At 46.0% G+C, this 71,813-nt stretch overlaps 1 protein-coding gene across 5 annotated transcripts; it reads right to left on the bottom strand.

The window, feature by feature from the left end:
- Positions 1-16,924: 16,924 nt before the first annotated feature.
- Positions 16,925-64,987, bottom strand: LOC310826397 (TGF-beta-activated kinase 1 and MAP3K7-binding protein 1). Of its 5 annotated transcripts, none has more exons than XM_083701140.1 (13): positions 64,423-64,987; positions 45,304-45,541; positions 39,735-39,880; positions 25,229-25,365; positions 24,780-24,933; positions 24,496-24,582; positions 23,381-23,519; positions 22,935-23,048; positions 20,857-20,968; positions 20,601-20,745; positions 19,091-19,313; positions 18,521-18,677; positions 16,925-17,564 (listed from the first exon to the last, which is right to left on the bottom strand). In XM_083701140.1, the coding sequence occupies exons 1-13, from the start codon at positions 64,519-64,521 to the stop codon at positions 17,357-17,359; spliced, it is 1,959 nt and encodes a 652-aa protein (XP_083557266.1). In that variant the 5' UTR covers positions 64,522-64,987; the 3' UTR covers positions 16,925-17,356. The 5 variants fall into 5 exon arrangements, with proteins under 5 accessions (XP_083557266.1, XP_083557265.1, XP_083557267.1 ...); XM_083701139.1 differs by lacking the exon at positions 64,423-64,987 and adding an exon at positions 64,059-64,214; XM_083701141.1 differs by lacking the exons at positions 39,735-39,880; positions 45,304-45,541; positions 64,423-64,987 and adding an exon at positions 27,888-28,021.
- Positions 64,988-71,813: the final 6,826 nt, after the last annotated feature.

Raw genomic sequence — 71,813 nt, 5'->3', positions numbered from 1 at the left:
TTTGAATGAGCTGCATTTTTCAGGGGCAGTGGTGCTTTCTTCCCTTTTTAAAGACAGATAAATAGATAGATTAGATGTAGCCTTCTATTTAAGTTAAGCACACTCGGGCTGTAGCTTAGTTGCAGAACAACTGCTTTGCACGCAAACGTTCCTGGGTTCAAATGCCCCCCTGTGTCCCCAGGACCTCCATGTAGGACGGAGAGACTTCTGCCCCAAACCCTGGAGAGCCACTGCCAATTCATGTTGCCACTACTGAGCTAGATGGAATGATGCTCTGGCTCAGCATAAGGCAGCTTCCTATGTTCCTAACCTGGCAGCCTGCTTTTGGAGACAGAAGGCTAGAGCAAAGGGACCTAAGTCTGAGCCAGCACTGCAATACATGTGTTTGGCTTGGGCTGCTTGCTGATGGGGGCCTTACATTGCAAACAGGTCACAAAACCCCAGTTTTTCTTTGTGTATTTGGCACATTAGCAAGGGGGTCTGTATCTACACCTGCCCAAAGACACTGTGGCTGGAAAGACACAAAGACTGCCATCACTATTCCCAACTTCATTCACTTGGGGCATGTTCTGGGAGGAAAGGGCAGGGAGTGTTATGTACTGAAGTTCTCACCCTGGGCCAGCAGGGGGATACTGTAGATAGTTATGCAAATGAAGGATCGAAAGTGACGTTCAGTGATTGGATAGTTTTAGAAAGTTGCTACAGTTACGTTGTTCTGGAGCTCTATATAAGCAGGCTGACTGAGCTCTTCAGTTCAGTTCAGTTCTGGCCTCTGAATAAAGAAGAGCTGTTTGAAGAATCGCTGTGTTGTCTGATATGTTCACCCACAACTTAACAGGGAGAGCCTAATTGAAGGGAGGGTTTTCAAATGTGTTCAGGTAACCTACCCTTGTGGGTTGCAAGACCTGGGATCAATCTAGATTGAAAGCAGCAGGGTGAGGATGAAGGACATTGAACTTAGAAAAGCTACATTATTTTACTCCAAATGGGTTAGTGTGCTATAGTCCAGGAGCACTGAAAGCACCAGGTTGAAATAGACAGCCCTGGAGAAGCACACATCACCTTTGAATGACCCAAGACAGCAAGGATGAGCAGCTGAAATCCCCAAGAAATCCTTGTTTGCGCGAATGAGTGTTGTTATTTCAGCCTAATTCAGTCCTGAACCTTGGTTGTATAAGCAAGTCTTTACTGTGACTGGGATTCATGGGATGGATCTCTACTTCTGTTGTTTTCCTGCTATATTTCTGAACTTACATCATCGTTCTTGGTTTCTGTTTTTTGCATCAAGGGAGGCAGGTGTTATTTCCATAGAACCCCATGGCAAAATTCCTGTGGTTTGCAGCGGGAGTAAAACCAAGCCTTCCTTTGGCTGAAAAATAAACACACACACACACACACCACAGTGCTCAGATTAGCAGCTAAACAGTTCTTAGGAACAAGTGAGAGTGCTTGAGGCTTTCAAAAATACCTCTCTCCTCCAACGCGGAAGGCACATAATTGTAAGCAGTTGATTCCCTTGAGGAAGCATGGAAGGCGAGAAAACATAGGGCGTATCTGTCTATCCTAACTTGAATTGGTTTAGTAGTCAAGTCATTCCCTAGCCTGAGGGAACTGTAGTTCTGCCAGGAGTGGGTGGAGGAGTGAGGGCTAGCATTCTGCAGCAGAATTTTGGGCATCTCCCCTGCCCCCCACAGACTGCAGGCTGCATACAACCCCATGAATTTAAAGCACATTTAAAGTGCATTTCTTGCCCTCAGCCCCTAGAATCCTGGGAACTGTAGTCTGCTAAGAGTGCTTGGAATTGTAGCTCTGTGAGGGGGAAACTATAGTTCCCGGGATTCTTAGTGGTGGTGGGGATGTTATTTAAATGCATGGCGTCTATGCAGCCATAGTCTCGGGATTCTTTCTGGAAAATCGTGACAATTAATTAAACAGGTGTAAACTGTAGCTTGGCTTCCAAGTCTGGTTACAGTGGCCTTTCTGTGGTTTAACATTATATTGCCTGGTAAGTAGTAGTTGTTGTTATTATTACAGTTTATAATAATAATAATAATAATAATAATAATAATAATAATAATAATAATTTATTATTTATACCCCAGAGTATTTATACTCTGGCTGAGTTTCCCCAGCCACTCTGGGCGGCTCCCAATCAGTGTTAAAAACAGTACAGCATTACATATTAAAAACTTCCCTGAACAGGGCTGCCTTAAGATGTCTTCTGAATGTCAGGTAATTCTTTATCTCTTTGACATCTGATGGGAGGGCGTTCCACAGGGTGGGCGCCACTACCGAGAAGGCCCTCTGTCTGGTTCCCTGTAGCCTCACTTCTCGCAATGAGGGAACCGCCAGAAGGCTCTCGGCGCTGGATCTCAGTGTCCGGGCTGAACGATGGGGGTGGAGACGCTCCTTCAGGTATACAGGACCGAGGCCGTTTAGGGCTTTAAAGGTCAGCACCAACACTTTGAATCGTGCTCGGAAACGTACTGGGAGCCAATGCAGATCTCTCAGAACCGGTGTTATGTGGTCCCGGCGGCCACTGCCAGTCACCAGTCTAGCTGCCGCATTCTGGATTAATTGCAGTTTCCGGGTCACCTTCAAGCCCCCACGTAGAGCGCGTTGCAGTAGTCCAAGCGTGAGATAACTAGAGCATGCACCACTCTGGCGAGACAGTCCGCGGGGAGGTAGGGTCTTAGCCTGCGTACCAGGTGGAGCTGGTAGACAGCTGCTTTGGACACAGAGTTAATCTGCGCCTCCATGGACAGCTGTGATTTTTTTTTTTAAATTTTTTTATTAAGTTTATGAAATACAGAAAAAAAGAATAGAAGACAGATATAAGAAATAATATAAAGTTACAAATTTCCATGTTCTTTTTTTCCAACAAGTCTAGTGGACTTCCCCGCATCCTCCAAACCCTGCATTCTCTGTGATACAGAACATCAGCAATTTGTTAACTTGTTTCAATACTTATTGTAACCTTCATTTTATCATGTTACCTAATTTCAAAGATGTTATAACCCAAATCTTATACATTTTCGTTTAAACACAATAAAGTTATTTCATTATTCTACCTCTGACTTCTTGTACCTTAATTTCCATTTCATTAATTTACCATTGCTGAAGCTAGAGTTTCCTAGAGGGTGCATTTTTTAACATTCGTACAGCTTATAATGTTTTTTCAAATAGTCCTTAAATTTTTTCCAGTCCTCCTCAATTGTTTCTTCTCCCAAGTCTCGGATTCTGCCAGTCATTTCGGCCAGTTCCATGTAGTCCATCAACTGCGTGTGCCATTCCTCCAGCGTGGGTAGATCTTGTGTCTTCCAATGCTTTGCAATCAGAATCCTTGCTGCTGTAGTGGCATACATAAAAAAAGTTCTATCTTTCTTAAACACTCTCTGGTCCACCATGCCCAGAAGAAAGGCCTCCGGTTTCTTAGGTAAGGTAAATCTAAGTACCTTTTTAAGTTCATTATGAATCATCTCCCAAAAGGCCTTCACTTTCGGGCAAGTCCACCAGAGGTGAAAGAATGTCCCTTCCGCCTCTTTACATTTCCAACATTTATTGTCAGACAGGTGATATATCTTAGCAAGCTTGACTAGGGTCATGTACCACCGGTATATCATTTTCATAATGTTTTCCTTCAAGGCACTACATGCCGTAAATTTCATTCCAGTGTTCCATAACCTTTCCCAGTCTTCAAACATAATGTTATGCCCCAAATCCTGCGCCCATTTTATCATGGCGGATTTGACTGTCTCATCCTGAGTATTCCATTTAAGCAGCAAGTTATACATTCTCGAAAGTAGTTTATTTTTTGACTCTAACAGTTCTGTCTCTAGTTTCGATTTTTCCACCTGGAATCCAACCTTCTTGTTTACTTTAAAAACCTCCTCGTTTTTTAGTTTTTCCAAGCTCTGCAACCTCCAATTGTCTCCAATTTTTTCAATTATTTCCCAATATTTAGGCCAATAGGCCTCCATGTTAAGTCTTTTATGTGCCTTGGCCTCCACCGGTGAGAGCCACCTCGGAGTCTTACTCTCCAATAAGTCTTTATATTTTGTCCAGACCATCAAAATTGCTCTTCTGACAATGTGGTTTTTAAACAATTTGTGCACTTTAGCCTTGTCATACCACAAATATGCATGCCACCCAAAAGCATTGTCAAACCCTTCCAGATCTAGGACATCAGTGTTTTCCAGTAAGATCCAATCTTTCAACCAGCAGAAGGCTGCAGATTCATAATATAACCTCAAGTCTGGCAGGGCAAATCCCCCTCTTTCTTTCGCATCAGTTAATATTTTAAACTTTATCCGGGGCTTTTTGCCCTGCCAAACAAACTTGGAAATATCCTTCTGCCACTTTCCAAAACATTCCACCTTGTCCACGATCTGTAGGGCCTGAAACAAAAATAACATTTTCGGCAATACATTCATTTTTATAGCTGCTATTCGGCCCAACAAGGAAAGTTTCAATCTTGACCATGTTTCCAAATCTCTTTTGATTTCTGACCAACATTTCTCGTAATTATCTTTAAACCTGCGCCTCCATGGACAGCTGTGAGTCCAAAATGACTCCCAGGCTGCGCACCTGGTCCTTCAGGGGCACAGTTACCCCATTCAGGACCAGGGAATCCTCCACACCTGCCCGCCTCCTGTCCCCCAAAAACAGTACTTCTGTCTTGTCAGGATTCAACCCCAATCTGTTAGCCGCCATCCAACCTCCAACCGCCTCCAGGCACTCACACAGGACCTTCACCGCCTTCACTGGTTCTGATTTAAAGGAGAGGTAGAGCTGGGTGTCATCTGCATACTGATGAACACCCAGTCCAAACCCCCTGATGATCTCTCCCAGCGGCTTCATATAGATATTAAAAAGCATGGGGGAGAGGACAGAACCCTGAGGCACCCCACAAGTAAGAGCCCAGGGGTCTGAACACTCACCCCCCACCACCACTTTCTGGACACGGCCCAGGAGGAAGGAGCGGAACCACTGTATGACAGTGCCCCCAGCTCCCAGCCCCTCTAGACGGTCCAGAAGGATGTTATGGTCGATGGTGTCAAAGGCCGCTGAGAGATCCAGCAGAACTAGGAAACAGCTCTCACCTTTGTCCCTAGCCCGCCGGAGATCATCAACCAGCGCGATCAAGGCAGTTTCAGTCCCATGGTGAGGCCTGAATCCCGATTGGAAGGGATCCAAATGGTCCGTTTCCTCCAGGCGTGCTTGGAGTTGTTCAGCAACCACCCGCTCAATCACCTTGCCCAAGAATGGCAGATTTGAGACTGGGCGATAGTTGGCCAAATTGGCCGGGTCTAAAGATGTTTTTTTAAGAAGCGGTTTAATGACCGCCTCTTTCAGCGCGTCTGGGAAGGCTCCCTCACAGAGGGAAGCATTCACCACCCCGCAGAGCCCATCGCCCAGCCCTTCCCGGCTCGCTTTTATCAGCCAGGATGGGCAGGGATCAAGGAGACAGGTGGTCGGTTTCACTCGTCCAAGCAGCCTGTCCACATCCTCGGAGGTAACAGATTGGAATTGATCCCATGTAACAGGACCAGACAGAACTCTAGCACTCTCCCGCCCTGGCCCTGCTCCCACAGTGGAGTCTACCTCCTTCTGAATCTGAGCGATTTTATCTGCAAAAAACTTTGCAAAAGCATTGCAGGAGATCTTGGGGTCCCTACCAGGCCCCGGTGGTACAGGTGGTTCTGATAGATTGCGAACCACCTGAAAAAGTCTCCTGCTGCTGTTTTCTGCAGATGCAATGGAGGCGGCGAAGAAGGCCCTCTTCGCCGTCGCCATTGCCACTTGGTAGGCTCGACGTTGAGCTCTAACCCGTGTCCGGTCTGATTCAGAATGAGTTTTCCGCCACCGGCACTCTAGCCGGCTCAACGATTGTTTCGTCACCCTCAGCTCCGGGGAAAACCACGGGGCTGTCCGGGCTCCATGCAATCGGAGAGGGCGCTTCGGAGCCAGACAGTCAATAGCCCTGGTTAACTCCGCATTCCAGCGTGCCACCAGGGAATCAGCTGAAAGGCCATCAACTTGGGATAAAGCATCCCCTACCACTCTCTGGAAGCCAATTGGATCCATTAAGTGGCGGGGGCGGACCATCCGAATCGGTCCTACCTCCCTGCGGAGGGGAAGGGTTGCGGAGAAGTCCAGTTGCACCAGGAAGTGATCTGACCATGGCACTTCTTTTGTTTTGCTTTTAGTTAATGTCAGATCACCAACATCCGTAGAGGTAAACACCAAGTCTAAGGCATGTCCGTGGCTATGAGTTGGGCCAGACTTATTCAGGGACAGCCCCATGGAGGCCATGCTCTCCACGAAGTCCCGAGCGGCCCCTTGTAAGGTCGTGTCGGCATGGATGTTAAAATCCCCCAGGACAACCAAGCTAGGTGTCTCCAGAAGCATATCCGCCACGACCTGAAGCAGCTCGGGCAGGGAATCCTTGGTGCAGCGGGGAGGTCAGTACACCAAAAGGAATCCTGTACTGCCCCTATTGCCCAACTTCCAGAACATGCACTCAGAAAACTGGGTCTTCCCAATAGGATGCCTGGTGCAGACTAATGACTTCCTAAAAATCACTGCAACCCCCCCTCCCCGCCCACATGACCTGGGTTGCTGTGCGTAAGAGAAACCTGGTGGGCAAGCAGCGGCAAGGACAGGCCCATCTGCTTCATCCAACCAGGTCTCTGTCACACATGCCAGATCATGAAGGGTTACTCACCCTTCACACTTTTGCTCCAGGGCGGGTTGCAACAATCAAAACACAACATTAATACTAAAACACAATATTGAAAACAAGTGAAAACAACTTAAAATTACAAAAATAAGGTGGGTCTTAAAAATATGCATCTCAGGTTTCAAAAGTTGGGTGAACAGGTGTGTCTCCAGCATTTGTGAAAATCTGTATTAGGAAGGTTCAAGACGCACCTCTGTGGGAAACCAGTTCCACAACTTAGGGGCTGCTTGATTATTTTTGGTTCTGTTTTCCTTCAGGTTTGTATTTCTTATTCTGTTACATGCATTTTATTGATTTGTGTACAGATACCTTTGGTTAAAGGTGGGGAACAAATTATGGTGATAGTCATTTTGATAAAACTACTTTTCAATGTGTTTCTTGTTAAATAAGGTCCTCTCCCAAGTCTTTGATCCAAAGTTGACTCTGTATTAATCTGTAAAGTTATGAGGTGCCGCTATGTGTTTGACCTGCCCTGACAACGCACTCCATCCCCATCATGAACACATTTTTGTGGCTTGGGATCTTGCCAAAATATTTGCTATTGTTGGCAGCAAAGAAAGAATTGGAATGAGTAACCCAGGCAAAGCAAAGTGTGAAAAGGGTAGCAAACAAAATGAAAACTGTAAAATACTTTCTTGGAAAAGGGTGGGATCCAGAAGGTTTAGTCATAATTAGAGCAAATGGCTTGAAATTAGCGGTCATCATGACTAACTGAAGTTCCATTAATTTCAACCAGTATCCTCTAAGCATGACTAGGTATGGATCCAACCCAAAGATGGCGACATAAATAATTATATAATAAACCTTTTAGTGGACCAGGGGCAGTATGTTCTGTTTTGTCGCCTGAGGCAAAATGGGAAGCTGCTGTCCTGCTACCATCAAATGCCTCCCTTGCCTGGGTTGTGTGGTGATGCACATGAAGTGATAGCAATGAGTTCTGGCGAGATGTCACAAGATCTTGCAGACATCTCACAAGCTGTCACAGAGCACAAAGCTCTTGTGAGATTTGGGCAAGATCTTGCCAGAACTCACTGTTGTCACCTCTTCTCTGTCATCAGTGGGGTGTGCAGTGTGTCCACCACCTCAGCCCACCTCCTGGGCTCTGTAGCAGACCCACTTTTGTGTTGAGTGTGTACTGAGCCTAAAATCCAGCATCCGTTTAAATAGCTTCATGTTAAATGATATTCTAGCAACTTTTGAGTTATCAGTGATGGCATTTCCAGGATATATGCAGTGCCACCAGCACCAGCACCAGCTAACTTCTCTCAAAGGGGCTTGCATCCCCTTCCACATACAACTGATTATGAGTTTATAATTGCTTTTCACATTTGCCCAATTACGTTGCTGTTGCAAGATTACTGAGGACGTACATATGTGTGTTTAAGCTTTTCTTTTTTAGTTCTGTGCCTGGCAGCGCATCTGATGTATCACAGACTGTTTTTGATGCTATCCTAATTTTTGAAGCTGCAGCGCTGGGGAGCAGGGAGAAGAGCCCCAGAGCCTTGCCATGTGCACATATCACTTGGGAAGACAGTCAAACTAATGCCAGTGGACTGGAAGAAGCAAAGATCACCAGTGTCAAAGCGATGATTCTTCAACATCAATGTTTGGATACCTGATTATCGTCTTTCAAAGAAACTACACTATTCCGAACTTAAAAATGGAAACCGTAATGCTGGTGGTCAACAAAAGAGGTTTAAAGACTCTCTCAAGGAAAATCTAAAAAAATGTAGTATAAACACTGACAACTGGGAAACACTGGCCTGCAAATATTCCAATTGGAGAACAGCCTTTACCAAAAGTGTCATGGACTTTGAAGATGCTCAAATTCAAGATGAAAAGGAGAAATGAGCTAAGAGGAAGGCACGTTTGGCAAACCCTCACCATGATCAACTTCCGCCCAGAAACCTATGTCCCCACTGTGGAAGGATGTGTGGATCCAGAATTGGCCTCCACGGTCACTTACGGACTCACTATTAAGACTGTGTTCATCGAAGACAATCTCACTTGGCTACGAGTGATCGCCAAAGAAGAAGAATGTGCACAGAGTGTGGTTGTGTTCTTGTGACCTTCCCCTGCGTAAGTAATAATAAGCAAGCAATCTAATTTGGGTCTGGAGAAGTTACTTCTTCCAGCACAGCAAAAAAAGGCAATAAATAAATAAAATTAAAAAGAAAAGTACCCTCCACCACATCACAGTGGGCTTAAACAATGAAATAGATAGGGGCCAGATTAAATACCTGGCTTCCAGAACAAGTGAACTATTGAACTTCAGTCTCTTTGGAAAGAGATGTGCCATTTCTGAAAGGCGAGTGGACACATTTTGTTTTGTTTATATATTGATTTTGGACCTGAGACTGCTGGGTGGGAGCACTCAGATGAAACCACTTGCATCGTCTTGCTCTGTTTGTGTTGGATCCCACCTTCGTTGGGATTAGGCCCCTGCTGTTTTCGTCAGCCTTTGGCTCACCCACATGTGGTTGCGTTCCTCTTCTGGGGGATGGCGATAAGTCTCCTACAGGCTACTCTGCTGGGCCTCCTGCAACCCAGAGAGCATATTTGAGGTTAAAGAAACACTTCTTGTATGTCATACATCTGGGCAGGGAAGCACAAAACCATTCCTTGTGATAAAAATGGGGGGCAGGGTCGGAAAGTTGTCAGATTGTTACAACTGGCAAGGAAGTGTGTGCCAATATTCAATACACAGCAGCAAGCAGTACCCATGTTGAGGAAAGAGATGCTATACATGAGAGTAGGGGATGCTCCAAACAACCTTTATGTTGAACACTCCTCCTGGTTTGCTTGCACAAAGCTTATACAGAGATGAGAGTACAGGTAGCGACCATCTGCGTGCGTCCAATTGACACAAGTCCTTTTGGTCCAGGAAGAGGGCAGAATTGGGGCAGGGTGGGCTTCTCCATGCTTCGCTGACACACATGGGGGCCAGGAACAGAACCCCCATGCAAAATGGTTGCCACCCATATGGCCCACCTGCACTAGACATTTAAAGCAGTACTGTGCCCATTTAAACAGTCAAGGCCTCTCCCCCCCCCCAATCCTGGAAAGTGTCTTTTTTTTAAAGGGTGCTGAGAGTTGTTCAGAGACCCCTGCTCCTCTCACGGAGCTCCAATTCTCGGAGTGGTTTAACTATTGCTCCTTCTTCCTCGGTCCAGTATACCTGAAGGAGTGTCTCCACCCCCATTGTTCTGTCCAGACACTGAGGTCCAGCACCGAGGGCCTTCTGGCGGTTCCCTCACTGCGAGAAGCCAAGTTACAGGGAACTAGGCAGAGGGCCTTCTCGGTAGTGGTGCCCGCCCTGTGGAACGCCCTCCCACCAGATGTCAAAGAGAACAACAACTACCAGACTTTTAGAAGACATCTGAAGGCAGCCCTGTTTAGGGAAGCTTTTAATGTTTGATGTACTACAGTATTTTAATAATTTTTGGGAAGCCGCCCAGAGTGGCTGGGGAAGGCCAGCCAGATGGGCGGGGTATAAATAATAAATTATTATTATTATTAATAATAATAATAATATCATCATCATCATCATTATTATCATTATTATTATTCCCCGGGGGACTCTGGGAACTGTAGCTCTCCTGAGGTGAATAGGGGCCCTTAAAAAAAAACTACACTTCAAATGACTTGATGTAGACAAAACTGCACTAGATGGACCAGTGTTAAGGCAGGTTCCTAACAAAACAGAGATGCAGCGTGATTAAGGGAGTACACTGAAAAGCCAGGATCAAATCGTTTGTCAGGCGTGAAGCTCTCATGGTGGACCTTCGGTGCAGGATTGTACTGAGGCGAAGATGCTGCTCACCTCTGAAGGAAGGGCAAGTTTTTTAAAAAAGATAACAAGAGAAAAGAGAAGCAACACGACTCCCACCCCACAATGAATTCACTCTCTTGTTACCTGAGCTCAGCAAATCCATACCTTGAAGTGATGGGGCTGACATTTGCTCAAAGGTCAACGGGGAAAGGAAGCCGCTTGTTGGCAAGTCCCTGCTTGATTTGGGACCCAGCTTGATCTGCAGCTGGGGACTCCAGAGATGAGCTCACCAGGCAGAGAGGGAGACTGGGGCGAACAGGCCCTTCCCCCTTCCAGGATCTAAAAGTGGGTCCTAGCCACTTTCATAATCCATCTTCAGATATCTACATTCCCACAACATGGTTTTTGCTTTGGGCACATTATTCTTTTAGCCTCGCGCTCCACACCCACCCACCCAGGGGTGTATGTGTGTGTCTGGGAGCAATCACTTTTCTTGATTTATGCCTGCCCCCCGCCCCCTCAAGGTGTTCTGAGATTGCATATATCTTTGTGCTGAGGTCCCCCTCCAGAAGCATCTGCTTTAAATTACAGGCATTTAGTGCCTCCATCTCCCAGCCTTATATCAATTTGCACACACAACCCCCCGCCCCGCCTTTTCCACTCCAGGCCTTATTCCGAAGAGCAGAAGAACTGCATTCGACCTCACTCCCGCTCTTGCTCCCCACACCATCCTGAGGTTACTGACTGGGCTGTTTTGACATTGTTCGATGAAGCTAATTGGTTATGGAGAGTCCTGCCTGTTTCCTCATCTTCCTGCACCTCCATTGCCCTGTGTGCTCCCCATTTCGCTGGCGCATTCTCGACAGTCTTTGCAAAGCTGTCCCCAACCTCCCAGCTGGGCCTTTTCTCCCCCGCCCCTCCAGAGCAGGACATTCGTCTTTTGTCAGGGTTGGGTTTCATCACATTGCATTTTGAGGCCTTGTTCTGGACTCCCCGGGATGGCATTGTTGTTTCGGGTCCGCCCGCCTACATCCGTGATACATATCCGATACGTCTGGAATGGCGTTGGGAAATCTGATCGCTCCTTTTGTCTGTCTCTCCTTGTACCTCTCTAATGGAAGATATTAAAACATGGACCTCTAGACTTACGGTATCCTGTTTTCCACACCTCACCCACACCCTCCCTGTGGGCCCATTATTTCGATTTGTAAACCCCTCTGTAGCATTTAAAGAAAGAGATCTTTCTCCTTCTCATGGAACTGCATGAATACATCAGCGCAGGCCCCCATGCTGGTATTACAGCTACGTTAATGCCTATATTTACTAAAGCAGGCAATTACGCCAAAGCAGTGAGTGCAGCCTGACCTCCTTCCCTTCTGTGTTTTAACAGTTCTTGCACCTTGTCAGGAACTGCCAATCACCGGCTGCCTTATTTCAATGGGAACTGGCCTAAAGTAAAAATAAAGACACATTAATTAGACATGCGCAAACAACTAATGAGCGTCTGGTACAGGAGGTACTTTTCCGTATGAAAGGTATCCAAATTCTATGAAAAGGAAATCGCCAATCTGCACTCAAGAGAAATTATGTCATTAAATACATCTTAATTTGCACACATTGCTCTGAATCAGGGCGGCCATTTGTCCTACTTTGCAGGTGACTGTCTTCTGTAGGAGGGATCCTCTGTTTGAACAGCTGGCTGGGCCAAATTAGATTGAAATATAAAAAACCCTCTAAAGTTTGCCATCAATGGTTAGCATCTAGAGAGCAAACTGTGCAGGCACACAGCTCACCTGCTCAGTTTTCTATGATGGGAGGCATTATATTTTTACTTAAATAATAACGAAGTTTCTAAATTTGCATCTATAAATATACATTCTTGTTGTTGTTTAGTCGTTTAGTTGTGTCTGACTCTTCATGACCCCATGGACCAGAGCACGCCAGGCACTCCTGTCTTCCACTGCCTCCCGCAGTTTGGTCAAACTCATGCTGGTAGCTTCAAGAACATTGTCCAACCATCTCGTCCTCTGTCGTCCCCTTCTCCTTGTGCCCTCCATCTTTCCCAACATCAGGGTCTTTTCCAGGGATTCTTCTCCTCTCATGAGGTGGCCAAAGTATTGGAGCCTCAGCATCACGATCTGTCCTTCCGGTGAGCACTCAGGGTTGATTTCCTTAAGAATGGAGAGGTTTGATCTTCTTGCCGTCCATGGGACTCTCATGAGTCTCCTCCAGCACCATAATTCAAAAGCATCAATTCTTCAATGATCCGCCTTCTTTATGGTCCAGCCCTCACTTCCATGCATTACTACTGGGAAAACCATAGCTTTAACTATATGGACCTTTGTTGGCAAGGTGATGTCTCTGATTTAAATTATAAATTATAAATTAGCTGATGTAAATTGTATTCAGATCTGCAGCTCTTTTGTTCCCTTTTTGGGTGGTGCATAAGTAGACACCGTACCGTGATAGCAATGTTTGAGGTTTCAAAGATTCCACAGTATTTTTGGCAAGGACAAAGGTAGACAGGACATGGGCCAGGGAAAGGTAACAGGGTTGTTGGTGAGTTCTGGTATAAAGAAAGGAATTAAAATGGTTTATCTAAATCATACTGGCATCTGTATGGCTTCCATCAGATTCTGGCTGATCTCCTCTGCACTGCTATCTGACAATAAGCAGAGTTCATGCATTTGTTGTTCCTCCACAGTTGTGATGTATTATGGGTTTTCTACTAGACCAAAGTTGCTTTTTCTGCAATTAGGCTGGTTTCATGTTTGCCAATTTTATATGTTCAGTAACAAACTGCATCAGTTGCAGTCTACAAAGCCTGCACTGTAGTGTGATTGATCATTGTTGGTGAAGCATGCATGTGTGAAAACATCTGGAGCCTGTATAATACCAATTTTAGGAAGTTTGGCAGCAAAAGAAAACAAGCCAGAATTCAATGAAAGCCATATGCATACTCGTATCTCTCCTTATTGGAAAGCTATTCTCCACTGGTGCAGCTGATAGAATTCAACTTCAAATTTATTCTTTTACAGAAATCTGTAGCCCATCATCAGTGTAAGCAGAAATTGTGGTAAAAAACTATGGAGATGGAGACTAGGCAAAATGCTAATTTGGTAAAACATATTCTTCTGTACCAAGAGGCAGGTGGGAGGGACTTGTCTAGCTGGGCAAAGAGGTGATTGGTCACAGCACACAAGACAGAAATGTCTCCAGGATTCTCTGTGAGTCACTTGGGTCATTCCTGCAGAACTGTGCTTTTATTTTATTCTTTTATGTCTGTACATCATCCTAGGAACAATTTTTATGGGGCATCTGCTAAACAGAGCAAGTAAGCAAAGAAGTAAATAAATATGGAAGTTCTGAAAAGCGACCTAGAAGTTTGAGGAAGTAGAATATTTAAGTTGCTAAACACAGATAACCTGTCGTGCTCATTAACCATTTCTGTCCCAGTTTTTTTTTAATGCTTTGCAGTCGTTGTATAGTTTACCTTCAAGGCAACTGAGTGACTCATCTGTGCGATCGCTATGCCTTCTTATTGATGTAGAACCATAAATAAGATGGCTCAGGGAAAGCCACCCAGCAAATGCATATCCAAACTGGAATTAAGCCTTAAACTTGACATTTGTCATAGTCTACCCTTGCAGTTGCTTTATTTTGAAAACAAATTGCCTGCGCGTGAAGGGATCAAATCTCGACAACGGCAGGAAGGGAGGGGAGCTGTAATAATTGTACCTATGGGAGTCTTGATTGAAATCTCCCCTTCCATGCCTGCTGTTTGCAATGGGAGGAACACCCCCAGTGGTGTCTGTGGGAGCTTTCCACCACTGCCTCCTGATCTAAAGGGCCACACAGTGGCAGTTGGTGGATCCCAGCAGCAAATTCTCTACCTGGGAATTCCTGTAATGTACCATATCCTGCTAGGGACGCTGGTGGCGCGGTCGGCGGTTCGAATCCCCGCAACAGGGTGAGCTCCCGTTGCTCGGTCCCTGCTCCTGCCAACCTAGCAGTTTGAAAGCACGTCCAAGTGCAAGTAGATAAATAGGTACCGCTCTGGCGGGAAGGTAAACGGCGTTTTTGTGTGCTGCTCTGGTTCGCCAGAAGCGGCTTAGTCATGCTGGCCACATGACCCAGATGCTGTACGCCGGCTCCCTCAGCCAATAAAGCGAGATGAGCGCGCAACCCCAGAGTCGGCCACAACTAGACCTAAAGGTCAGGGGTCCCTTTACCTTTACCATATCCTGCTAAGGAACACAGCAGGCTGAATGCAACATGCCCTACTTGTGGGTTCCATCTAGGCCTCTGGTTGCCCATTGTGAGAACAGGACACTGAAGTAGATAGGCCTTTGGCCTGATTCAACAGGGACTCTTTTTAGGGATTCTTCTGTTTCTTCTGTTTCAGCTTCTATCCGTCTGTCCAATCCACCAACAAAGGTGGTTCATAATATGGAACTTTTGGGCTTAGCATAGCATTGTAGGGCCTTCAGTGACATTAGATAGCTAGAAAACTTTCCTGGGGTGGGGTGGCTTGATTGTCACAAGATTCATGTGCTGAAACTGACTCTACAGCCTGTGCATCCATGAACAAGCACTTGCTCTGCTGTCCTTCAAGAGCTGCACCCCTAAATTTTCAGCTAATGCAATGACCAATTCTGGTCTCTGAGAGTGGAGAGAATGCACAGGCAGCACCTTAGAAATGCAACAGGTTAAGCAGTTTAGCCTTGGTTACGGCTTAGCTTTTTAATTATAGCAAACCGCAAGTTGCACAACCCTCCTCCTTAACAATTCACCTTTTCATTTGACCCTGAGGGTCACACACCAAGATGGCTCAATCTAACGGTGGGTCAATCCATGCGCTGAGCCCTCGCTGCCTTGCTGTTTGGAACCCTGCTTGTTTCAGCACATTGCTCAAGCCCACTTCCCCCCTTGGCTTCCAAAGAATTCGCAAAGGGATGCTTGGCTCCACCCAGCTGTCCCTGTACCATTCAGGAGAGGCAGTGGAGCGGATTTCTCACCAGGACTGAGTCAGCGAAAGCAGTCAGAGGCCGTGAGCCAAAGCGTTGGGGCTAGTCCAAGTTTAGTAAGGTGCGGCCAACTGCATCCGTATTTGCCACTCGCAGGAACTGCCACCCACGCAGGCACTGAGGGCATGTTGCTCTTGCACATTGCCACAATGTGGGAGTCCAGCCCACTCGTGTGATCCTGACCCTGCAGCACGTGCTGCTTATCAGAATATTCCTGATCCCAGTCCAAAAACGCCCACTCTCCCCAGTGTTCCAGGCAGGTGTTGCTAAAGCAACCTCCAGCCTTCCTGTAAACTGCATCGAATCCAGCTTCAGCATATTTTGCTAGTGCCACCTCCTGGCTCTTTCTCCTTCTGGCCTCACCTTTCTGCGGGATTCACAAAGTTGGTTTGGTTTTTGTTGCAGTTAAATTTAGCTTTTTTTTTTGCGACACTTCCACATCATCCAGTAACAAAAGTTCTCTGGGCAGTTACAGTAAAGGAGGTGCAGGAAACCTGCATCTCTCCAGATGTTGCTGGACTACAATTCCCATCATCCCTACCCCTTGGTCATGCTGGCTGTGGCTCTTGGGGTCAATTGATGGCATCTGAAGGGGTGCAGGCTAGGCACCTCTGCAGTAAAGGTAAGAACCGTAAAACACAAAGAATAATGAAAATCTAAGATTCTTTTTAAAAAACCAAACACATTGTAAAACAAACCAGAATAGAACCAGCAAAGAAAATTAACAGCAGTTTAGAAACTCTAAGAAAAAATTAAAACTGTTTTATTTATAATGAAATTTATATCCTGCTCTTTCGTCCAGAGGAGCCCGGGGCACTTGGTGCCATGAAGTCTACAACAGTAGCCCTCTGTTGCCGTTTTTCCTGTTAGCATGCATGCATGGTGGGTCTGCTAAGCTGCTTTCCCAGAAGGAATTCTTACGTGATGACTGTCTGAGAGCAACAAAGCATTTCCAAGACCTGTTTATGATGATGGGGAAAAACATGCCACTTCTTCAAAGGAAGTCAGGAGAATCTTCTGGACACCCAGATAGGAGGCAGAGAGGTTAGATCTGGCTCCAAATCTTTCTAATGTTGCCTGTTTCACCCGACTGTGATCTTGGATACAAAAGGAAGCATTTAACAGTGGCTGTGGCATCTTGGATACCAAAACAGAAGACAACACCCCCACCTACCATGTTTGTTTCTAACAACTGCAAATGACATTTGGATCACCTGTAGATGATGCATTAGAGGAGCTGTCTGTGTTTTTGTGTGTGTGCATGTGTGTTTCTGTCTGCCCACCCTGTTCCATCTAGGTCTTGGGCCCCAAAGGCAACTAAAAACTTAGGTAGCTGAGGTTAATACCATTTCTTAAACTAACATCACATAACTGGCCAGAGTGTTTGCTATAAGTTACCATTTATTCTGCAGAACAGAGGTATCTTTCATCGACTTAACACATCAGTATCATGAGGCACACCTAAATCTCCAGCAGCAGCTTATATGCACACAAAGTACCTCTCCTGCCAGACATCTGAGTTGTCATCTTCTCTGCAACAGAGCAACTGTCTGTAATACTGGAAGTGCAGGAGAGATTGGTCACAACCCTCTCTAATGCCCACAAGGTTTCACAGTGGAAGGGACCTTTAGAAAAGGGACGTGTTAACATGCCCTGACAAGTTGATGAGAAACAAATGCTATGAGCGACCAGTCCCAGCATTGACCTCATCCCTTAATGGCAGAAGGTGGGCTGTCGGGCGGTGAACTGTTCCTGCCTTGCCAGGCTCCATTTCCCCCCACCTGACAGGGGTTCGGAGGGATTGGTCTTGGCGCATTATTGCACAGTGAGTGCTCCCTGCTCACTGTGGTCCATGTTCCAGAGGCGGTAGAATTCTGCAAAGTCCACGTAGGGCTCCACACGCCCATCTTCATCCGGCTGGAGGGAGTGGGAAGGGCGAGAACGGAAGAGGCCCCCATCTGAGCTGGAGCTACTACTCTGGGTGTGAGTGTTGGTAGACTGGAGGGTCACTGTTGGGCTTTGACTGCAGGGAGGGAAAGAGAAAGAGAAGCAACCTTCAGTCAGCATAAATGACACAGCAAATGCAACCTAAGGCCTCTCCCCTCAACTCTGTGGAATCTGCAGCCCTCCAGATGATGTTGGACTACAACTGCCATCATCCTTGATCTTTAGCCATGCTGGCTGGAGCTGATGGGAGTTGCAGTCTGACATCATGGGGAGGGCCCAGGTTGACGAAGGCTGTCACAGAGCATCACAGACAATCCCTGTTGCCTGATGTGAGCACCTGTATCAGTACACAAACCTGCAAAATGCAGGCTTGAGGCACCCACTGGGAACGTCTTTAAGTGTGAAGAGGGCATTAAAAATGTAAATGCATATACAGTCTATTAATAAAAGACTCTCATCTTGCACCTCTGTGTAACACAGAGAAGTTTCTCCTTTCTTATCCAAGCCACTTCTGCTTTTTTATAATGATGAAGAGGAACTTTCAGCAAATACTGCTAATAGATTTGATTTTTCATTCTACAACTATACAGGGTGGGTCCCACCTTTTTTTTTTTTTTGCATGCTCATATTTTTGTCCCTATCCCTGAACAGCCAAAGGAGGCAACGCTTAAGATCAGCCAAGAGCGGTACCATCGCTATATTTTTCTGGGCAACAACCAGGCAACCCACTCTTTCTCTGGGGAGCAGCTAAAAGACAGCAGCTTGTTCTTAACTGAGCTTTGTCCGATATGAATGACCTGGTTATGTTTTCAAGGGGGAGGGACAGAACACTCTTGCTCATCATCTAAAGAGGGTTTCTGAGATTGGGCCATTGGACCACAGATTGCCTGCCCCTATCATACGGGTTTAAAAGTGAAAGGGCTAGTAGGCCTCCACTGCTAGGCCTAAGAAGCAGCTAACAGGGGAAGTGGAATGCTGCCTCCAGCAAAAAGGAGGGCAAAAGGACAGCTGGTCTGAGCAAGGGGCACTTACTTTGTGAGGGTGGGCGTGGCTTCATCCAACGTGGAGCTACTGTGGGCGCCATTGACCATCTGACCCTGGGATGGCATGACAAGGGATAGCGTAACGCTGGTCTTGCTTGTGTTCTGGGCACTGGAGTACGGCACCGACACAGGATAAACTCGACCTCCTGAACATGCAGAATAAAACATTGTAAGCACTAGGAAGGCCAAGATTCTAAGAAAACCCCATACCTCTGTCCCTCTACAAGTGGGAAGAATTTCCTGGGACACCATGGACAAAGATCACTCTCCAAGACAAGGATGATGAATCTTTTCTGACTCATTAATGCTCAGTCATCCCCAAGGGCCACATGCAAATAAAGAGCACGGCCAATGTACCCAAGCATCCATACACACACACACACACACATACACACACACACACGCACAGTGAGAGAGACTACAAATACAGCACCCACAAGCTCACCATAAATGCAGGCACACCTGTCTGCCTATCTATCTGTCACACACACAGTTGGGCAGAACAGTTTTGATCTGCCTTGCGCCCTCTCCCATACAAGCACACTGAGCTCCCCCATACCTTGCGTCGGAGTCAGTGTGGGCTGGCTCATCTCACCCAGCGGGTACCCAAAATTCCTCACCAGCAGCGACATGTCCTCATGCCGAGCACAGAACTTGGACCGTTCCCCACCACTGGCGTATGTGTCACAGTGAATGCGCTTCACTCGATCCACAACTGCTTGAGCCACGGAATCCAGTGAGCTTTGTTTGGCAAACTCTGTGGCAATCATGGCTGCAATCTCCTAGAAAGAGAGTGAGTTCTCAGGGGTGGGGAAACTGGAGCTGCTGCTTCAGATATTCTCCCAGCCATGTACAGAAGCAGGCCCTGCGCAGCTGGGCTAATGTTTAAAGGACCCAACCGCCTGGTTGACTGGGGCAGATGTCAGCCATGGAAGTGGCATCCTACCAGGTGGAGCAAGTCTGTGCTGACTGATTCCATGGGAAAGAACCATGCAACGTGGCCCTGCCCATGCGCATGGGCCTTCAAACATTCTCACAGAAGCTGCTTGGAAGCTTCTGATGGATAAGCATCTCCTAAACAGCTGGGAGAACATCTGAAGGGCACCCAAGTAATCAGCCTTAGGGGAACGGCTGCAACATGTCACCCTCTAGGGTGCCTTTGTTCGACTACTTGAAAGATGCATTGTGTTTAAATGGTGAAGGCATTCATCGCATTCCTACAGGAGACTTTCACATCCACCCTTGTGGGTTGCAACTTTTACATTTGCTTATTTGGGGGGAGGTTAAAGCAGCATTAAATAAATACTACCTTCTCTTGTCTCCTCCGTTCCCTGTCCTGCAACTGGAAGTGGAGGAAAGGAGAAGCCTGCAGTTTTTTATGGTGGACTTAAATGTAAGGATAAAACGGAAGATCAGGTGTTGGATCAGGCCAAAAGCCCAAGATTCTCAAGAGGGCCAATCAGATGCCTACGGGAAGTCCAAAACGTTCTCCCCACCTGTGATTTCCAGCAACTGGCATCCAGAGGCATCCAGCCTCCAACTGTGGGGGCAGAACATAGCCTCTGTGGCTAGTAGTTATTGACAGCCTTATCTTCCTCCATAAATTTGCCTAAACCTCTTTGAAGCCTTCCAAGTTGGTGTCTGTCACTGACTCCTATAGGAGGGAATCCTATAGTTCAGCTATTGAATCAATGTTCAATAGATGCAGCAGGCAGACCAGAACCTAGTGGCAGAGCCATTGACTGGGGCAGCGGGGATGGAAAGTAGAGGGAACATTTTCTGCAGGAACATGATTTCACTTCCCTGAAAAAAAGTTGTCCCTAGGAATCCTCTTCACCTCTCCGGCCTTCTCCTGCACAACGGATTTTATGTACTTATAACTATTAGCCTTGCTCATCTCTGTAGCCTAGGGCTACCCAGAGGGGACTATGAGCCCAGATAGCTCAAACACTCTGGGGCAAATTTCAAATCTAATAATGGGTGCATCTCAGTACGCTGTTTAGACAGAGTCAACCTGAAGACCTGCACAGGATTCCAAGGCCAATTTAAAGCTGCCCTGGCACTCTTACCTGATTGGCTTGCCCAGGCCCATGAGCTGCTTCCAGAGCTTTGTAGAGCCCTTCTGACATCAGAACCAGAAAGCCCGTGACTCCATCGAGTGGGTGCCCTCCATGGATTTCCGGCTCTGCTATGATTGGCTTAGATTTCGCAGCACTGCAAAGGGAGAAGAACTACGTTAGTACTGGACAGAGCGGCAGAGACAGCTATGTCTTCAAAAGCAAAGCAGGAAAGGAAAGTAAGACCAAGTATTGGGTCTTGCCTCACCTCAGCAGTTCAATATCACTATAGCCATATTTGACTTTATAATCCCCGATGCGCCGGGTACTCTCCTGCCCGCATATGGTTCCTACTTGTTTTATTTTTGCTGCATCCAAACCTGCAGATAAAGAATCAGCTCACTGACTTCAGGGCAGATCCAAAATGTGTCCTATAGTTACATTCCAAGGCAAGAAGAGGAAGCCCACTTCACCCCCAGCTGAACAGGCATTTGACTGAAACAAAAAGCTGATGAATAAGGGAAGACAGAATAAACTCAACTAAGGAATGGAGGACAGCGAGGAGCTTTTCATCTGTAATATATTCACACAAGAAAGGAAGTCTGCACATGCATTCAGAAGTGGTCAGGGTGCTTTGATGCAGCCTGAGATCTTTTACACTTGGCAAAAACAGAATTAGTCAGCCAGCCAGATGAATCCCCACTGCACTCAACTCTACTGTGTCACAGCACTTCCTTGGGAGAAAGAATCTCAATTTCTTTAATAGGCACTGGACTCATAACTGAACTCGCTATGAGAATGATTCAGTATCAACTGCCATCTTGGCATAAGCTTTCTTTGGGAATAGAGTGCAGGATGAGTTACCCTCAGTCAACAGGTAGATTTCATGTAAAAAGAATAATTTTATTTTCCTACACCCATGTCAACAGAGATTACATGTCCTGCATCTGACAAAGTGGAATCTAGTTCATGAAAACTTATGCTATTAAAAACTCATTAGTTTTTAAGGTGCCAGAAGAGTCTGCTGCAGTGCTGGCTCTAGGTTTGGGAGGGAACATGGGCAAGACACTCTTTACAGCCCCCCATTACAGTGAGTTTTGCAAATCACCACCAGTATCACCAGCTGCTAGTGCAGAAAGCCAATAAGCAAACAAGCAAGCGGTAGCATTCACAGCTCCACTAGAGTGTGATGCAGGTTTGCAAGTTGGCTGCAATGATGAAGAGAATAAAGTTTGGAGGGCTCTCCTTGGCGAGCCCACTACTGCATTATGGGCCTCAGCAGGATTTCAGTTTGGACAAGGATTCCAACAGAGCTGGTCTCATAACTGTTTGGTGAAAAAACTGGTGCAGGTGGTCAAGTATTTTGAAGAGTAAAAAACTTGATTAGGGCAGCGAGTAAGCCACTGTCCTATTTTGAAGCATGCACCAATTATTAGCAGCTCGCCCTCTAGGGGGCAGTTAATGCGCAACAACCCATGACTGCTGCTACAGTGGATAAGGCATGGGAGGGTGTGTTTTTTTTGCAATCAATGCCTGTGGGCAACAATACATACCACTCAGCTCAGTATGAAAGCCAGGGTGGTTTGGAGAGCCTGCACTAAAGAGGTTAAGTTACTCAAAAGCCACAGTTTGGGGCCCTCTTTGTGTCAGAGGCAGAGATGGAGTCAGTGGCTGCTGCAAGTAAAAAATGGGGTGGAACTGTTGGTAAAATCATTGCCTGTTTAATTTATACAGATTTATTGTTTGTTTTTACCTATAAAGTTAGTTAAATTGGAAGTATTAATGTTTGTTGCTGTAGTTTTGCTTGTTTACCTTACAACAGAATTGTTTAGTTGCTGATTACATCTATTTATGTAATTTTGAAATTTTTGTATACTATTTGTCAGTTTTTATTTTTGTTATTTGTTCTCCGACTCAATTCCCCACCCAGATTCAGTATGAGGAAAAAGTAAAAGCTACATCATCCCTCAGTTATTGATCATTTCTGATATCCAGCATGTATTCCCTGTTATGGGGAAGAGGAGACATTAACACTGTACCTTGGTCATTTAAACACTCCTGTGTTTGGTAAACACAAAAGCCACCAATGATAGTGATGTGCTACAGAGGTGAGGAAATCACCACAAAAGTCTCCTCTCTGGCAGCCTTTTCTCTATTACAGGGTTGAGGAACCCATGGCACCACCCATCTTCCTTGACCCTTGACCACACTGGCTGGGAATGATGCAAGCACTGGCCCAATAACATCTGGAGGGCCACAGCTAAAGCCACCCCTGCTCTGTTGGCTCACCAAGGCCCATCCTCTCCCAGACTTACTTCTCTGCTGCTCCAGGAATGCAACACTCACCCAGCTGTGAAAAGCGGAAGAGCTCATCGTCATTCTCTGTGGTGTGGTCCATGTTGAGTTGTGTCACTTGCAACCCGTCTACTGTAGATTTGCACAAGAGTGCCCTGTTTGTTCCTGTGGAGAAGGAGTGCATATTGCAAAGGTGGAAAGGGGGACAAGTGAGGCACCTGAGGAAATACATACGCTTATTAAGTGCAACCCAGTACTACCCCTCTCCAGCAAAACCTGGAAGTGATGCTTGTCAATGCCAACGTCTCATCTCTCCCGCTTTCCCTGTTGTATTTACCCAGGCAACTAGGTTTAGTGGCTCTGTAAGGATGTCAGTGAAGCATTACTCTTGTACAAAGAGGCTAAAGTAACCCAGCTGCAACTGCTCTAACCCTTCATCCTTCAGTGCTGTGACCAGGAAGTGCCCAAATCAAAAACGACATTGAAGAGGAACACACCTACATTGGCGATGTAGAGCTTGTTGTTGAGGATGACTGCCACAATAGCCATGGCCCCTCCAGAGATCTCCTTTTCTACAGCCTTCAGCCGTTCCAGGATTTTCTGGTACTGGGAAGGCAGCTGGTGATGGGGCACCCCCTAGAATACAGGGTTGTGGAAGCCTGTGTAAAAATTTATCAGTGCAGCATTTCTGAAGCCTTCTCTAGACATACCAAAAACATTTGATCCCACTTCTTGCACACCTCCACCCAGGTGTATAGATACCTGCCAGCTTCAGGCATCTGGTGAACTGGGCACTAGTCCACGAAAGCTGGTGTCATAACAAATGCAGTAGCCTTTAAGGGACTGCAGGAGTCTGTCATTTTCACATTAAAACAGCTGTACAGCATCATGACTGGCTCTAGGCAGATTGCTCTTAAACAGGCATAGGCAAACTGCGGCCCTCCAGATGTTTGGGACTACAATTCCCATAATCCCTGACCACTGGTCCTGTTAGCTAGGGATGATGGGAATTGTAGTCCCGAACATCTGGAGAGCCGGAGTTTGCCTAGACCTGCTGCTCTTAAATAATACAGAACATGTTTTATTCAACATAGATCAGCCACTCCTTAAAATACTTTCCTCAGGGTTGTGAAAGGATTTTTTTCTCGCCATACAGGTATGCTTTATAGGTGAAGTGGGGACTGAAATTCACTTTAGTGATTTTTAAACCAGGAAACCAAAGGATTGGTATCCCTTCTGTATTATTCAGCGAGCAGTACATGGATGCAGTTTAATGCCTATAGTGCAAAATGAACAGATGAGGTGCACTGCACTGACTGTTTCTCACCCCAGACTGCAGGAGCCACATCAACTCTGGCAGGTCCCAATTTTAACCTCTCTGCCATTAAGTTTTTCCAAGACCACCACCAATTCTTCAAAAAGCACCAATGAAGGTGAGAGTTTGAAACATGAAATGCTGCAAATGGGACTAAGCCTGTTCTGCTGCCACCTGCCTCCCAACACACACTTTCAAATTCATTCAGCAGGCTCCAAGGTCCTTCCAAGAAGAAAATGCACTGTTACCGCTTCCTGAATTAAATGATGTTTCCTTAAGGCTCAGAAGAGAAGTTACCTCTGGCAGCTGGGACTGGAGGCTGGCCTTCTCTGCTAGTGCATCATCAATGGACTCCAGGAAACTCCTTTCCACCACATCAAAAGCCTGAGGAGGCCCAGAAGGTAGGCAACATAAAGTTATGTATTAGAACAGAAGCTTTGAACTGCTAACTACACAGAATCTCCCAAACTTATTTCTCCCTGCATAAAACATCAAAACTTTGTATGTTTTACAAACCACTGAGGAGCTTTTAACAAGTAGCAATTTATGGCTGATTTTTTCCAAAGAAAAAACTCCATTACCTGCAGCAGTATTCTGCGCACATCAGCATCATCATGGTCTGCATTCAGCTGGCCCAACAGGAGCTCTGCGGAGAGTCTTTCCCCCACAAAATTGGTGATCCGGTTGCCATCATAACCATTGAAGACCCCATAGAGGTAGCAGTCATTTTCACTCCTGCCAAAAAAGGTGAGGATGGAAAGGGACAATTAAAGGCATGGCATTCAGCCTGTGGTCTGGGAGTAAAAACCTGGCCCACAGGTCATTCAATAAATTAGGAGTTTCTAATGTGATGCCCTGCAGGTGTTGCAGAAATACAGTTCTCATCATCCTTGACAAATTGGTCATACTAACTGGGGCTGATGGGAGTTTGGCCTCCCCTACAAAAAATATTGCTGGGTTAAAGTGGGCTTGTTGAATGAATGCCATTATTTCTGTTGCCCTGCTCCACCCAAATCTACAGGCTGCTTACCTGAATTTCAGCCAGTTATCCTCTAAGGGGTGAATTTCTGTCCCCTTTCCATCTGTGGTATAGGACCGGTTAGGAGCTGAACCCACACCGGAGAGCTGGCAGAGAGGCAGGTCATCTGTCCAACTTGGTTGCTGCTCCTGAATAACAGAGTAAGAAAGAAGCCCCAATGAACTTCTTCCAGCAAAAGCCACAACGATAATGACTATATATCAGCTGAAGAGTTAGCCTCCCAATTAGGGTGCTACTTTAGGATAGCTGACAATCTCTTATTGAGTCCCCTTTCCCACTTGCAGCTGATCCCTTTGTTGCCTTTCTTTTTTATTCAGTTATATACTTCATTTTACCTGCCCACACTTCTCCTCCTGCTACTTCTTTGGTAACCCAGCTTCCTTGTCCTCCTTCACTCATACCTCTCCCCACAAATTAAGCACATACAAAATTCATCTAGCATTAGGTTCCAAAAGACATGTGAAACATATTTCAGATACATAGCTGGTTCTGCAGAGCAAAGCCAGATACGTTTGATGCATTTTAATGACTGTAACTAGAGAAGTAAAGCCTTCCTGCCACATAAATGCTTCTCTATGCATAATTCAGATTATTTTGGTACATATTTCTGAACACTTTCCTTGTGCCTTCTAAACAGCTGTCTTTCAGGACACCACAACTCTTGTTTACAGAGCAGCGGGGGATGTAAACCAGCTCTCTCTGCAAGGGGAAAGGGTAACATTCCTTTCCCAGTACAGCAGGGGTGGGGAACCTTTGGCCCTCCAGATATTGCTGAACGACATCTCCCTTCAACCCTGACCAGCACAGCCAATAGTCAAGGCTTATGGGAGCTGTAGTTCAGCAACATCTGGAGGGCCAAAGGTCCCCCAGCCCCGCAGTAGGGAACCTGTACCATCCCTCTGTACTTGTACCACACCTTGTACTGTGGCTCATGAGGGATTTGAGAAACACTGTTTTCCAAGGCCCACTAAATCCAAAAGATCTAGCCATGAGATTCACAAAGTGCTTGTACATGTCCCTCTTCTATCTAGCAAGCTAATGGATGTTTTCCCTGCTTTCCTCCTTACATCTATTGGGAAGAGGGAGTTGATTGGCTCTCCAAAGTCCAACTAAACCCTGTAGGGATGGCAGTGAACATAAATTTGGGATCCCTGATCTAGGTTCTGACAGACTGCCATACATAGCTGATGAACGCATTCAGTTTGGTGGGCCACACTGGGTTGGGTTGAGTTGGAAACACCTGCAGAATTCTCTCTGTACATTCAAGAGACACAAGTTGCACATACATTTGCTTTAGGATCAATATTTTAGCATTAATCCACAAATTTGCAAGAGGGGCTCTGAAATGCTGGTACAAAGTTGGATAGGCACCAGTGCACAGATATGGTGGAGTACCCCCATGCAGTCCTCAGGAACCCTACTGTGATCCTTTTCTGGAGTGCAGACAGATGAGAGGTCACAGGCAAGGGGACTTGAGCAAAGCATATGGGAATGGTGAGGACCAGGAGTACTAAATAAGCACATCTTGTGGGCATCACACTTTGATTTCAATTCTTCTATTATGCCCTCCTTTCCCTACCACAAAAAAATGAGGAAAGGAGGAGCTTATTCCCCTCAAGGAGACTACCTTCTACTGATCAAAACATCAGGAATTGTGGAAACCACCTCTTTTCTGCTCTTCCCAGAAACATATTGACAAATAATACAACCACAAACTTCCTATCTGGGGACCATTAACTTCTGACTTATATCAGTGTCGTTCCCCCCCTCCCCGACACACATCTTGAGTTGCCAGTCTCAAACCCCAGGCTGAGAAAATTTTCCCAGGGACAGCTTTTCCCCATCACGGTATGGCAACCGGAGAAGCAGGAGCCTCTGAAGAAATTACTTTTTCTATGCAACTCAACAAGCACTTTAGGAGTTTGGCACTGGCATCCTTACACCCATCCTACACTCTCTGCAGCTAGTGGTGCTAATGATGATGGTAGCGGGAACTGGAGAGGGACGGAGAACCTGTCCCCCTGCCTCGCCCATTATGTGGGGACCACAGCTCCCATCATGGCCCATGCTGGCACTGGGGATGGAGGGGGTGATGGGAGTCCGACGACTTCTGGAGGGTCCTAGGTCTCCCATCCCTGGAGCTGGTTAAGCAGAAGCAGAGGAGAGCAGAACTTATATCACCGTGTTGCAGAGAATTTCCAACAAGTGCAGCTTTTTTTCAATGCTCCCGTTGTGAGCTGCACTTGTCCCAAATACCTTCCCTTGATGTCGTTGTTAAAGGCACAAGGCGCCCTGTTTTCTTTTGGCTCTCGCAGGAGAGCAACACGCCTCTTTCTTTGCACCTGGCCCTCCACAGGTAGGTGGACTACAGCTCCCACATACCTCTCCATGGGGCATTTTGGCTGGGTCAGATGGGAGCTGGAGTCCCAAAACACCTGGAGGGCCACAGGCTCCCCATGCCTGCTTTGCACAGATACACGAACCCACCTCTCGCACCCTCCCTCTCTCGCTCCCAGGCTACCACCCTCGCCTTGTGCTCCCAAGACAGGAGCCGCCTCCTCGAGAGGGGAGCCCAGGGGCCCCGAACCCTCCCCTTGGCCCCGGAGAGCTCCCGCCCCTAGAGCCCCCTAGAACAGGCTCGGCTGCTCACGCTCTGCAGGAGACTCCTCCTCGCCGCCGCCATCTTTACGCAGAAGCAACATCAACCTCCGCCCTTCCCCTGGCAAGGGAGAGGAGGAGCAGGCGAGAGGAAGCGGCGAGAGCGTCCGTCGGGCGGACAGGAAGCGTAGCGTCGCGCCAAAAAACAAAACACAAAAAACTCGGTCACAGCGCCCCCAGGAGGACAGAGGGAGGCATCGCAGGCGACTGGCTCTCCCATCTTTTTCCCCCTCCTGGAAGTTGTTCTGTGTCAGGTCAAAAAATGAATTTGCAGGCATTCCAGGGGACGCGGCGGGTGGGTTGTACGCGTATTCCGGGGCGAACATAAGAGGAGCCCTGCTGGATCGGACCAAAAGGCCCCCTAGCAGAGCATCCTATTTCCCACCGTGGCCAAACAGGCGCCTCTTGGGAAGCCAGGACGTGAGCTCCATATCTGCATCCTGCTGCGCGTCCCCAGTAGCTACTATTCCAAAGGGAGGCATCTGTGATCCTGGAGGTGGCAGAAGGACCGCCGTTGAATAGCAACAACCACTTCTCCAAGCCGTTCTTGGAAGGGGGTGGGCTATGGGGCAGAGAGGCTCTCGATGGTGATAGAAGGGTGCAGTGGGCAGTAATGTGTCAGTTTCCTTTGGCATCTTAATTACACACACACACCCGAAAACAAAGAAAGTTGCCTTATAACGAATCAGACCACTGGCTCAGTGTGCAGTGACTGGTTGTGATCCTGAACGTAGCATAGGCATAATCTTGAATCCTTTGCATGCACTGAGCTGTTGTGGCTGTACAAATCTGTCCCATATTTGTGGTGGACGTCATCAGTGGTGAAGTGACTGGCTGCGCTGTAGCTCCGCCTATGCACCATCAATATGTGTGGCACTACTTCAGAGTGTCCCTGCCCTGAGGAGCTTACAATCTTAACATTTGATACAGGAGGAAGATGGAAGCCGAGGAAGAATATAAGCTTATTTCAATGATGGATAATTAGACTTGACAACAGGATCCATAGGGCATGGGAGCTCTGTGTGTGTGTGTGTGTGTGTGTGTGTGTCCTGGTCTTCATGGAAAAAGGTAGGTTTAAGGAGCAGACAGTGGTGGCACAGGCAAGTGATCTAAGAGGCAGTTCCAGCCATACATAATGAATTCAGAAGCATCCAGTACAATGAAGCCTGGAATTGAGAATTTGTTCTTGTGCAAACCCATGGTTCATATAAAGTTTATAGCACTCAGCTACTTCACTTGGGTTATATAAGTGTCACCTACTGGGAGATCAAAAAGTTTTGAGCTGGCGAAGCCTACGCTACTCTGAAGCTACCATGGTTACCTGTGTCCTATGCAGCATGACCCTAGGCTGGTGTACTCATAACAAAGCCCTACTGATTTAAATAGGGCTTACTGCTAAGCAACTGTAGAGAGGGAGATTATATAAAATAAATACCTAAATAAATAAACTTATTGCCTGCCCTTCAATATTAAAAACAGAACAAATTAGTCACAGGAATAAGGTGGATTCAGAAAACACACATCAAAGGCCAGGGTAAAGATATGTTACTTCAGCATTCCCTGAAAGTTGTGCAGTGAAGGCACCAGAAGCACCTCTGTGGGGAGCAAACAGGGGTTGCCACAGAGAATGATGCCCTTTCCTGGACCACCACTTTCTGGGGGTAGTGGATCTACCAAGTGGGCCCCTTCCACTGATTTTAACACCTGAAGGCAATGCAGGGAAAGAGGCTGTCTCTCAGATATTTGGGGCCTGAACACCATGAATTATGCCTGGAAACTGCCAGCCAACAGCCAGAAACAAACGGGAAGAAGTGTGGCCTGATCTTTTGCATGCTTATTCAAACTCCCACCGAGTTCAATGTAGCTAATTCCCAAAATAGGTATGTACAGGACATCTTAATGTCACTGCTAGCGGCATTAATCAGCAGCAACCACAGGCTATATGGGAACACTACTCATTACATAGGCTTAACTCATGGCTAATTTTTAGAAAGGGGTAGGTGGCACTCAAATCTGTTTATACCAGCCGAGTATGAGTTGTTGGGCAGATCGACACTCTATATTTAAAGCATATTCAACACACATTTAAAGCTTGTGACGTCCTCCAAAGAATTCTGGGAACTGAAGTTCCCCTCAGAGCTACCATTTCCAGCACCCTTAACAAACTAGAGTGTCCAGGATTCTTGGGAGGAAATAATGTGCTTTAAATATGCTTTAAATGTATAGTGTGGATATGCTCCAGAGTTAAGAGAAATCCACTTTGCACGTACTCAAAGGGTCACTTTTCAGTACTTCCTTCTGTTCCAGACCTTACCAAGCAGCTGTTAACGTGGGTACATACGTATTTGATACTGCTCAGCTTCGTATGCACTTGTCTTCCACTGAGTCAGATCATCAGTCAAGGGAGCCCACATGGTCCTGTCTAGATGTTATTGGACTTCAACTCCCATCAGCCCCATTCTGCATGACCAATGGTTAGGGATGATGGGGGTTGGAGTCCAATGTCATCTGGAGGAAACCATATTGACTAACCCAATACTGTCTACTTATGTTAAGAATGGCTCTCTGAGAGCAAGGTCTTCACTGGACAAGCTCTTTCAATGGGAAATCCAGTGGCGAGAATTAAGAAGCTCTCACCCCCCTTAACAAACTATAGTTTCCAAGTATGTGGGGGGTGGGCAGTGGAAACACAACCGTTACAAGTGCTGAATCAGTGCTTTAATTATATGGTGCAGATGTGTGGAAAACACACTGTACAAGGTTTTCAAATGCAGATATAAATGATCAATGTAATGTTTAAACCCAGGGTGAAGAAATCATAACACCACCATTACAATTGTTTTTGAATGTAATAACTTTATTGATAAGACACACCAGTAGTTACCACCTTCACTTTTTTTAACCACAAATATACAGGACGTCGTAAACACAGGTGCCAGGGTGGCAGGGTTTATGTTAGTTGAGGGAGACATACTGGAGGAGAAAATGGGCCAGTTGGGGTAGGGCTTGTAGTTCATCGGACGTTTTGTAGATCCTGTATGGAGCAGGCCACCCTTTCATTGTCACATATGTATGCATATACATATGCATAGTTTTATATTATACATATATAATATATATACTATACAGAGGCAGTAATGCTGTAGATGAGGACTGTAGAGACCCCACGATGTTATCAACGCCCCAGGAGCAACGAGAATGTCAGAACAAGTCTTTGTGTGCGTCGCATGAGGCAAAATGAACTGAGGTCTATGATTTCGTATTTTCAAATATGTTCCAGTTTAGATTCCTAAGACCAGACTGCCTGTCTAGGCATACGAGGTTCTGCCCACGTCTATGTAAAGCTATGGGGAACTGGCAGCATCAAATAGTGAGTCTCTCTTCCATTATTCCCAAGATGTGCGAGAAGTGAATGAAGTAAGTTCATGTGCCTATCTGGAGCTAAAAGGAGACCTTATTTTTGCTGCATTGGCTAAGGAACTGGAATGACACCGAACTGGTTTGCACTCTTGGATATTGGTGTATCAGAAGGGCCTCTATCTAGAGATGGGTGTGTGGGGCACATAAAAGACTACAGTAGACACACAGAACTTCCAACTCATCAACCAGTAAACACAGATCTCAAGCCAGTAGGTTCAATAAACACTCTTGGTTTTGATGCCCGCTTGGGACCCAAAACACCTGAAAGGCGCACTACCGGGCTGGTGGTGGGCGACATTTGGATTGGTGGGTCAGAAGTTGGACGACCCTGGTTGACAGTACTGTTTGGACAGGGAGATGTCTCATGTGCTTAACAATATTTCTCTCTGTGTGCATGGCTTACATACCACGAGTCTGAGTAACTCAAAGCTGTAGGTTGCAGTCACACTACAGAAGCATCATGCAGTATCCAAGCGCAATGAGAATGGGTTTTTAATAACATCAATTTAGAACTGCTTCACATTTGAATCAGCAGATTATGTCAAGAGTTTCCCATGGGAATCACAAAGTGTGAAAGGCAGGTATGTGTTGGTAACACACACACACACACACACACGGATGTATCAGGAAGCAACACTTGATCCCAGCTCCCTGCATGTCCGCTATGTGCAAGTGATGCTCATTGGTCCTTCACACTTGACGTGTTGACTGAGGGAAAGACTGGTATAATTCAGTTGCTCTATAAACTATGAAATAGTAATCATACATGGCAAATATTTATGTGCAACACAGTGCTAGACTGTAGCTTCACAGGATACAAAGATATTCCAGCAGCATAATCAAACACCAATCACTGGGGTGCAATTTCTGGGTATCCAGAATTATCTCCTCAGATGCATGGAATGCCTGGCCCACTGAAGGATGCCCAGACGGGCTTGCACAGCATGATAACCAGTATCGTCACACACATTTCCTGGCTATATGGACACTCTTTGTGCAATTAAAACTGAACGCACCCAAAACGATTGATCTTGCACCAATCAGTTAAAACAGAAAATACTAACTGGGAATCATCAAAGAGCAAGGAGAAAAGGCCAAAATGGGCCACTGGCCAGGACAGGAGTAGAACCGAGTTTTCTTTCCAGGTGAAAGTTTTATCACACATGGTAACAACAATTCTACAGGTGTCCCAGCACTAACTGCAATCCATGGCCTTACAGTACATGCTTTCTTCTTGGACTGGGACCCCCTGAACTTGACATGTTCCACCAGAGTTATGTGCAGGGTATTCTCGTAGTTTTGTGAGTGTGTTGTGCATAACCGGGAAAAGCATTTCTGTTTGGTCTTAGGAATCTATCCATATGTGGCAGGGAAGGAGATGTAAAAACAATCCCCATTGCACAAGTTAGGATTCGGTTTTTACGTATGTAGTTTAACACAGTCTTGGCCTATTCCCCAAGGCAAAACCCATTTATAAATCTGCTAACAGAACAGATGTTGAAAAATGGACCATCTCCCCTTCCACCCCCACGTGAAAAGCATGCAATGGACTCCCATAAACTTTGCTGCAACACTGGGTTCCTCCCCCCTCCCTACTCTCCAATCCCATGTTTCTCTCTTTCCCTCCAGGGGGAGAGTGAAGAAAAGACCTCTCCTTGACCACAGTTATAAAGAAACCCACTCAGTAAAATACCCACCCACCCACAAGCCTAAATATTAGGCCATCCCAATAGAAGAGGAACTCTGGGATGGAGAACATTTTCCCCTCCCTCAAGCCCTGTACAATATTGCTTTCTCTTGGGACCATAAAGCGAGAGACTTTGTTCCTCTTTGTGCTTTATGAGTAACAGGCTATTATACCCCTTGTCTCACTCCCTGCCGGCTTCTAGCCACACACAGTATTTAGTGGATCTCTAGAAAGGAGGTACCAACAGGGGATCTAGAGGCAATTCCACACACCCACACTCACACCAACATGCAAACCACACACCAGAGGAAGACCCATTGTCACTACATTGGCTCCTTCCCCTTGCATCCCTTGAGAGAGGTCCCATGTCTTCTCAATTTAAATAACAACATGCTATTTAAAGGAAGGCTTCTCTCTTGATGCCACAGCTGTGTCTTATTCAGTTATCTTTTTCCTAGCTGGGTCCTGGCAAAGTGAAACAGTGGCCAAATGACATCTGCTCCAAACACTGTTCTTTGCTTACATTTTAAAAAAATGTAGGGCAGCCTTTTCCAACTTGGTATCCTCCAGGTATTTTGGATTACAACTCCCATCAGCTGCAGCCAGCACTGTGTCAAAAACACCTGGAGGGCATCAGCTTAGAGACTTGGCTACAAATTGGTCAAACCAACCTATTCCTGTCACGTTGGCAAGGCCAACTATACATGCGTTGTGGGAGCTTCATAAAATACAGGTGACTGCATCTGATGCTTTCAGCAATATGAAGACCCAAAGCAGGCTTCTCTTTACATAGGAGAAGGAATATGTAGTATTGGAACTAGTGTGGCATATTCAGGTGAGCACTGATTCTTCATTCTGGGCTCAGAGCTATGCGCTCCCTGCATTCTTGACATTCTGTTCCTGATCTCTATATTGTAATGCTACAATCAAAATGTTCTTCAGGCCTGTTGTGTGCCTTCTTCTAGGATATATTTCTTACCAGTCAACTGCAAGACGTCCTAAAAAACGTTGTCTTTAGACTGGCTCTGGGAAAATGCTTGTCACTGGGGCATGATGATGCAACTGGAAGCAGGCAAACATTTCTACAAATGGATGATTAATAAGTGAGGAACTAGTTGGTGTTTGCTAATTATGTTCCACAGATGATTTTATGCAGCCACTGTGGCTCTGAGCACATATAAAACATTCTTTTAACAAGATTGCCTACTTCTTGTTGCATTACGATACTCCACTGGCAAGCAATCACCCAGAGCAGACTGAAACATTTACAGGGCCCATGGTTTGTGATGTTCTGGTGTAGAAATCCATAGATCTCATCCTAACTATATAGTCCTTAGCTCATGAAGTCTTCCAGCTGACCAGCAAGGAAATTATCTCCTGGGATGTTGAAAGCATGAAACTCTGAAGGTAACATGCCTGAGCTACAGAGCCACATGAACCGAGTGCCAGCTATCAGGAACCAAGAGATTAAGATTCAGAAGGCAGCGGAGTGTCTAGGGCAAACAAATGCCACCACCCTACTCACTTTGGGTCACTTTTCACATTATATTTCCCTATTTGTGTGAAAACACAAATGGCCAACACAGCTTTTTTCATTTTCTTTTTTGGTAATGCTGAAATGATCAGATACATATAAAGAGCTATGGGAGGTTTTTCTACCAAATGTTTTAATGCATAGCTATCTACAGATTGAATGATTATTCATCTGGTCAGGAATAACAACTACAAGAAGCGAACAGGAGAGCTTGTAACTATTTCAAATCGATTAATTTGAAAAAAGATAGTGCTGCGATGTCAATGTGCTTCCACAGATGCTTTTAGAAGCAAGGGGTGTGTTCTCTTTGTAGCTCTCTCAACCATTTATTGAATGCTTAGCTCATGCAGGGTTAACGGAAGATGATCATAACACAGTGCAGGTACTTTCACTTATCCCACCCAATCTAGAATAGTCAGGCTCTAGTTTACTAACACAACCAACTGTCTTTTCTCCCAGCGTGGCAATGTGTTCACCAAATGGAAACTCTGGTTTCATTCTTCTTGAGCACAAAGATAGCAGGGGTGACAGATGGTCTGCTCAGCCCTGGAGCTAAATTGGCTTCCCTCTTAATTCCAGGAAAGCTAGGGAATTTGTCCAGTGGAAGAGACGGTCTCTTTATCCCACTTGGCAAAGGCTGCCATGGTTGTAAGCTTGAATAGCCCAGTGTCCATGCGAGCCAGTCCCATTAGTTCTTTCTCTTCCATGATGTTGTTCATCTCAAGGATTGATGTCACAGAGGGTACTTCTACGTGACAAGTTAACATGTAGTAAAGTAGCCTTCCCCAGACTAGAGTCCTCTGCATGTTTTGGAATATTCATCATTGCTGATCTTTGGCTATGTCGGCTGGAGATGTTGGGAGGTGTAGCTTGTAACATCTGGAAGGCTCCAGGTTGGGGAAGACCCTACAGTAAATAACTTCTGCTTTACTACACTGCACACCAAGTAAATTATAGAATCATAGAGTTGGAAGGGACCCTGAGGATCATCTAGTCCAATGCAGCTGACCATGACATCTTAACATGGTCCTGTGTTAACTGATGCTTTACATGTGGCCTGCAGGGAGGTTCTGATACACCTCTTTTTAGAAGTTCATTATTACGTGTAGGTGCAAAAACACCTTTAGGATGTAATCCAATAGACACCTTTTTTCACAAGTAAGCCTCCCTGAATTGACTGAGGCTTATTTCCAAGTAAACGTGTATTGGATCAAGCTGTAGGTGTGGCTTATTCTCCCCGATACTTTGTACAGAAGGACAAATTTCATATAAACCGAGAGCAAAAATCAGCTTTGGAAGCAGGGAGCTTTCTAATGAGCTACAACAAAGCTATAGTAATTTTGCTCAACGGAAGCTTGATTTACAACATGGTGAAGATATGTTAATATTTTCCGGGAATTTTGGCACATTGAACCATTTCTGCCAGTGCTCTGATGTGTCCAGATTACAAATAATCTAAGCCTTTTTGCCAAGATCTTCCAAACCATTGTAGGTAGCTAGTTTCCCTATTGAACTTTGCTCCGCACTATGTAAGCCTATGGCAATATCTCCCATGTAATCGCCTCTGCCCTGGATTTGGGATCCCACTTTACTCTAGTCCAAACCTGTGTTGAGTCATAAATGAGACACAGCTGAAGTAACATTTAAAACTACATGTTCCTTTAAAACTACATGTTCCTGTGGATTTTGGTTGTGCTGGAAAAATTTCCTTGCAGACCTCCTTGCGGGTTCTCAACACTTTTCCTCCATTAAAAAAAAAACCAAAAAGCAAATTATCTCAGTTCATCAGACCATGTGTTAGCTTGACATGGAATGGGTAGGGAATTATATTCCTCTCCCGGGAAGAAAGAGCTGCCTCATACCCAAAACAAACGCTCACAGCCACTAGGAACTTTTTCAACTGGGATTAACTTTGACCTGCACTTTGCTCTGAGCGATGCAGTCGCATGATACCTCTGCCACAGGCTCAGACTGCAGTTGGGGGCTCCCAATGGCTTCTCCAAAAATGCAAGCTGAGCGACCACCCAAGCACAATACGTGCTTGTTATAAAAGCCTTACATAGCCAGTTAGAAAAAAACAAGCACTCTTATCGGGGTCAAAATGTTTGTGAAATTTAGTGAAGCGAGTATCCTTTCGTAGCTCAATACTGTCAACTCTGGCAAGGAATGGATGTGAATCTTTGTAATTTCAGGTAAAGGGCAAATCACAGTCCTATTTGATATCACTGATACCACACAAAGCTTACACATCACTCACCCTTGCATGCTCACTCACTCTCCCAGGTCTGCCTACCCATCTAAGTCCTGTTCTCTCTTCTCACTACTCACACACAGACATGTCAGCCTCGGATACTATCTCAGCCAGTCATCCCCCCGCCCCCGCCCTGCAGCCATGCTTCCCCCACCCCATGCCCCCCTACAGAAAAGGGTGAATTCCTGCCCTCGGCAGCTTCTCCTACAAAGAGAGGGCGACACTGCGCTGCAGAATGGACCGCAAAACACTTTGCAATCGACAATTTGGTTTGGGTGGCGAATTCAGAAGTGGGGAAGAAGTGTCAGGGCTGTTGCTTCTCCCCACCCACCCTGTTTGTTTGTTTTTAAAAAATAAGAAATAAAAACAGAGACCCTAGAAGGCTGAAGAGCGGCCAAGAGCCCCCTCTGACTCTGATGCACCTGTGTCTTGTTTTGCACCTTGGCTTGTTGGTGGCAGAGGGGAGCGGGCAGAGGGGGAGGGAGGGGGGAGGACTCCACCGGCTCTCAGTAGTCCTGGGCTTGGTACCCCTGTGCCTCAGCATCAAATGCATCTGCCGAAGGGGCCTGTTGGTACGTCCCCATGCTATCTATAGTGTCATCCTCGTTTGTGTAGGGAGCGTAAGGCATGCCAGCCTCCTGGCTCGGGTCCGTGTAGTCCTGGGAGAAGAGGGCTGAGTCGGCGCCAAGCTGGTATCGCTGGAATGCCAGGAACGACTGGCCCACCTTTAAGGGAGGATGCGGCAGTGCGGGAGAGAGGTTTCCGGAAGGGAAAGAGCATTTGGTGGGGGCGGGGGGGGGGGAGAAAGGGAAGCATACCGAGGAGAAACAAACAGAAGCCGGATTAGTAGTGGTTAGTGCACAAGACATTAACTTAGCGCATGAGACATACTGTAATTAACAAGTTAAAACGCAAATACATCCTACAGCAAGAAGAAGATTTGGCACACTCTAGAGAGAGTACAAGTTCAGGAAAGAAGCCAGAGAGAGAGAGCAACTGGGGAGAGGAACTCATTTCAGTGGGAGATGATTTGGCAGAAGGCTTGCTTCCACAACCTGTTGTATGTATCTCGCTGTCGTCATGAAAAAGTCTGGCAGAAGCAGACTAATGTGGGTGCTCCAATTCACCACACAGAAGGCGGCGCCTCTTTATGGGATTGGATGTGTTTGTTTAGTGCACACAAGGCCTCTACTAAGCCTAGGTTTGTTGAGGGCCTCAGCCCAGGCCAATTTCCTGCTCATTAAAGGGGGTGGCAGAATCAGTGCAGGGCTGGGTAGCCAGTTTGGCAGCATCAGCATGGGAACGGCAGCAGTGGCTTGGGGGGAAAGATATCTGACTTTTCCAAGGACTTGCCCTGGGTGACTATGGATTAGGGATTGGAGGAAGACTGACATTTTACACACACACACACACAATCGCACGGCCATTCAAGGCAGCTGTGCAGAGGCCCGGCTCCATCATTAAACCTTCGTTTGTGGAATGCTGTTTGGCAAAACAAAGAGTGTGGGAGGTGCAGGGATTGTGACTCTTCAGCTGCCCTCTGACACAGGTCACATCTGCACCACAGGTTTAAAGCACGCTTGCTCCACTTTAACAGCTATGGAGAATCCTGGGAACTGTAGTCTGCTAAGGATGCTAGAAATTGTAGGTCTGTGAGGTCAGAGCCCTTGGTAAACTACAACTTCCAGGATCCTTTGGGGGAAGCCATAACAGCTAAGGTGGTATAGGAGTGCTTTAAATGCCTGGTGTGGATGTGACATAGTCAGCTTGGAGATTGTGCCCAGAGAAGAGAGAGCCAAGAGGACATGAGGAGAAACAGAAGTTTGATTTCAGCAGTGACCCATCGTGGTTAAACATATTAAGACAGGAGTGAGGCAGAGAGAAAGGCACATGGTTGTTATATGGCATTAGTTATTTGGGGAGAAGGCACAGCAGAGAAGGCACAAAAGAGAGAACCCTGAACAGTACGCAGGTGTACTTTGAACTATTTAAGAGGTAGGGGATAGGTGAAGCCCTCCACAATTCCAAGGGGTGCTGGTGGTCTCTCTCTCCCCCCCCCTCTCTCCCCTCACCCCATCAACTGCACAAATTGGGTATATTTTATTCCTCTTTCTCTCTTATCTTCCTTCCTGCCCCTGAGATCGAAAGTCAGAAATACTTTCACTCCAAAATTTCCTCCCTGATATGCCCATTTTTAATGGGGACTGGGATTAGGGGAGCACTGGCGGGGAGCTAGGGAACAGTGTGTTGTATTCTTCCTGAAAAGTAATTTCTCCGAGTCTCCGAAAGGCCAGAAAGGTCAGGATGCCCTGTAGGGAGAGAACAGGAAGGAAGAGGTGGGTGGGCGTGAGAGAAGAGAGCTGGTGAAGGAACATAACCAAGGCCCTGGAACTGAAATAAGGACTCCCGTGGAACAAAAGGGGAAGGGTGTTTAAGGTCTCTTTGGCAGAGGGGAAGGGCTGGGATGCCGCTGGAGGGCCTCCTTTCGCTCTTGGCATAATTGTCAAGGGCAACCGAACCCCTCCCTTCATCCAGAGGCAGCTCACCTGGTAGGGAGCAGTCACTACGCTAGTTTCCTGTCAGGTGGGCTGCTGCCTGGAGGTCTGTGTGACGCAAATCCAGCAGGCTCATCTAACGTTCTGATGACCTCCCTGCCATAGTTACTTGAGGCACTTGGTGTGCAGTTTCTGGCTACATCTTTTCTTTGGGTTTCCTATGTGGTTGTGGACTGTTAGGTTTCAAAGAGATGTGGGCAACTAAATGTATGGCCGGTGAAACTGTCCAACGTTTGTTTGTTTTTCCGGCCAATGATTATTTTGGCTCGTAAGGTGACTTCCTAGTTGGTGGAGCTGGAGCCTGAAATGAGGGAACTGGAGGTGGAGACAACAGGATTGTCTGCGAATGACATCCATAGCTTGCTAGCCAGCTCTGGGCCTGTATTACTCACCCAGGTGAAGACGGAAAAGAGAGAGAACGTGATGGCTGCTCGGGCGGCATCTGCTCCTTCGTTGAATGGGTTGTTTTCTTTCTTTGAAACACGCCATTGGTCGGCCAGGAAACAAAAACTGACAAACCAGAGGAAGGCCCACAAACCTGTGAAAAACCACCATCAAAAGAAGAAGGAGGACAAGGTTTAAGTGAGTTTGAAGGTGTTGCATTCCCCCAGCCAACAAATACCCTACAGCAGGCTTTGCCAACCAGGTGCCCTCCAGAAGGCTTGGACGACCACTCCCATGAGCTCAATGGGAGCTGTAGTCAACTGATGGGAGTTGTAGTCCAAAGAATCGGGGGGGCATCTTGCTGAGGAAGGCTGCTCTACAAATCTATTTTGCATACTGGGACCAAGTCCAATTGAGTATCCTTATGCAAGAGCATCTGATATGGAACTGCAGGTTAAAAGGCAAAATTATCACCTTCTCAGTCTCATGGTTCCCTCATAACATTTAGGCCCCAACTTCCCTATACATCTAAAGCAGCACCGTATCACTTTAAGCAGATGTGGCTCCCCTTACCCCAAAGAATACTGGGAAGTGTAGTTTGTTAAGGGAACTGAGAGTTGTGAGGAAACCCCCAGTCCCCTCATAGAGGTACAATTCCCAGAGTTCCTTGGGAAGAGGGAGTGACTGTTAAACCACCACAGAGTAGAGGCGGGGTATAAATGTAATAATAAATGAAAGAAGTAAGGAAGTGACATCCTCTGGAGCAGAGGTCAGCAATTTTTTTCAGCCATGGGCCAGTCCACTGTCCATCAGACCTTGTGGGGGGCCAGACTATATTTTTTTGGGGGGGATGAACGAATTCCTATGCCCCACAAATAACCTAGAGAGGCGTTTTAAATAAAAGCACACATTCTACTCATGTGAAAACACCAGGCAGGCCCCACAAATAACCCAGAGATGCATTTTAAATACACATTCTACTCATGCAAAAACACACTGATCCCCAGACTGTCCGCGGGCCAGATTTAGAAGGCAACTGGGCCGGATCCGGCCACCGGGCCTTACTTTGCCTACCCATGCTCTGGAGTGATGAGGGAAGGCAGTTTCGGCAGCAGTGAACTCCCTGCACAGTGGATATATCCAAAGGAATTGCCTGGCATTTTGTCCACTTCTCTCAGTTCCCTTTGCTTCCAGAGAAGGGAGCCTTATGCCAAAGGAGACATCTGTCCATTTACTCCTGAGGATCCCTTGCCTGTAGTTGAGCACTTCTCCAGGAGAGCCAGGGTTTCATCTGGCATTTGAGGTGCCACCTTTTCCTCAGGCTTGGGACCTGTTCAGCCTCAAAGTAGGAGGCTGATCTCACCCTTGTGTATGGATGGCCCTTCCTTGGCCTATTTGTAGGAACCTGGCTCTTCATCACCAAATGACGCAGGGCTGGTGGAAGGCTGTGTCCTCCTGGTCCTCCTCTAGCTGTGAGATATGTCACCCATTTCTTCTCTTTAAAAAAAAAATCCCCTTTGCTTACGAGACTGCTGGGCAAACTGCAAAGCACAGTGCAGGTGACACCCCAGCCACCTGCCATCTTTATTGCTTAAAAATTAACATGTGCATTATTTATTTATTGCAAATCTGGGTCAAGGGTCCAATGCACCATCCCCAGTCTTTAAGTACCTAGTAAGGCCAATGGGTCTATCCACTTAATTCATCGGGAATCAAAAAAAGAAGCGTCAATTGCTCATTTATTCTTGAAATGCAGCATCTCTGCAGAACTGAGCCATACAATTAAACATTGTATTTGGAAGCTGAAGGATGAACAGCTCCAAAATCAACTGCAGCAGAACTCCAGACTGCATACACAGCTACTGGACTCTTGCCAAAAGCCCAGGACTTGCTTGTTTGTTTTAAAGGAGAAAATGTGTCTCATTGAATCTTTTCATACTTTTGAATGGTCCCTGGTATGACCTGGTTGCTGGGTTTCATACCCAGAAGAGTTGTACATGCACTAGAAATGCATAGAAAAGTAACACCAGGAAGCAGTAAGAAAGAAAGAAAAACCACTCTAGAAATATAGAACAGAGCCTTGTGTATGATGAGACAGACAATGGGCTGGACTTGCTAGCCTGCTTGATTTCAGTGGATCTACTCTATGTATTAATAAGTCTAGTTCCAAACCAATGTGTTTTTCAAAGCACTGAAGACAGTTTAGAAGAGTGGTGGCTGCCTCACTCCCACGTCCTCCACTGGTAAACAGGTTTTGCAGGTTTTAGTATTTCAAAAGAAACATATACGTACACCTTAAGACAAAAGAAGCGTATAGATACACCGTAATAAGTGGAATCTCTGAAACCACTTTCAGCTTCCTTCCAAGCTATCTCTGTCTCCAGTCTTAAAGTAGAGACTGCATCATCATAATAAAGCTCAGCATTCATGTTGTTCTTGAGAACATATGAAGTACTGCAAGGGGTATCCAGCCAACTCACTCAGATTAGGACCAGTGAAATCAATATGGACTTGTTTAAAGTTCATAGCAGAGGCCTGATTTTAACTGGGAACTTTGTAATTCAGCCTCTTATTAGCTCACAAGCAAGTGTACTTACTTACTTACTTCCAAGTAATGATGGCTAGGAGGATTGAGCTATTAAGTTTAAAATTTGCTTCTGTTTATTACCCTTCACTGTGTCTGAGTGCTCCGTACTAATATAGTCTCTTCTTGGCTGTATGCTGCCTAGCTGCACTAAGGAACTTGCTAAAGGGAAAGAAAACTGTCCCTGGATAAGCTTGCAAACTTAATTACAAGCAGAAAAATGAGCCAGCACTGAGCCAATGTCCCTTTCACGCTGACGTCATTAACTGCAGGAGAGCTAGAATCCAGTTTATTGAATGAAGAGGATGTTTTAAGAAGGAGCGGACAATTTACTTAAAGGACAATAAGAGAAACAGTTTGTATCATTAATGAAATAATGTGTGTTGCGTGCCGGCACTTTTGATTTATTTCTCAAAAGGCACCACCCTATGTTGGAACCCAAGTGCTTTTTATAAATCAGTCCTGTGTATTATTATCATACCTAAGAAATACATGGGTATTGCCAAGCTCCTTCTGGAAAACCCATAAGGTCCCCGGGCAGATTACAAGAATATATTAATACAGCATTAAAAACAGTTAAAACAATTTACATCAGGAGAATAGGGTGGGCCAATGTATATCTGTCAAAGGCCAGGATAAACTGAAAGTGGTGTGGGTGTGTTCATGTATAGTCCTTTTCTATATATATATATATTTACTCCCTTCTTTTTATATAGACATTTATTTATTTAAAACCATGTTTTCTTTGGGATTCACCTCTTGCAATGAGAGTGTTTATCTCATTTTGTTTAATTTATATTCATAGCTGGAAGTTGGGTGATGGAAGGCCTCAGAGGCGGAGAAGCGCTTTTTGCAGTTTCCAAATGGCATTCCAGGGAACCTTGAGGATTCCTGGATCTTGGACAGCTCTTCACTGAGAAGATCAGTAATGGCAGGCTGGTTTCTCTGAAAGGTAACTGGTTCACCACTACCAATTTCCCCCTACAATGCACAGCCGGAAAGGAGCTCTAGGGTGCAACCCAATCCAATGGGCATTTTTACCATGTTGTCAGAATCACCTGCCTATTTGTATGACTGATGCTCACAGAGACAAAGGATGGATGAATCATAGCAAGAACTCACACATGAATCAGAACTAGGCTTAAGAGAGAGAGTGAGAGCGGAGCAAGGAGAGCCATACAACAGGCTAGAAATAATAATGAAATCACAGATGAAGAGAGAACTGGAGGAAAGCATCAAAACAAGAAGCTCTGCATTAATTATGGAGGGGGTGGGAGAGAAAAGAGCGAGAGCCAGAGAAGCCAGGCATACAAAAGATGATGTGGTTATGAGCGCAAGGATTTTCCTCCTGGCTCTACAACCCTCTGGCTGAAAATATTAGGTGCGCATAAACTGCTCCAGCTCTAAAACCTTGCAGCGGTTTTCTGTTCCACTTCAAGGATCCTGGTGGCTGCATTGGCAGACTATTCCTGTGCTGAGAGAGAACTGCCATCGCAGCCCCAGGCTGACTCTTGCCTCTCTGCTCCCCCATTGCACTTGCATTTCAGTTTGGTTCTTATGGTTCACAGGAAGCAGAAAATAACTTGGGCCTTGCTATGAGAGTCAGGAGTTCGACAGAGTCCTTCAGAGCCCCCAGAAAGCGCATGGCGCACTGGTTTCAATGGTGCTTTAATTTGGTGTATTCGAAAGTGACTCTGGATTTATATCTGTTTTGATTGAAAAAAGCTCATCAGCAATTAAGAGGTAATTCTGCGACCCAACATACCACCACCCTGCACTTAAAATATCTGGAAAGCTGCCATTCTCATTTCTGGTTTTGTCCAAGAGCTCTCACACAAAATATGAAATTTCTAACTGGGGCGGGGGCAGGGGATGAAATAGGGAGAGGGAGTGATTGCAAAACCTCTCAAACTACTTTTATTCATTACAGAAACAAGCCCAAAACTAACATGTAACTCCCCTGTAGGTCATTTTGCCTATCTCTGCAGGAATTATTTGTGTACTCTTGCTTACATGAACATGACCAATCAATGATCGTTTTGTGGGTTAATCTTGGCTCACTGGTGACCTTACTAGTGACAGGTGCAAACTACTGAGCCTAAGACAGTCTTGCTAACTAGTGTAGTGCAGCGTGAACTAACATTTTGCAGTTATTCTGCAGGGACAGATCCTGATCTACGTGGGTGTCATTTAAATCAATTTGTTCTGTACAGATATCGATCCTTGTCCTTGAGCATGGAAGAAGTTACACTGCAGGTCAATTGGCTTATTTGAAGGCAGGTCAGCCAGGACATGAACCAATTTGCCGTCCGTTGGACATATACAGAACTGGTCAGATAAATGATAAAATAGGAAACAATGAAATAAATAGGGATGTATGGAGCAGTTTTACACTTGAGACCCTTGGACTGACAACAGCCATCTCAGATGCTTGGGACTGAACCTAGGACCTTCTGCATGCCAAAGCTGTGTCCTATCATGGATAATTTTGCAGTCAGGAAAGAGCTTTGGGGCAGAGATCTAAGGCCTCATTCAACAGAATGAGCAGCTGATCGCTTCCCAAATACAGCAGGGCTGGCTTACCCTATTTTGAACCATTAGCATCTAAATGGAAGGAAAGGACAGGACCATAAAACCAGTTAAATCTATAAACTACCTATCTGCCCCATTCACCACTGAACTAGGGGTCCTCCCCAACCCGATTGGGTGAAACAGGAAGAAAAACCAATAATAAAAACTGGAAGGGGGAAATCAAGATGATGGAGAAGAGGCAGAGGCATTTCCCATTGTGGTGGCTTATCAGTAAGTTTATGAAATAAGAGGTCTCTGTGCAGCCCAGTCCTCGGCGCCATCACTAAGCCCCTCTGTGGACAATGAAACATAGGAAGCATAGCAAGGGTGCACAGGACTGCAGCCTCCTTCACAAAGAACCATGGTATAAACACACCATCCATATGGAAACCCCTGCGGTTCTGATCCGCTGGAGAGCTCACCAGAAACACCAATATCAGAGAGCACAGCGTTCTTGCGGTCCTTGACGCTGCTGATCTGTGGGAAGTAGACATCGAGCGCCAGGTAAAGAAGGCAGCTGAGGAAGGCAAGGACTCCCACGGTGATGCCATAGTTGCAGGCGTTCTGGTTGCGATTGAAGATGCAGTACTCTTCCTTTTCATCCGGCCGGTTGACGTAGCCTTCATTCACAATGCCACCAAACACAACGATGGAGAAGAGCTGGGTGCAGGGAGGCGAGAGAGGGGTTTAGAAGATTTCACTCTACATGCTGGGGATACAAACCCAACTCATTTAAATGGAAGATTTATTCAAAATCATTTCTAAAGCCTTTAATGTTTTCCCCCAGTCTCTACACCAGGCATAGGCAAACTCAGCCCTCCAGATGATTTGGGACTACAATTCCCATCATCCCCGACCACTGGACCTGTTAGCTAGGGATGATGGGAGTTGTAGTCCCAAAACATCTGGAGGGCCGAGTTTCCCTGTGCCTGCTCTACACAGTACACAGTATTACAAGACAGCCAAGACAAAAATGCAACCTAAAATGAACAAAATAGCTTATAGAACAGGAATTTGGAAGGTTCAAACACATAAGACAGGGTCTGATCTTATGGTGGAGGGAAAGCTTGGGCAAAGTTAAGCCAAACTAAGACTTAACTATGCTGCAGTGTGTACCCCGGGTGTTTTAATGCACTATTTTAGAAGCTCCCTAGATCTGAACAGCCCCTCCTTGCTTTCAGCCATTGCTGGTAGCTAATTCAGCTGGAAGATGCCTGAGAACGGAAGCAGTGTTATTTCTAAGTCACCCAGAACTAGTAATTCGCCACTACGATTCAAGCACCCACTCAGTCTTCCACCTGCCATCTCTGCCATCTATTTTCCCATCTGTTAGCTCAGTATTCCTGCCACCGCCTACTTTCCTTTGCTTAGCTGAATATTACGACTACTACTGCTACAGTTCTCCAATCCCCATTCATTTATTTAATGCTAAAACACACGGCAACTATTGCTGTGTGGGTTTTTGTTTTTTTTAAGTCTGCCTAGCACTGGAAAGACATCAGCCTCAGCACCAGAAGAGTCTCTGTGGGGACAGTTACTAAGTTAGGGCGGTGCCATTGAAAAAGCTTCCACATAGGCCTCCAATGGCCTGATATTTGATGGGGTGGGGGAAGAGGGTCCATTTGAGGAATGTCTTAATAACAGGACGGGCTTATTTGGAGCCAGTGGTAACTTAAGGTAATCTGCTCCCAAGCTATTTAAGGCTTTTTATAAAGATTAAGACCCAGAGTAGTAATTGTAAAACTGGGGAGGTCTTCTACCTCCCCATCTGCAGTCGCTCAGCAATCCCAGTATACAGACAACCTGACTGTACCTCTGGAAAACGTTCAGATATAGTTTTGCAAGCATTGTAATCATGGAGTAGTAGTCAACAAGATCATCTATGTGCAAACATTTTCCTCTGAAACATTGGCTCCCCAAAATCACACACCAATGCAATGCGTTTGCACTTTCCCAACTCCCCCAACCCCATGGACCACTTGGAAATTGCTGATTGTTTTGGTAGACTGCTTAATGTGGGGTTTTTTTCTGCCTTCCAATATGCTGTGCTAGATGCTGTAACTGTATTGTTATTGCTTGTTTTGTTTCTTATATTGTATATATATATTTAATACAATTAGAACTCCATAGAATTCCATATCAATCTGCTGTCCAGGGGAGGGGAAACATTTGGTGTTCCACTGATGATCTAGAGCAAGGGGTTCTGTAATTGCAACTTCTCAGTGGCATCTCTGAAACTCTGAAATAAGTTCCCCACGGAGTTGACCCTTGCTGCATCGCTGCTTTCTTTTAGGAAACAGGTAAACACACACTTCTTCCACCAGGCCTTTGTTGGAGAGGAAATGTGATGAAGAATAGCAGAATTGCAAAATTAGGTAATTGCTGAAACAGTTCTTATTTTAATTTTAAAAAAATTAAAATTGTCCAGTAGCACCTTAGAGACCAACTAAGTTTCTTCTGGGTATAAGCTTTCATGTGCATGCACACTTCTTCAGATGCCATCTGAAGAATGCCATCTGAGGTGCTACTGGACAATTTTTAATTTTTTATTTCGACTGCATCAAACCAACACGGCTACCTACCTGAATCTAGTTCTTATTTTAGTTTTATATTATGCCATTTTATATTATGTATTTTGCTTTGAATTTGCAAACTGCCCTGTCAACTGTTTGGTAAAAGTCGGTATAAAACTCCTTAAATAAATATGCCCAATAGTACTTTAAGTGCAGAAAGGAACAATCCGAGGTATACCTTGATATGGAAAGAGTCTATTTCCAGAACCCAGACAAGGCTTCTCAGAGCTTACAGAATCCAACACTACTGATAATGGTTCATCCATACCTGAACTAAGAAGTCAGAATTGCTCCACTCAATTCTGGACTGCGGTTTTCTTTCCTTTTCTATTCATAGAGAGAAGGGAGAAAAACTGTGCTCCCCTTGAAGCTGTCTGCCTGAAGCAACCGTTTTCTAAACCCTGTTTCTAGCAATGAAAAATGATCTGGCCACATAATAATAATAAAAAAGAGAACTTCTAGCTATTGATTGGGAGCAAAATGAATTGGCTGCCTGCCTTCTGACCCGATCAGTGCACATGGGAAAGAAGAAAAACCCTTCTCACAACACGCACCGGATCAGGAACCTGGTGAATGTGAATACTGTACATTGTGAAGACTTTAAATTCAGATGAGGTCTGGGGAAGAATTCCTGTGTCCAGAAGATGCAATTTTAAGCATCCTTTACCATTTTAACTGCCCCCCATAGCTTCCTTAATCTGCTTGCCAACTCTTTTGGAAAATACTTTGCATATCCATCTATTTCCCTAAAGCAAACTGTTATGGTGAGGTATAGTGGTACCTCTGGTTATGAACTTAATTCGTTCCGGAGGTCCGTTCTTAACCTGAAACTGTTCTAAACTAGAGGTGTGCTTTCGATAATGGGGCCTCTTGCTGCTGCTGCGCCACCAGCACACGATTTCCGTTCTCATCCTGGGGCAAAGTTCTCAACTCGAGGTAACTCTTCCAGGTTAGCGGAGTTTGTAACCTGAAGCATTTGTAACCTGAGGCGTTTGTAACTCGAGGTACCACTGTATTCTCCTTGCATTGCCACCTCCAGAAATCAAGGCCTGCAAATGTGCGATTTCCCCCCTTCTGGCCCCAGTACTACACAGTAAACTGAGCAGTTAGCGTAGATGAACCTTCTGAGTGCCATGTGATGCCTGCAGCATGATACCCGTTTGGAGCAGGCTATTAAGCCCTCCTGAGTATCATGTGATGCCTCTGCAACTCAGCCCATTCATGTTCCTTGAGCACCATGGGAAGAACTCTTGTCATTCTCCCTTGCCAACTACGATGCCCATCTTGTTTTTCAGTTAGGCTCTGCATGCCTCTTTGCTCCCAGCCCTTAACTCACCATGATTCCCCGTCAGTCACGAGGCTGCTACAATATCTCCCTTGCTGAAATTTTATAAATTGAGTTATGAAAAGGAAATTGTTCTGTTACATAATATTCCTTGCTGGATTTATAATCAAATCTACCCCGGATGGAACAAAGCAAAAGCTTTTCTTGCATTTGCAGGACCACTTGCCAAATATAGAGAGAGTTCCAAGTTCACAGCAAGAAAAATGAGGAAGCTGCTGGCTACAGATTATCCAGCTCCCATTTCATTTGTATTCAGCCAGTCACAGCTGCAAGCTTTGGGTACCTCCAGAGAGCCAGGAACGAGATTATTTCTTCCTTTGCGTATTCTTATTTCTTACTTCATTTATAAAAGTAACATTATTTCTAGCCTAATCCCTCAGGCTGGGATAACAGCCATTTTATAAATATAAAGTAATATACTCAATCAAACATATAGATTTAACATTTAATTGTTAACACATCCTTATAGCGTTTCCCCACCACTGAAAACAAAATGTTAAAAAAACTATAAATCACTTCTGGGTGATACCCATGCTCAGAATTAGCAGATCTCTTGGAAAACAAGTTTCAGACTTAAAGAGTGGCTATTAAGCAAGTAATGTTTTAAGGGTGATGAAAGTGTTTGGTAGCAGTTCTGCTGTTCTATAAGCAGACACACTTTTATTAGAAGCAAGGGTATTGTTGGGTACTTAGAAGCACTTTGGGCAAAGGCCTTGAATTCCCATAACATTTCCATAAGCCAATTTAGATGTATAGATGCCTCTGGGAAATTGAGATGGTGGGCAGTTTAGGGTCTCATTAGCATGATGTCCAGCCACCCTACAAGCAAAGTAAAAAATTATTTTTATAAAGGAGAGAGGAGGAGAAGGGATAGGAAATATGGGGTCCACCCCAGAAGATCTGGGACACTCCCTAACAACATATACAGTCGTACCTTGGTTTTCGAACAGCTTAGTTCCCGAACGTTTTGGCTGCTGAACGTTGCAAACATGGAAGTGACTGTTCCGGTTTGCAAACTATTTTTGGAAGCCGAACATCCAACAGGGCTTCCAATTGGCTGCAGGAGTTTCAGAATCCATGCTTTGGTTTTTGAACGTTTTGGAAGTCAAATGGACTTCTGGAATGGATTCTGTTTGACTTCCAAGGTACGACTGTAGTACCAAAAAGACCTCAAAGGCATATACACCAAAAATATGCTAAAAAAAGAAGCTTTCATTGTTATCATAAAAATGCTGCTGGATTAACTGTTTTAAGAAATGATGTTATCCATTATGCACACAGAATCAGTCGGAGTGCCCCAGCAAAGCTTCACACACGCTTCCCTGATAATACGTCTGAGCCATCACCTGGAATAACCTGTGAGGGAGAGGAAGCGAGGTCAGATTCCAGCCCCAATCCTGCTTTTCAGATTTCTTAAGTTACTCCATGCTGTTAAGTACACATTTCTTAGAACAGAAAGAGAGCAGAACCAACCCAAGCTATGCTTTTCAGAAACGTCTATGCTGCATCCATCCAAAATTGTGCCATATGGACTTTGAAGATAAGAGGATTCCGTATTACACCCCCAGAGACATGCTTGGTGGCAGAACTGAGCACGAGCGCCAAGAAACTCAAACAGCAGGAACACGCTGGCCAGTTCACCACACGTTACAGTCACTACTGGAAATACTGAGGTTACCCAAAGCAAGCAGGTAACATGTGAGTGGCATACACTGGAGTACCGGCATCGGGGCAGCTTTGATCCAGACACATGTACAACAGCCTTCCGAGTTATGCCACTGCTGCAACGAATGCCAGTGTGGAGCCAATGGTGCCATAAGGGCAAGACTTCAGGGCAAAGGCCTGGGGTTCCACTCATCAGAATGTGCAGAAGGAGCCCCAAAGACAGCTGGGCTATCTTGCAACATTTGGAAGGAAATGAAGCGACACACATTGGCACTGACTGAAAAGTGTCCCCTCCGCTGGTGAAACCATGAAGTCCAGAGTCAAAAATTACTTGGCTTGCACCACTATGTGGAACCACCATAGTTCACACATGGAGCTGCCAGGAAAAGGCAGGGTTAACGCAAGTTCCATTTCTCAATCTGAACCGTTGCTCTTCAAAGCAATTACCGGTAGTTGTTTCGGATATATTTAAATACCTCCTTAGTACGCCCCTCAAACAGGCAAGCAGTAAAAACATTTCATGGCCCGCAGAGAGCAAGCGACTGAAGCAAACTGCAGCAAACTGATAAGGATGTGAACTGCGGCCTACTCTCCTTCCACTGTTTGTTCCTTGCCTTTGAATGGTATTTACAAGCTGCTGCATCTGGCCCCTATCCGCTGCCCACTCCCCCAGCTTAACTGCTGATCCCATAGCATTAGCTGGTTTACCACCCGCTGGAAGAGATCAGCACCAATGAAGGAAGCACACAGAGCCATTTCTGTTCCCTTGGAGACTCATCTGGAACCATGACTGGACCCTACTGCGGCCTAGTCTAAGGCTACGTTTACAAAAGCATCTGCTTTACTGTGACCCACCCCTTGCCAACCTGAGACCTTCCAGATATTTTGGGCAACTCCCAACAGCTCTAGCTGGGACAGATGTGCCAGCAGGGGCTGGTGGGTTTTGCAGCTCAAAACATCTGCAGAGCACCAGGCTGGGAAAGGCTGCGTTTAAGCAATCTTTATCACACCTAGCCAGAGAGAAGAAGAAAAAACAAGGAGGGAGCATGTAAGGCGGTCCGATCCCAAGTCTGCTCTTGCACCTTTAAGAGCTGCTCAGAAGAATAATTTCTACCAGGCAGGACTTCTCCTATCATTGCAGCTCTACGATGGAAACAGGCACAGCGGGGGAACTGTTCTTTCCATGCAAATCTGGAAGAGACAAGAGCCCTGTGGACCTGTCAGCCTTGGGGAACAATAATAATATCCCTCTCCGCAGAAGAGATCTCGATTGTGAGTTGCAGGGAGGGAGCAGAGCTCAGTGGCAGAACACATGATTTGCACACAGAAGGTCCCAGGATCAACTCCTAGCTTCTCTGGTTTGAACGACCAGGAATCAGGCAACTGAGAAGACCCCTGTCTGAGCCTCCGGAGAGCTGCTGCCTGGCTTCCTTCCTTCAGCACAGCTAACATCCTGACAGACTGAACTGTACAGCCCAACCCAGTGGGCTAGATCACGTGTGAGGAACCTTTGGTCCTCCACCTGTTGCTGAACTACTACTCCCATTATCCCAGGTCACTGGCCATGCTTGCTGGGGCTGATGGGAGTTGTGGTTCAAGATTTGGAAGGCCAAATGTTCCCCACCGCTTGTCCAGATGTTCAACAGAAGGGAGATGTTAATGTCCCACAATTCTCATCATCCCTGACCATTGGCCACACTGGTTGGCATTGATGGGAGCTTTAGACCAACACATCTGTAGGGGTCTGATCTGATGGCTCTACTGCTGCTGTTCATAAAACCTCGGGGAAGAGTCACACAAGTTGCCCCTATACCCCAGGATAGCTCCAGCTGGTGGGATGCAGGAAAGGCATATAATATTTCTCAAAAGCACTGCAATGTTTTCGTCAATTGGCTGGCTTTTGTGAATGGAGAACAGCACAAGACATATAGCTGGCAGAACGCTTTGCAGGAAAAATAAGACTGCAGGTACCTTCCACTGTTGCTATGGATGCTAATGACCCATACACCTGCCTTGGGCAGTCCTCAAGGATAGTCATTACCTGGAGACTTGTCTGCCTGATTTGACTAAAGCAAGAGTCTCTCTCAATCCCCCTTCTTTTGTGTTGATAATTCCAAAGTCAACGTTACTCGTGGAACAGTTTGCTTTGCTGCTCTCTCTTTTTTAAATCAGAGACCCATCAGCTCTTATTGCATCTGATGGCAGTCTGGAAGCTGATCTGTATTTCTGATACAATGCTAAATGGTGTACAAGGTTCAGACACTAAGAGAGCTCTTGCACCTTAAAAGTTTCATTTGGGGTCAGTGGCGTAGCATGGGGGGTGCAGGGGGGCCCAGCTGCACCGGGCGCAACATCTGGGGGTTAGGGTTAGGGGGCGCAAATCCACGGGTTAGGGGGCGCCTTATTCTCTTTACTTTTGGACTCATGGTGCCTCCCTCTTCCATGTGACGTCATTCGAAGACATACTTTGAATCTTTGAATTTTCCTTCACATAAAGGGGAAGTTCATGAGGGCGATATGAAGGCTTATGTTGCTTGGAATATCTGACAATGTTTCTGTTACTAACAAGGCAATCTTTTCCATGTCTACTCAGAAGTAAATCCTATCAAGTGCCACTGGACTTAGAAAAAGGTTTGTTGCATGCCACCCCAACCTCTGAGTGGCGCAAGATGCCAGGGGTTCCAGGCGCTTACTCAGGGTTTGTGTTTCCTTTTGGATTGAGGCACAGCGGAGACTGCAGTGTCAATAGGTTATATGGTTCATTTGCACAACCTGAGCCTACGATGGAAGGCTTCATAGCATTAACACCCCAAGAGGGTCATGCTTCTAGCATAGCCACAGCCTTGGATTCAAACAGAAATCAGGTATGGCTTTCTCTCTCTCTCTGCTGTTCCAGCTTTTGCTCCCATAACTCTACTCTCCATTCCGGCCTTTTATCTTTCTAACTAACTGACACTTGTAGAAGGGAGAGGCCCACCCATTTGTTCTCTAGCACAAAGCCACTCCCTTTGTTCCCTTAATGACCCATACTTAGTGGGCCATGCTTGGTTGGCTATTCCAGCAATTGTGCTGGATCCAAGAATTAGAAGAGGGACTCAGGCATACTGCCTACCCCCCCACCCCCCAAAAAAACCCCTCATAACAAGTGCATAGGATTGCAACCAAGAGGTTCGGTTTGAATGCAACAGTCTCACAAGGTTAACAAACATTCTGTGTTTCTGCATATGTTGCTTGAAATAACGAGGAGTACCTTTTCTGCCACAACTTGCTGCAAGCTCACATTTAATTCACAGTACAGCTGCCACCTCCAATCTCTCTCAGCATTTAAGCTTCATGCATGAGCCCTTCTCATTTCAGAGCACTTTCTCTGCCATTTCCCGAAAACAAATACAGCGTATCCCCATTTGCCCGATGATTCGTCCCTCCGTGCTATTTCCCTCTGCACTGCAATGAAAGTTCAGCTCTGCTCTATTTTATAGACAGCTTGCAAAGGTCTTTTTACATTTAAATACTTCCAAGTGAAAAAGGTGGGCTTTAAATATGGCTTGGATTCTATTTTTTGAAAAGCCCTATTCTGCAAGCAGATTAAAAAAAACAAAAAACCTTAAACAGGCAGCAGCTTGTTAACAATCATTACCATACAATTATTATGATTTTCCAGACAGCCATTTTCCTACTCACATGATGCAGTTCCTGTCAAATAACTTTTAAATGAATGCCCAGAATAAGATCTCCTGAAACAGCACATAATGCTATAATAAAATGTGAATGTGTAACCTATAAAGCTACAGCTTGCTCAGTGCCAGATACATTGATGTACCCAGAGACAAATTGCAAAATGGAGGGGACAGGAATGATTGCTGTAGATCATGTGACAAATAAGGCTGCCAAATCTTTTCTCTACCAGAGCTCCCATGCCTTTTTTAACATGTGCAAGGCAGGTGGAACAACATTTTCCTGATAGTAATGGGGGAAGCTTATCAACTCTGCCCTTTGCATCACAATTCCAGGCTTCATAATTAAGTTACACAGTGTGAGGCTTATTCTCAGGTAAGACTCCATTAACATAAAAAGACAAAAACCCTCTTCTGAAGATTAGGGGCCATGTTGTGTTTTAATAGAGGTTGGCAACATGACAGCCACAGCTACAAAGGGGCCCAACGAGGCCTTTCCCAGACAGTTGCCACCCCTGTTGAAATTAAGCATGAAGGATGTATCCTGTTGTAGCCAGTGGAATAAGTGGCAGTTTCTGGGGTGCCCATGAGAGTTTCTCTGGTTTGCAAATATGCACCAAAAGGTTGCCAACTCCCGCATGAGTTGAAGCACAGCTTCCCCTGTTACACGGAGTTGTCTTATGTGCTAGCTTCCTTGAACATATGCCACTTCAAAAGGCACTGCATTCAGAAAACAAAGACACACCACAAAGCTGTTTGATTATTATTAAAAGGAAGAGTGCAGCTGTTGGTGAACAAAGAGCTCCCCAGGCAAAGTGGAAAACCTGAACCACACGCAACAGGCACACCTCACTACAAGGATCTTGCCAGCCACATTTTTACTTCCACACTCAACACTGCAGAAAAGAGGTTTGGAAGGCAGACCTGTTTCTTCCTATGACTTCAGCCAATATTATTCTGCTTGTGTATAGCCTTGCATGCAAAAAATGATTCGGAAAGGTAAACAATGAAAACCTGCCCTCCCAGATAGCTTCAAAGCAAGAGTTGTTTGCTTTTGTGTGTGTGTGTAGCCTTAACAGGAAGGCTACTGGGAGCAGTGGTATACCACTGGCCATGAGCATTCGCATTTATAAAAGTTAGTGCCATAAATAGAGGCTGATCTATTTGAGGCTTAGAAACAGCCGTTTTCCTGCTTGATCACCTTCAGCAAGGTAAGAATTACCTCCAGGTGATCAAGCAGAGAAGCATTTGCAAACGTGAAAATGTGTTGGTTATTTTACTCTTGTTTGCTGAGGTCATGAATGTTCTACAAGTGACTTATGAAGTAAGTGGGAATGAACAGGGTAGCAGCTTTTGCAGGCTTATCTGGAAGGCAGTTCCAATTGGTTGTACATAAGGTGCTAATTCACTAAAAAGAACCACCCTCAGTTAATTAGGCAGCACTTCGTTATTTTAAAAAAAGCTATTTTAAATATATATTTACTCCTACACAGTAAGGCATATCTCTACTAAGGTAATTCCTGCTATGGCATAAATGTACATCATCAAAAAATGGAGGGTTTTTGTTTTCTTTTCAGAACTATTTTTGGTCATAAGTGGACTTGTGCAGATCTAATTCACTATTAAACCAGTGTTTCCCAACCAGGAGCCATGTGGCCCCCTGTGGGGCCCCAGGATATTCCAAGGGAGGCACAGGTGAAAATCGCATAAATGGGGGGCCACAGCACAAGGCTAGGTGGCCACAGAGGGAAGTGAGAAGTGAAGGGGGGAAACCACATTTTTAAAATAAAAAAATCCTGATTGGCTGACTATTTGCTTGGCCAATCACAAGCGGGTAAGGGGATAGCCAACCAGGGCCTAATGCTCCTTTTTGCCATGTGCATTTCTTGGATCGGTGTCTTTAGATGTTGCCAATGGGCGCTGGGCCCGTTGGCAATGTCAGCCCAGCTCTGCAAGGCGCAGGATGAAATCCACCACAGTGCCTAGCCGAGCGGGGTCGTCTGGTGCACCTGACTTGCATCTAGTAAATAACTAGGTGTCTACTCAGAAGAAAGCTGCACTGAGTTCAGTGGGCCTTGTTGTTGTTGTTGTTGTTTAGCAGTTTAGTCGTGTCCGACTCTTCGTGACCCCATGGACCAGAGCACGCCAGGCACTCCTATCTTCCACTGCCTCCCACAGTTTGGTCAGACTCATGTTTGTATCTTCAAGAACACTGTCCAACCATCTCGTCCTCTGTCGTCCCCTTCTCCTTGTGGCCTCAATCTTTCCCAACATCAGGGTCTTTTCCAGGGAGTCTTCTCTTCTCATGAGGTGGCCAAAGTATTGGAGCCTCAGCTTCACGATCTGTCCTTCCAGTGAGCACTCAGGGCTAATTTCCTTAAGAATGGATGCGTTTGATCTTCTTGCAGTCCATGAGACTCTCAAGAGTCTCCTCCAGCACCATAATTCAAAAGCATCAATTATTCGGCGATCAGCCTTCTTTATGGTCCAGCTCTCACTTCCACACATCACTACTGGGAAAACCATGGCTTTAACTATACGGACCTTTGTTGGCAAGGTGATGTCTCTGCTTTTTAAGATGCTGTCTAGGTTTGCCATCGCCTTTCTCCCAAGGAGCAGGCGTCTTTTAATTTCGTGACTGCTGTCACCATCTGCAGTGATCATGGAGCCCAAGAAAGTAAAATCTCTCACTGTCTCCATTTCTTCCCCTTCTATTTGCCAGGAGGTGATGGGCCCAGTGGCCATGATCTTCGTTTTTTGATGTTGAGCTTCAGATCATATTTTGCACTCTCCTCTTTCACCCTCATTAAAATATTCTTTAATTCTTCCTCACTTTCTGCCATCAAGGTTGTGTCATCTGCAAATCTGAGGTTGTTGATATTTCTTCCGGCATTTTTAATTCTGGCTTGGGATTCGTCCAGCCCAGCCTTTCGCATGATGAATTCTGCATATAAGTTAAATAAGCAGGGAGACAATATACAGCCTTGCCGTACTCCTTTCCCAATTTTGAACAATCAGTTGTTCCATATCCAGTTCTAACTGTAGCTTCTTGTCCCACATAGAGATTTCTCAGGAGACAGATGAGGTGATCAGGCACTCTCATTTCTTTAAGAACTTGCCAGCGGGCCTTACTCCCAGGTAAAGGTGTGTGGGACTGTAGTGTTTTATCTAGGCAGCCAGGGCTCCTCCAGATGACAATATCTTTTTGCACCAGGTCAGTGAGGATCACCTGCTTTTCAAAATTCTCCCATATATACAGAACTCCCCATGTGCATTTTGGACTGTATCTGTAGGTTTCACCGTCTGTGTCAAATAACTGAGGCTAAATAAGTGTTGTTTACTTTTTATAATACATGGAAGATGGATCTCCCTCGGGAGGCTGTGGACTCTCCTTCCTTGGAGGTTTCTAAGCAGAGGCTGGATGACCATCTATCACGAATGCTTTAGCTAAGTTTCCTACCTTAGAGTCCCTGCCAGCTCTACGAGCTATGTTTTTCTGTTTCAACAATATTTCATTATGTTCCTTTTTTTATGTACTGTATCGGTAATTGTATTTTGTATAAATTATAAAAATTATAAATAAAACAAGTTCTATTTACAAATAAAACATTTAAATAGCTACCTTATTTACCTGATAGGCATAGTCAATATTGGGGGGGGGCAGAACCATTGATTTGTATTGATTTTTACTTATTGGAGAAGCAGCTGCCCCCTATATTCCCCCTGGCTACACTTGGGGGGGGGAGGCACAGGAAGGAAACAAGGTCAGAAGGGGTACATAGTCAGGAAAAGGTTGAGAAACACTGGATTAAACTAAAAGCTATACAGTTAATTAAAGGTATCTTTCACACCCAAATATAATCTCACCTAGCATCCAGGATGCGCAGGTGTAACAGAAGACAGGTTTCCATTCTTCTAAAAACCACTTAGGATATTGAGCCCTACTTTCTGTGGCATCTTATCACTCCAACAGTGTTAGTACCATCAGCATGGTAATATGTCAGGGCCTGATCATTTAAAGATGTAGCCTAAAACATATTTATACTGGGAAGTTAAGTCCCATTGAATTAAATAGGAATTCCAAACACAATTCGAATTGGACTGCTGCCACCAATGACACCTAACAGAAGAGTGGGGTTATTTTTGTATTCCTGATCATGGGCTTCTAAAAGCTGCACTGCATCTGACAGGTGTAGCATTAGGGTTGCCAAATGACCATGAAAATCAATTTGGTCTGCTCCTGTGCAGCTTGAGGTGCGGAATAAATCCCAGCATTTGCATGTTTTCACACGATAGAGAGAAAATGCTATCACTTTTTAAATATCTGTACACCAAGTTATTGCTAAAGGCACAGCTGCAGTGGCTGGTTGAGAAACTGGCAACTCTGCAGAGCAGCTGTGAAGTCACTATTAGCTCAAAATGCCTTTAATTCAGTGTGCAGTCTTTTCTTGCAGACCTTTGCTCAATTACTTAGTCCTAAGTCTCACTGAGCCCAGTGGTGCTTAATTCCAAGTAAGCATACGTAGGGCTGGTCTGTTACTGTTATTTTCTGTCCCGCAATCTTTGCCCCCCAGATTCTTGTGGAGATTTGAGCTCTACAATGGCATTCTAGAAAAGTGCCAGGAATTTCAGAAACTCTTTCCTGTCTTCTTTTAGTCACTACCGTTCCCAACTGGAGATTTCTTAACTATGGATAGAATGGGCCTACAAATCTCCCAACGTCTGCATCCATATGAGTTTCCATATAAACAAACAAGGCTTGAAACATCAGAAATCTGCAAATCAGATGTGCCTGCACATCCAACCATTGAGGTATCTCATTATTTTCCTTGAGGACTAGGGTTAGGGCCACACTGGGATTCTGTATGGGTTGGCTTGTGTTGCTTGTCATGCAGCTCATCTCGAAGGTGGAATGCTGCAGGTACAACCACAACTGATCAATATATTGTACCTACACGGCAATGTATTGTTCCAGAAGCCCCAATAGTGAACACTCCCATGCAGTTCATGAAGTACATCTGGAGGTTCTGGGAACTTGGAAAAACTGAACTTAGTTCTTACCTTCCTATTTCTGAGCCATTAACACAGCCCTCCAGAAGTTTTGGACTACAACTTCCATCAGCCCCAGCCAGCAAGACGGTGTTTACCTGACAGGCACCAAGTTGGAGATGGCTCCAATGGCAGGCATTGCCACTGCATTTTCAGCCTTGCCATTAATGCCATGAGGATTAGAACATGGCTTTTAAAAAACAAGCACCTTAAAGTTCTAAAATGTTTCCGCAGTAATTCGGGGGGAGGGGGGCAAAAAAGTTAAGAGTCTGAAAGTTTTGGAGACAGCATGGAGGGTACATATTCTATTCTGGCCACCACTGCAATATACTTGAGACAAAAAAGGGAAAACTAGGTTAATTGTGTGCCTCATCTGTTAAGCACTTCAGATTTGATGGAGAAAAGGGGGGATTTCTTTTACCATGCAAAGTTTATGTACCAAGCACATCTCTAATGATATGGCGGGGTTCAAACATGTACAGCTATACATTGCCTAGAAGCAAGTCCCACGGAACTTGGTGGAACTTACTCCCAAGTACAGTGGTGCCTCGCAAGACGAAATTAATTCGTTCCGCACGTTTTTTCGTCTTGCGAAGCATGGTTTCCCATAGGAATGCATTAAAAATCAATTAATGCGTTCCTATGGAAACCGCCTTCAGACTAGGTCCGGGACAGTCTGTCCCCCGACCTCTTCTGAAGGCTGGGGGGGGACAAGGGCTTTTCTTCTCACCCCCAGCATTTTAAAAAACCCCGGGACAGCATTTAAAAATCGCCCCGGGACAGCGGAGGACTTCTCCGCTGTCCCGGGGCGATTTAAAAGCCCCCGGGAAGGCAGGCAGGGGGAACAAAGACTTTTGCCCCCCGCCAGCCTTCAGAAGAGGTCCTGGACCTCTTCTGAAGGCTGGCGGGGGGCGAAAGTCTTTGCTCCCCTCCGCCTGCCTTCAAAAGCCGTCCGCTCTTAAAAGCCCCCGGGAAGGCAGGCAGGGGGGACAAAGACCTTTGTCCAGGACCTCTTCTGAAGGCTGGCGGGGGGCAAAAGTCTTTGCTCCCCCGTGCCTGCCTTCCCGGGAGAGCGGACGGCTTTTGAAGGCAGGCGGAGGGGAGCAAAGACTTTCCGCTCTCCCGGGAAGGCAGGCACGGGGGAGCAAAGACTTTTGCCCCCGCCCGCCTTCAGAAGAGGTCCTGGAGTCTTTGCTCCCCCCGCCTGCCTTCAAAAGCCGTCCAGGATAGCGGGAAGCGCTTCCCTGCTATCCCGGACTGCTTTTAAAATGCTGGCGGTGGGGACCAAAGCCTTTCGGCCCCCGCCGGCCTTCCTGGACCTCTTCTGAAGGCCGGAGGGGGGGAGAAGGCTTTGCTCCCCACCGCCAGCATTTAAAAGAGGTCCCCGGAGATTTCCCTATGGGCTTTCTTCTTGCGAAGCAAGTCCATAGGGAAATTCGTCTTGCGAAGTGCCTCAAAAAACGGAAAACCCTTTCGTCTTGCGGGTTTTTCGTCTTGCGAGGCATTCGTCTTGCGGGGCACCACTGTAAGTGTGCTTAAGCTTGCATTGCAAGTGAAGTTGTAACCTACAGTACATGAGTGAAAAACAAGTGAGAGGCACAAAGACTGACCTTTTACCATATGGGAGAGAAGAACATTCAAATGCGGAAGGAATGAGGCTCTAAGTTTCTCCATCTCTTGACTTGCTCAGCTAAGCCAGTACCAATTCCTGAGATTTTAAGTCCTATGCACATTGAAGTAAGCCCCTTTAATTCAATGGGACCTACTCCTAGGCAAACATGCACAGGAATGGTCTTTAAGAGTTTCCACTATTCTGCAACTCGCGTGTTTTTACAAAGCAAAGTAACACACTATCACAAGAAATAGAAGGGTATCAAAGTCACTTCCAAGGTCAAGGTGCAGTAGGCAGTTGGTGGCTTTGGGGAAACAGGAGGACATCCAAGAAAAATTTGGATGCTGGGTTTCTTTCTGCAGCTGGGAAGTCATCTGATTTCGTGAAGAGAGCCAATAAGGTGATATTCTGAAGCAGAAAGAAGCAGACTGCAGAAACCCTCTCTCTTCTCCTGTACTTGGAAAGCCCTGCAGTAACAGAATGAAGTCACAGCTTTAAAGGGGAGAACATTCTGTCCCAGATTATCAAGGACAGAAGTGTCCCATCTAACGTCATGTCAATCATAATTGGGCCAGCGCTGTCACCTGTGCTCTTTGCTGCTTTGCCTCATTCAAGTGTTTGCGCAACAGCAAAAAAGGTTCTTCCACCACATCATGTTGAATTTCACCGGCGGATGTGAAAGCCAGGAGATTATTGCTAGAATGTCTTCCGCCCTCTGGTTCGAACACTAGCATACAGCACTGCAGACACACCAGCCAACCATATTAATCCCTTCTTCAGGGCACTGCTAGCAATTCTGCAGAGCTCCTTCCTCCTCCTCTCATCTCCAAACATTTCCTCCAAGTCACATGCAGTCAGGCAGCACAGGAAGGGAAGGGGCACCAGCAGTCGACAGAAAAACAGGTGGCAAGCACACTGGCTGTGCTTGGGGAGGCTGCTAACTCTCTTTTTGCCCCAAAGCAACAACTATTTGGAATATGGGGAGGGGGAGAACCTTGAGAAAAGTGGGATATAAATGTCAAAGATAAATGCTGTGCTTGCAAAAGGTAGACAAATAGTGGGTGAGATGAACAAAACACTTCAAGGCAACTTCCTGGGCTAACTTTATTGCAGCCTCAGCGACTAGGACTTGCCGATCAAAAGGTCGGCGGTTCGAATCCCTGCGGCGGGGTGCGCTCCCGTTGCTCGGTCCCAGCGCCTGCCAACCTAGCAGTTCGAAAGCACCTCCGGGTGCAAGTAGATAAATAGGGACCGCTTACCAGCGGGAAGGTAAACGGCGTTTCCGTGTGCGGCTCTGGCTCGCCAGAGCAGCGATGTCACGCTGGCCACGTGACCCGGAAGTGTCTCCGGACAGCGCTGGCCCCCGGCCTCTTAAGTGAGATGGGCGCACAACCCCAGAGTCTGTCAAGACTGGCCCGTACGGGCAGGGGTACCTTTACCTTTACCAGCAACCTAAGGCCCATGGGCCGGAAGTGGCCTGCGGAGGTTGTTTAACTGGCCCATGAACTGCCCCCAAACTGAGTTGCCCACTTGCACGCTGCACTAAACCGGCACAGTGCAGTGTGGGGACCCACTTCCACGGCGCCTAAAATCGCGTCTGCGCAAGCGCAAATGCTGAAAATCACAGGTGCAGAATCCAGCCCACAGAGGGGTCTCCGCGGGACCAATCTGGCCCAGGCAAGATAAACCTTGCTGACCCCTGCCTTAATGGCTGCAATAGGAGAGGCTAAACTCTTCCTAGGAGACTCTTGAGGGTCCCATGGACTACAAGAAGATCAAACCTCTCCATTCTTAAGGAAATCAGCCCTGAGTGCTCACTGGAAGGACAGATCGTGAAGCTGAGGCTCCAATACTTTGGCCACCTCATGAGAAGAGAAGACTCCCTGGAAAAGACCCTGATGTTGGGAAAGATGGAGGGCACAAGGAGAAGGGGACGACAGAGGACAAGATGGTTGGATAGTGTTCTTGAAGCGACAAACATGAGTCTGACCAAGCTGCAGGAGGCAGTGGAAGATAGGAGTGCCTGGCGTGCTCTGGTCCATGGGGTCACGAAGAGTCAGACACGACTAAACAACAACAAACTCTTCCTACACCATCATCTCTCACAACAAGAGATGCCCTGTCCCTATCCAACATTTACTCTCCCCCTCTCTCTTTTTCTTGGCCTACTGGGGGAGGGTGAGAAGAAGGCATCTCACCTCCAAGATCTGCTTTACCTGGCTGTGTCCTCCTTCCCTCTCTCCCTACAGACTCCCACAAGAGACAAATCTCTCTCCCCCGCCCTCCAGCTTATTGTTTGCAGCCTGCTCCCTTAATCCCAGTGACCTTCTTGCAAATGCTCCAGGCACACACGGGCGGCCATGGCGAAAGTGTCACAAGATAAGTGACCTCCCCCCACCCAGAGGGAGCCGCACAGTCGAGAGAGCAGCCTTCCTTCCCTCCTCGTGCTGACGGATCCCATCAACTCGCTTCCTCCATCACACATGAACGGCGTTACATAAAATTTGCTACACGGTAAAATTGAAGGTGGAGGAGGATTTGGAAGAGGAGGACACCACGCATTTGCACCCTTCTCTCCTTCCGCGCCCCCCATCCTCTGTAAATGAAATAAGCAGCAACCAACTGAAATAAATTAAGGGAAGGGTTAGGAAAAGGGCAGCTGAAATTCAGAATCACTTTTGCAGTTCTCTCGTCCAACTGCCTCACCATTAACAGCTCATCGCGCAGGTTATGGGAAACTCTCCCATTTTCTGCATGTTTTCATGAACATTTAATAATAGCAGCGTCAGGCTTACGAGGCTGGAGGACCGGCTTAACCATTTCCATCTTTCAAAGGAAGCCGGTAGTAGTTTTGGAAAGGGGAAGAAACAAGAGAGAGAGGGAGTCTCCAATACAGAAGGCGGCTGGGAGGGCATGTTTCCTAGTTTTCCAAACGCTTCACCCGGAGAGATCTGGGCAATGAAGAGAGGCGGGGGAAGGGCGCTCACAATGCCATTTTGCACCTTGCTTGCCGGGCTAGCTGTGTGCTCCACAGTCTGCACAACACAAACACACACAGAGCACCAGTTTGCAAACACTGCCGCCCCGCCGCCGACTAGAAGCGGCGCTGCACAAGAGACGGAAAACGGAGATGGAAGAAGCAAGCCGAGCTGGGGGCTCCATGACAGCGAAGACACGGCCTCGCTCCCATCTTAGAGGTCACTTTGGGCAGGCGGCGTTGCAGGATTCCCCCCCCCCCAGTTGCCCGCTTGGCCGGCACCCCCACCCCGCGATCTCCTTCGCCCCACGGGGGCAGGGGAAGCCGAGAAGTGGGTCCCCCAAATCCAACCACCCGGCGCTGGGCTTTCCTAATCTTCCTTTCCACGATCTCGCGTGCGCGCGCTCGCGCTGGAAAGGACATTCCTCCTCCTCCTTAAAGCCCCGCTGAGTGTCATCTAAAGCTTGCCCTGGGTGCTCAGTCAGCAGGATAGGGATCAACCCCACAGCCAAGCCAAGCGCGCCCAGGGCTCTCTGCAGATCTCTCTTTCAGACGTGCCGATTGCTTTGCACGTGTTTTTGTTATTTCCCACGCCAATGGCCTTCCCTCCCCCGCGCGGCCAGGGAGCCGTCCTCCGAGTCCTTACCCAAGAAACCATCCGGAGGATCGTGTGAGGTTGCCGGATGAAGGTCTGAGGGTCAAAGGCGCCCCCGGCTTTGCCAGCTCCGTACGCGCCCTGTTCCATCCTGGGAGCGACCCCGGGGCAAGACCCGCCGCTCTGCTGGTCGCTCTGTCGGCAGCGAAAAGTTTATTGCACTGGCGGGCCGGGGGTGCTTCGGAGAAGGGGAAGCCAGCCAGCCCGCGCTGCCCGGCAAGGAGGGCGCGCCGTGCAGGGGCAGCCTTAGCGGAGGCAGTGCCGCAAGGGTGGTGTGCGAGGCAAGGGAAAGGCTAGCTGGGCATGGCAGCCCGCGCTCCGGCTCGCCTCTCGCTCACCGCCCCGCCTGCTTGCCTGCCTGGCTGGCTGGCTGGCGATGGAGGAGAGAGCAACACGCTCGCAGCCAGGGCACCAGTGGCAGGCTTGGGCTCAGCGGCAAGCCAGGCGCGCTCCCGTTTTCGCGGCAGTCATGGGGCTGGCGCGAGCTTCGGAGGAAGAGAGCGCGCGCGCGCGCGCCTTCCTGCCCGCGCAGCCCCGGCAACATGGGGGGCGGGGCGAAGGGAGCGGGGAGGGGGTGGGCCTCTGCAGGCCTCTGGGGGCTTCTGCACCTCAGAGACTCCGTGGAGTGGGGTATATATGCTTATACAGTACATGCTTCGCCAGAGTCGTGCCAAAAGGTGCATTGATTGAGCTTTAAAGCTTTTGCAGACGTACATAGACGTAAACCCCCCTGAACCCAGTGGGAGACACCATTTGATTTTCTTTCATGCAGCTGCTTTTTGTAGTTCAGTGTGTGCTGATAATATTTGTTTATTAATACGTTTCTAACCCAGTGTTAAAAGATGGTATATTACTTCCTCTTCTCCATTTTATACTCACAACAACCCTGTGAGGTAGTTTAGGCTGAGAGATACTGACAGGCCCAATGTCACCCAAAGGGCTTCATGACTAAATACTCTGGCATTCTGAACACTACCCCACACTGGCTAAATTCATAAAACTAACCCCATATTGAAGAAAAACACCAGTTCATATGTTGAAATTGTGTGAATAATATTCCTAATGGCTTGAAAGCTAAACAAGGAACAGCTATCTAGGGTTACTTCATTTGGGACAGGAAGAAATTCCCTTATCTGCCTGGGGTCTCTCCACCTAACAACCTGATCCCTTGCATTTTTACTCCAAAAGTAAGTTCACCATAATTCAGTGAGACTTGCTCTCAAGTAAATGAACAGGATATTATTAGTGCTATTATAGTGCTGTCTGTAAACTAGAGCTTCTTTGGAAAAGGAGGATTACAGAGCAATCCTGTTTAGTAAGTTAAATATTCACTTTTCATCAAAGATTTAAAAAACCCACTTGTTAAACTATTCTATTTTAAAAAGGTACAGTACTTGGCATTGCATGCTTGTGTGCTGCTTTTCTCCTGTGCTGATGTCACAGACTCTGTCCTGTACATCTTTGCCTATGACAGCAGCATGATGTCTGTATGTAGCAGGGCAGATTAGCTTTGGCTCAGCAATGCTGCTTAAACTTCTGATGACTTTGTTTCATGTTTCAGCAGGTACTTGCTGAGACACTTGGAGACAAACAGTTTGCCAATTCTGGTCATGCAGCATTAAAAATAAATACAGTGGTACCTCGCAAGACAAAATTAATTCGTTCCGCGAGTCTTTTCATCTTGCGAGGTTTTTCGTCTTGCGAAGCATGGTCAGTCGCAACTGCACCTCTTCAAGCGGTTTTAAGAAAAAGGAAACAAACCCGCAAGACGTTTTCGTCTTGCGAAGCAAGCCCATAGGGAAATTCATCTTGCGAAGCAACTCAAAAAACGAAAAACTCTTTCGTCTTGCGAGTTTTTTGCTTCCGAGGCATTCATCTTGCGAGGTACCACTGTACATCTATCTTTTACATCTAGAGGACAAGAGCACTTTTACATCCTCCAGCTTAGCACCAGCTCTTTGAAAGACCGCTGAAATAAAAGACCCAACAAGCGCTGCAAGTCTTCAGTACATGAAAATTCAATGGCTCTAGAGCTGCCAATAAAAATACTTTTCTGAATGCCTTCACGTTATGAAATGGGTCCCCCACTGGTACACTCAGGAGACAATTTCTAGCTGATGTTAGACACTGTATTAATAGGAAAGAAAGTGATATTTTGCTTGACTTGTAAGCCACGTAATGGAAACTCTGTAAAGCGAAAAGGATATTGCAGGAAAGAGTCAGTCTTTCAATCTTGTTACATTCAGAAAAGAATAATGAATTTCAGAAAGGCAGCTTCGGCAAGTTATACATACAATGTGCAACATAATTGGGGTTACATGGGCATAGCTGGAGGGGGGCAGCTGCCCCTACTAAAGAATACAAATCTGAGGTTCTGCCCCCCCCCCCAACAAAAATCCTGGCTACACCCATGTGTGGTTAAAAATTGTATTAAATAAAGACCTTAATTTGTTGTCTTGCAAACTGATGTGGCCCCTGCATAGATTTGCCAGTTTTTACTGGCTCAGATCCTCTGCTTTTTATAGCAGAATGACACACATAAATCCAACCTCCCCGCCATTTATCACTAACGGGGGAAACTTTGCCTGTTAAATGTCTGCATGTCAGGCTGCTGTTGATACACAGCAGCAGGGCCTATACTAGAATTTTATTTTATTTTATTTATGCTGTCTAATTTTAAATTGCTGTTATGGCCTAATCTGTATTGAAATTGTCCTTTGTTTTTTCCGGTGTTATGCTTCGCTGACTAGCTGTACGAATTAATCTGGTTTGTGACCGTTTAATAAAATTTGAAATTTTTTACTAGAAGCCGGCAGTCCTATCCTTGCCATGTGATATGATTTAAGGTTGATCAGTAGTTTGAAACATTCTTCTGCTCAGCTACTTGAGGCTCTGACTAAAGTCCAGCTAATGATAACTTAATTCAGATATTTTTCAGAGCCAACCAATTTGCACAGTCTTTGAATTTAGTTAGCGACTATGATTCATATTGTGCAAGCATGCTGAAGTGCGTGCTTATTTGCTCAGCTCTTGGGCAATTTGCTTTAGACTTAGAGGACAACAGCATTCTTTTAGGGAGCAGTCTCACAGCAGAAACCGAACAGAAGACAGGGAAAGACTGAAGATCACTTTTTAAAATTAATTAGAAGTTAGCTTCCCCAAAAAGATGAAAAATAATCTCCTTTTCTGAAATGGGAGAAATTAGTTTTAAAACCAGGTGTTTAGCAGCCAAAGCAAAAGAGTTGGCAGGTCTGGTTTTGTGGTTAGTAAAATATATGCTTTATTGTTCTGGTTAAAGGCTGAGCTATGCTACTTAGAATACTCCCTTTCTAGGACCAGTGGTCAGGGATGATGGGAATCGTAGTCCCAAAACATCTGGCGGGCCGAGTTTGGGGATGCCTGGTTTAAAGAAAAACCTTAATCTTTGCCATCCATGACAACTGATAACAAAATGGTTCAAAATATAAGATATAAATCTGTATGTGCTAAGAGTAAAGGTAAAGGAACCCCGGACCATTAGGTCCAGTCGTGACCGACTCTGTGGTTGCAGCGCTTATCTCGCTTTATTGGTTGAGGGAGCCGGCATACGGCTTCCGGGTCATGTGGCCAGCATGACTAAGCCGCTTCTGGCGAACCAGAGCAGCGCACAGAAACGCCATTTACCTTCCCGCCGGAACGGTACCTATTTATCTACTTGCACTTTGACGTGCTTTCAAACTGCTAGGTTGGCAGGAGCAGGGACCGAGCAACGGGAGCTCACCCCATCGCTGAGATTCAAACTGCCAACCTTCTGATCAGCAAGTCCTAGGCTCTGTGGTCTAACCCACAGCGCCACCCGCATACCATGTTAAGAGTAGGATGATTGAATTAAAAGTTTGGCTAGAAAAGTGGTTTCAAAGTGGTCAATCTGCACAGGCTTAAGAGAGCACACCTTGCATTCAACATTACCTTGCATTCGTGAAGAGTTTAATAATTCATTACTCATCCTCTTGTTCTCAATTTAATGCCTGTTCAGGTTGCAGTTCTCATCTCCTTAGCCAGCATTATACATAGCACCTTATCCCCCCAAAAAATCTGGTTTAAATTAGTCAACACAATTACCTCTAACAACAGACAGCGATATTGCTGATTTTTATCACATCTGTTTTTGTTCACTACCAAACAGGATGAGGAAGATAATGTTACACTGTTGTGTATATTTTATGTGTAAAGATGATAACCCTGTTGTCTTGACTCCTGCAGCCCTGTTCCTCTCCATGCTTTTTTTCATTTCCTCTTTTGCTCTCTCCACCTCCAGTTGATAATATTTACAGAAGCACATGACAGTAACGTGTCTAGGATGGAGTCAGATTTGGCATCACATTGTGCAAAGCCTCTTACAGAATGTTAGATCGTACTCAGGAGAGAAAAATGAAATATTTATAATAATGAAGTCATACTGTCAGTGCCTGAAAAACTTGGATAGGGTTTCGGGTTTTGCCATCCCCACCTGAACCCACTCCAACTCCCCCAGAGAACTGGACCAAATTATACCAGAACTTATTTTTCCTCTCCCTCTCAAACACCTAGCTAAGCTACCCCAACTCTTCTCTCTTCAGGTAAGCCATGACTATTTGTGGAGGAAGCACCCACTGTGGTCGTCTAACATTCCATAGAGGCAGTGTGGCGTAAATATGAAGAGTGTTGGGCCCAATTTAAAACCCCACTCATCTATGAGTGGGTGACCTTGAGCCAGTCACTCTAACCTCCATCATTAGGATTCTTGTGAAGATAAAGAGGGATGGGGGACACCATGTATGTCAGTCACCCTGAGCTCCTTGAAGGAAGCGCAGCATAGAAATATAGTAATATTCTCCCTAGCTGCATACAAATGAATAGGAAATATTACTGCTTGGTCACAGCATTTGTGAAAACTTTATTCAGCAGCCTCATTTAGCATGGGAAAGGGGCTTCTGGAGGGTCAATATTGTCAAACCATTGGGAGTCAGAAACCCTTGACGATCTACTAGTGATTAACCTTCTGCCCTCCTCTTAAGCCCAGCAAAGAGTGTTTTGGAGTGGTTTCAAACATTACAGACCCTGAGACATCTGGGTGATTCAGACTATTTATTTATTTAACTCCACTTATGAGTCACTTCCCATAAAATATATAGAAGTGATTTCAGTCCTAGGCTGAATTCCTGGCATTTCTGGATGTTTGTTTAAGAAAGCAAAAAATTGGGTAGCAGGGTGATGTGAAAAACCTTTGTCCCAGACCCTGGAGAATCACTTCCAGGCAGAGTAAACAACACCAGGCCACATCATGGACAAAAAGTTTGATATGATGAAAGGTAGTCTTGCATATTTTTGTGTATTTTGACAGTGCAATCCTCTGACTCCCAAGCTTAAGACTGTCACCTGAGTTCTCCCTGCTTTCAATAACGTTTGTGCTGTCATAATAATTGTTGCTTCAGAGTATGCAACTTCTCGAAAGAGTACTACCTTCTTAGACCCATCTATCTAATTTCCCAGACTGCATTTCACATTTCCAAGACCAGAAAATGTGTGCAAATTGCCATAACGATTCACCATTAAGCATTTAGCCACACTTTTATTACCACCATTATCATAATTTGTCATCAGAGTCAGGATATGAACTACAACTCTCAAGAGGCTTGACTTTCAGAAGCACATTTTCTTCTTGGGATTCCTAGGCACTTACTAGTTCACATTTTCTTATTTGGTACAGAGCTGCATGAGCAACATAAATATGGAACTGATGTTTATATGCCCCTGTACCGCAAAATTAGCTTTGGATTATTGCATATCATCACAGTGACCAGGATAAATACCGAGTGCAGTTGCTACAGCAAGGACATTTTTTTCACCATTTAAAACAACTGTACATAAAAGAGGTTGTCTAATCTATCCATTTATATGATGGCCTTAACAACACTGTAGAACACGGAAAGATAGATTGCAATGAAGAGCACACAGGCTACCTTCACCTGCTTCAAAGTTGCACTTGTTTCTTGCATAGCAAAAGCTTTCCTCATTCTGATGTTGGTCTGGAATCTCACATGCAGAGGGATATTGGTGCCATCTAAACCATACTTGCCTGGCCCACTGGTTATGTGTTCAGTGGCCACAACAAACTTTAGTGCAGCAAAAGTCTGTGGTATGTCCTTTAAGATGGAAAATGAAGGGCCCCTGAAACGGGAGCACAAAGACATGCAGGGATGTGGGAGTGTACTGGTGATGTGGTCTAAGATCTTCGCTTTGCGGGCTGAACTCAGTGTGGGTCTGACCAAGTTAAAAAGCAGGGTCAGTGCACATTTTGTTACTTTTGCTGTCAGCTGTATAGCTTCCTGAACTCCTTCAAGCAGTCCCAGGAAGAGAGAGAAAATAATTTGCTTCATGACTGGTCGCAACACTGTCTGGTAGGTTTCATAGTTTTCTTGAAGGAAGGGGCTTATGGAATGGTGCAGCCTTGTAGATGAAATAGCTGGTAGACTTCTTTGTTTCAGGAACCCTAGCAACTCCAGAGCCCATTTGGCAGCACACCATTGCAAGACACCAGCCAAATAAAAACACAAGTACCTTGCAGCTGCCCGAGAATGCCATAGGATTTTGAGTGCTGGGACGAGCACTTCCTTCCAGAGCTTCCTGATGAGAATTAAATGCATGGCACGTAACATCTTTAGGCTGCAGTGCCACAAGATGAAGATCCCAGTCGCTTGCACAGTGACCCAACAGAAGACTAGCTTGACTATGGTGGCCAAGGGGCGCAATAGCGGCATGTAGACTTTTACCAATAGGTAATGCATAAAGAAGTAGAGTAGCATGAGCTGGGTTTGGGGAAGCAGCCTCAAAGTCAGCTGTGCCATGTACATCACGGTTTGTTTCCCAATTGGCTGGTAAATGGCAAGCCTCTTCTCACCTGCCATTTTGTTAATGTAGACCCCTTAGAAACAAGGCCACGCTCATCCCAGCACAAATGTCTTGCCTTGCTTTGCCTTGCCTTCTGACTTGAGCCATCTGTTTTTGGACTCCCCTTATGTAACTGGGTGATGATGACACCACAGTAGATTGCATCAGAAAGAGGGCTAAGTGTGGTTATGCTGGGATGGGGTTGTACCTTGAGCTCCAGCCCAGCCAAACTATGAGGTGTTTTTTTTTTTTTTAAAAAAAAACAAAAACCCTAATGGGCAGGATTCAGACTCCTCACTCCCAGACTACAACCCCATAGTGGGGGAAAGTTCACAGATAAGAAGCTGGAGTGTACTTGGGTGTTGGGGAAAGAGATGGGTCATACTCAGTACGATTACTGTGGGTCAGTAACAGCACAGAGCTGCCTGAGCATCAGTGACAGCAGTGCAGGGAAGCAAAGAGATTTTCTGTAA

This window comes from Podarcis gaigeae (assembly GCF_964106915.1).
Source record: "Podarcis gaigeae genome assembly, chromosome: 10".
Lineage (NCBI taxonomy): Eukaryota > Metazoa > Chordata > Lepidosauria > Squamata > Lacertidae > Podarcis > Podarcis gaigeae.
This window is presented reverse-complemented; position numbering and strand designations above follow the sequence as displayed.

Bases quoted from the DNA above. Each gene is read 5' to 3' on its own strand.
- LOC310826397 (XM_083701139.1), bottom strand. From the start codon at position 64,199: ATGTCCTTTCCAGCGCGAGCGCGCGCACGCGAGATCGTGGAAAGGAAG. The intron at 45,542-64,058 runs GTGCCGGCCAAG...CCCTGCACCCAG, and splicing joins AAGGAGATCGCGGGGTGGGG to CTCTTCTCCATCGTTGTGTT. The intron at 20,969-22,934 runs GTGAGTGTTGCA...CTTTATCTGCAG, and splicing joins CTTCCGCTTTTCACAGCTGG to GTTTGGATGCAGCAAAAATA.